The following is a 72,089-nucleotide window of genomic DNA, read 5'->3' as shown; positions in this document are numbered from 1 at the left end:
CCGCATCCCGCCGCCCGCACCATTGCCGCATCCAGCCGCCCGCACCTCCTCCGCCAGCGTCGCCCACACAGTGATTGACAGCGGATCCAGTGACGGATCCGCTGGCCAATCACTGTGGCCTCACTGACAGGGACGTGCTTTCATAGGTTGAAAGCATGTCCCTGTATGAAAGCGGCATCTCTAATGGTGCCGCTTTCCCATATATTTTCAATGGGCTTTTACAGCCCAAGGCTAGTCCCCGCCCGTGCCCGCCCCCCGCTCCCCATACTTTCCCCAGTGACAACGGGAGGCACCACGATCGGTGCCTCCCAAACACATACAGAGGGGAGCAGTCCTAAGAATAATATTAAGAAGATACATATGACACAGAATATGTGTCATATGCATCTTCTTTGTATTATCTTACTCATTAATGACAGGGGAGGCACTGCCTCCCCTGCCTCCCCTGACTGCACGTCCCTGGTGCTAAGGGCTGCTGGGAGCTGTAGTTTATGTAGTGCATCTACTTCCCTGTAATGCGGCACGTTGGGACACCGGCGCTAACAATAGTGACTGGCTGGCAGAACTGACTGACTCGCTGAATCAGTGTAAAAGGTGAGAGTGCTGTGCAGTGTCAGTGACACTGCACACCCACTGCACTGCACAGCACTGTCACCATTTACATTGATTCAGCATCCAGACATTGCCCCCCGCGATATCACCCACTCTATCCGTTACATTAGCCATCTCGGGGCTTCCAGGCCGGCAGCCCAGGTGCTGTGTTGCGGAGTCAGGGCCTCTGGGGATCTGGGCCTGGCTGTGGCGGGGAGGCACCTCTGTGACATCACGCACAGAGGAGGCTCCGGGGCTCAGAGAGTATGCGGTGCAGGGAGGGCTATAAAAGTCTTCCGGTGCGCCGCTTTCATATACATCTATGCCGGTGGCCGCAGCAGCTTTTGTTCCACCTGTGGTGCGGCTAGGCAGTGGGGATTGTTGATGGCGGAGGGGGCAGGCGGGCTGGCAGCAGGACATAGGACGCTGCAGTAAAAGTGTTTTGTTTCCCCTATCTACAGTGCAGAGACTTGCTGCAGATGCAGTGACACACCCTCCAGCTGCACCTTTTTGGCAGGTACAGTACCTTTTTTTTATGGTCTGTACCGATTTCTGGCTCTCCAAACTTTCATTGAAAGTATAGGAAAAGGGGCGTGGCCCATCCCTTTACCTGTGGCCACGCCCCGTTTCCGAATTTGTGCCTATTTTTATGTGTTGGAGGGTATTTTGCTGCAGATGCAGTGGGCCTATTTTGGGGTGTGGACCTGGAGCTGCAGCTCCATCAGCCCCATTGTTAATCCTGCTCTGGGGACACACAGCTGCCAAGGGGTAGAGCCTCCCATTGGATGTAACCCGTTTCTCGCCCAATCAGCTGTGGACTGGGTGTGATAGACCTGCTGCTAACCCAATGAGAGCTCCTAGCCACGCCCAGCGTTATCCACACAGTCACACAGTGACAGATCTGGGCTTTTATATAGCAGCACTCCCAGGACTTTTCAGTCCGTAATTGATAAACTAAGCAACAGCTTATTCTATCTCTCTATATATATGTATAAATATATTACTACATACTGACATGCGTAAAATGTCATGCACCCTTAGTCATCTGAGCTCCCGCCGCCTGCCCCTGCTGCCGAGGTCCTGCTGCTGCTGCCGGCGCCTTCCTCCCATGTGGCTGCCTCCACTGCTGCGGTCCCGCAGCTCCCGCTGCTCTCGCTGCTGGTGCCTATTATCCTGCCGGTGCTGCCACAACTGCCGCGATCATGCAGCCACTGCCGCTGCTATATGTCCGCTTCCCCTTTCAGTACCGAGTGCCCGCAGCGTTCAAGTGTTCGCCGCTAATTAGTGCCTCTAGATTCCTTCGGCCAGAAGGGCAGCACGCGGCAGTGTATGAAGTGGTCTGCTGCCTCTGTCCACAAAAACCCCCCAACTTGGTCCGTCAGGGGGGGGGGGGGGGGGTTTCTGGGCACTCAGAAACCCCCCCCTGCATGCGCCACTGCGTGTGCATGGGCACAGCATCTATCACCGCTGCCCTGCAAGTGAGAGGGGGCCTCCCAACTCACCACCATCGCAGGACACTGCAGCCCACAGATGGGACAGCGGGACAGTGCCCGAAAAATGGGACCAATATCGGTACAGTTGGGAGGTAGGTTTCCCTGGGTATCCGGACTCCAGGTCGACACACTTAGGTCAACACCAATTGGTCGACACACCTTGGGTTGACACCTGAAATAGGTCAACACGGACAATAGGTCGACATGAACAAGGTTAACGTGGAAAAGGGTGGACATGAGTTTTTCAAATTTTGTATTTTTTTTTTTTACTTTTTCATACTTTACGATCCACGTGGACTATAATTGGGAATGGTAACCTGTGCCGATCGCAGCGAAATTATGTCAAGTAACGCAAAAAAGTAATCAACTGGGCAAAACCATGTGCACTGCAGGTGGGGCAGATGTAACATGTGCAGAGAGAGTTAGATTTGGGTGGGGTGTGTTCAAACTGAAATCTAAATTGCAGTGTGATAATAAAGCAGCCTTAACGTGTGGGCTACATCATACTTGTCTACTCTCCCGGAAAAGCAGGCAAGTCTCCCGATTCCTGCGCTCACCCCTGCCCGGTCGCCCACTAATGCTGCTTTCACATCGCAAAACCTGCTTTTGAAATGGTTCTTTAAACGGTTCTTAAAACGGGTCTGAGCAGTTAAACCCCCTTCACATCGCATGTTGTAACCAGTATATTACCATTTCATTACCGTTTTGGTACCTTTCACACTGAACCCGTTTCACCCATACAAAACAGTGGTTGTCATTTTAAATGTTTATTTCCTGCTTCTGCCTGGTGACATCACACATGGAGACAGCCTATCACCTTCTGGGGCTTGCAAATACCGTTTCAGACCCTTTCACACTGCACAATGAAACGGGTCTGAAACGGGTAGGACCCTGCTTTTTTACCGTTTCAAAATACCGGTATTTTGAAAACGGTAAATTGAAGGTGACCCTTTCACATCGCAGCTCGAACCGTTTTGGAAGCCTTAAAAATCGGCAATTTACCGGGTTCAAGCTGCGGTGTGTTAGTGAGTAAAGTGTGCGGTCCGGGCAGTCGATGACGCGATTCTTGTTGAATCGCGTCATCATAGCCACACCCCCTACAGTATAATGCCTGTAATAGCGGCATTATGTGATGGGGGCGTGGCCTAAGTGATGTGATACCTCAGTCACACCCCCACCCCACCTCTGCCACGCCCCGTCCCGCCTCTGCACCGCCCCCTCTCCTCATCACTACCCGTCCCCACCCCCTGCTGATCCGACCTGGCTGCTCTCTCCCGGAGAGAGCAGCTGAAAAGTCGGTAATCATGGGCTACATGCACATACCCTCCAACATTTTACACATAAAAATCGGTACAAATTAGAAAAGGGGGCGTGGCCATGGATAAAGGCCCTTTCCCTGTTCTTTCAATGGAAGTTTGGAGAGCCAAAAATCGGTACAGACCATAAAAAAAAGGTACTGTACCTGCTAAAAAGGTGCTGTTGGAGGGTATGCATGCAGAAGCAGACAGTATTTACCCTGCACAGAAACAATATAAATGTATTTGCTCCCCTGCCATGGCAGCATGGTTTGTTCCCAGTGGCAAACGCAGGATTTGCATGGGGGGTTTCCAGAACTGGGTGGAGCCAATCACGGGGGTGGGGACTGAGGTGACCCAGTATATGCTGGGTCCGTAAAACTAGTGTGTCTGTGTGTGTGTGTATATATATATATATATATATATATGCATATACAGTCTATCCGGACCGGCACTCCCCCTCCTCAACTTTACTGCTTTGGTGCCATCTCAGGAATTGGTGGGTAGATGAAGCATGAAAAAAGCGGCACTCAAAGTCTGGTGAAGAAGTTAAATATATTTCACACGTAGTGGTGAACCGACGTTTCGGGGACCAAGCGCCCCTTTTTCAAGGTGAACAACAGTGTATACAAGAAAAACATACCTTTTAAAGAAGAAGAAATGCCCGCCAAGTGCTCCTGATCACGCCCGCCCGGCCGCTCGTGGTTCGTCTTCCGTTCCGGCACATCTAGATGACGTCATGTTCAGTGCGCCCTACGTGCGCGTCATTGCCATGGTTACCCGATGTAATCCTCGGCCGGGCTGCGGCGCTGATTGGAAAAATATGTACAGTTTGTGACATCAAAAATTACAGAACCAGCCACCACTAAATAAAATTATTGCAATAAGGTGATACTTGAGCAAATGGGTGTTATATGCAAACCTATTGGGAAATGAAAATGAACAGGAAATACACTCAAAACAATGGTCCACATGGCTGACTGGGTGGTAATTCTATTTAGACAGACTGGTGTGGAATGGATGTGAGGTGAAAATTCCATTGCTATATATATAACAGTGGGAATTGTAACCATGAGCAACCCTAAACAATGAAAGGGTTGAAGGGGTTGAAGGGACTGTTGGAATAGTGGAATCGCCCCTGCTGGACCAACTAAGTTATCCCCAGGTATCACCTTGATTGCTGTCAGGTATAAATGCTCTATAGGAAAGAAAAATGTTATGCATGAGTGAAGTCACTAATATATAAGGACAATCACATCAGTTGGGCCCCTGCTAATTGTTATAAATTCAATGTTATTATTACTAAAAGATATTCCAATTCAGTCTCTCGTTCAAACCTTGGGGATTGGTAGTATTCAGTTCAAAAATCCATTTAGTTTCCAAACGTAAGAGTTTGCCATCTCTGTCTCCCCCTCTAATGTGTTTGGGAACATGATCTATGATCATGTGTTTCAGATCGTTCATGGAGTGTTTAGCCATCGCAAAATGTCTTGCCACCGGTTGCTCTGACTCCTTTCCTGCCAAAGCTTGCTTGATGGCCGACCGGTGGAGAGCCATCCTTTCCCTGAATGTCCTGACAGATTTGCCCACATAGTGGAGACCACATGGGCATTTAATGAGGTAGACGATGTGAGAAGTGGTGCAGGTGAGTACATGATTGATTTTATATGTTTTGTCTCGATGGGGATTGTCAAAACTGGAACCTACTATCATGTTTTCACACGTAGTGCATTTGATGCACTTGTAGCACCCGGCTGTCTGGTCAGGAAAGTAGTTGAAGACTGTTCCTGTCGTTGGAAACCCGTGATGTCTGTGTGGACTATTACGTCCTTGATGTTTCTGCCCCTTGAAAAACACATCATTGGTCGTGTCCCTCTAAGTGACGGTAGCGACTGATCCGAAGTGATGATGGGCCATAAGGCTCTAGTCGCTCTCTGTACTACCGGACTTGTGGTGTTGAACCTAGAGATGAAAGGTATGGCCCGACTTTTTGCGCGTTTGCTGGGTTGGAGAAGAGTCTCTCTGGGCAATTGCATCACCTCCTGCTTGTGTTTTGCGAGGAGTTGACAATTATATCCTCGTTCCCTGAATTTCAGAACCATCTTATCCAGCTCTTCTTCCAGCTTATCTCGATCGCTGATCAGGCGTGATACCCTGATCATTTGAGAGCGAGGCAGACCATTCTTGAGGGCTTTAGGGTGGTGGCTGTTAGCTCTCAACAGGGTGTTCCTGTCTGTTGGTTTCGTGTAGACCCCTGTTTGTAATGCGCCCTCCATGATGGAAATCTGTACGTCCAGGTAGTGGATGGAACTTGTGCTGGTTTGATAGGTATATATATATGTTCGAGGAAGAAGAGAAGGTGTTTTTTCAAGAACAAACAGTCTGCCAGCATATTTTATTATTTTCCCGATATATAGATGACCTCTTCCTCCTGTGGACAGGAGGATCGGAAAGTTTTGACCAGCTAATGCATCTTACCAACTCCAGACCAGAAGGCGTTAAATATACCTATCAAACCAGCACAAGTTCCATCCACTACCTGGACGTACAGATTTCCATCATGGAGGGCGCATTACAAACAGGGGTCTACACGAAACCAACAGACAGGAACACCCTGTTGAGAGCTAACAGCCACCACCCTAAAGCCCTCAAGAATGGTCTGCCTCGCTCTCAAATGATCAGGGTATCACGCCTGATCAGCGATCGAGATAAGCTGGAAGAAGAGCTGGATAAGATGGTTCTGAAATTCAGGGAACGAGGATATAATTGTCAACTCCTCGCAAAACACAAGCAGGAGGTGATGCAATTGCCCAGAGAGACTCTTCTCCAACCCAGCAAACGCGCAAAAAGTCGGGCCATACCTTTCATCTCTAGGTTCAACACCACAAGTCCGGTAGTACAGAGAGCGACTAGAGCCTTATGGCCCATCATCACTTCGGATCAGTCGCTACCGTCACTTAGAGGGACACGACCAATGATGTGTTTTTCAAGGGGCAGAAACATCAAGGACGTAATAGTCCACACAGACATCACGGGTTTCCAACGACAGGAACAGTCTTCAACTACTTTCCTGACCAGACAGCCCGGGTGCTACAAGTGCATCAAATGCACTACGTGTGAAAACATGATAGTAGGTTCCAGTTTTGACAATCCCCATCGAGACAAAACATATAAAATCAATCATGTACTCACCTGCACCACTTCTCACATCGTCTACCTCATTAAATGCCCATGTGGTCTCCACTATGTGGGCAAATCTGTCAGGACATTCAGGGAAAGGATGGCTCTCCACCGGTCGGCCATCAAGCAAGCTTTGGCAGGAAAGGAGTCAGAGCAACCGGTGGCAAGACATTTTGCGATGGCTAAACACTCCATGAACGATCTGAAACACATGATCATAGATCATGTTCCCAAACACATTAGAGGGGGAGACAGAGATGGCAAACTCTTACGTTTGGAAACTAAATGGATTTTTGAACTGAATACTACCAATCCCCAAGGTTTGAACGAGAGACTGAATTGGAATATCTTTTAGTAATAATAACATTGAATTTATAACAATTAGCAGGGGCCCAACTGATGTGATTGTCCTTATATATTAGTGACTTCACTCATGCATAACATTTTTCTTTCCTATAGAGCATTTATACCTGACAGCAATCAAGGTGATACCTGGGGATAACTTAGTTGGTCCAGCAGGGGCGATTCCACTATTCCAACAGTCCCTTCAACCCCTTCAACCCTTTCATTGTTTAGGGTTGCTCATGGTTACAATTCCCACTGTTATATATATAGCAATGGAATTTTCACCTCACATCCATTCCACACCAGTCTGTCTAAATAGAATTACCACCCAGTCAGCCATGTGGACCATTGTTTTGAGTGTATTTCCTGTTCATTTTCATTTCCCAATAGGTTTGCATATAACACCCATTTGCTCAAGTATCACCTTATTGCAATAATTTTATTTAGTGGTGGCTGGTTCTGTAATTTTTGATGTCACAAACTGTACATATTTTTCCAATCAGCGCCGCAGCCCGGCCGAGGATTACATCGGGTAACCATGGCAATGACGCGCACGTAGGGCGCACTGAACATGACGTCATCTAGATGTGCCGGAACGGAAGACGAACCACGAGCGGCCGGGCGGGCGTGATCAGGAGCACTTGGCGGGCATTTCTTCTTCTTTAAAAGGTATGTTTTTCTTGTATACACTGTTGTTCACCTTGAAAAAGGGGCACTTGGTCCCCGAAACGTCGGTTCACCACTACGTGTGAAATATATTTAACTTCTTCACCAGACTTTGAGTGCCGCTTTTTTCATGCTTCATCTATATATATGCATATATATATATATATATATATATATATACATATCTACACATATATAGGGTTCACTACGGTATGCCGGCGGACAGGCTCCCGGCAACCAGCATACCGGCGCCGGGAGCCTGGCCGCCGGCTTACCGACAGTGTGGCGAGCGCAAATGAGCCCCTTGCGGCCTCGCTGCGCTCGCCACGCTACGGGCACGGTGGCGCGCTATGCGCACCACGCTATTTTATTCTCCCTCCAGGGGGGTCGTGGCCCCCCATGAGGGAAAACAATTGTCAGTATGCCGGCTGTCGGGATCCCGGCGCCGGTATACTGTGCGCCGGGATCCCGTCAGTCGGCATACTGAAGACCACCCCATATATATACCGTGTGTGTATGTATATATATATATATATATATATATATATACACACACACACACACATACATATACACATACATAGCATATTAAACATATATATATACACATACAGTACACGTATATATACACATGTATATATATCATATGTGTGTGTGTGTGTTTATATGTATGTATGTATGTATGTATATACATGTGTATATATGTATGCACATGGATATATATGTACTATAATTAAAATAAAGTAAACATTTATTGCACTTACAAGTGCCACCAGGAAGACAGCAGGCTGCAGAGGACGCTAGACAGTCATTAATAATACTCATGCAGCTTAAAAAAAAAATATTTTTTTTTTTTTTTTTTTTTTTAGTGGAGGGGGCTTCTGGGTGCTCGGAAACCCCCCCTGGGTGCGCCACTGGTTCCATACACAAAGTTACTTGCTTTTTATGCTTTACTTGCAAATCTGAATCAGGACGTATGAGTAGGTTTACCACCTCATCCATTTTATTCTGGACACATATTAATTACACAAAGTTCTGTGGCTGGCTGGCTTCAAGAATCCATTTCACCTGGTTTTAATAAGCCACAGAACCTGTGTAATTAATATGTGTCCAGAATGAAAGGGATGAGCTGGTAACCCTGCGTATGATCCCTATGGCTACGTGCATTGGGGGTCTTTCCAACCTGATCGCTCGCTGACGTTTTTCGCAGTGCAGCGATCAGGGCACTACTGCGCATGCGTAGCGTACGGGTACAAAGCGGATCGTTGCTGGGCGATGGATTTAACGAAGAATCCATTCGCACAGCCGATTGTAAGAAGATTGACGGAAGAAGGTGTTTGTGGGTGTCAACTGACCGTTTTCAGGGAGTGTTTGGAAAAACGCAGGCGTGTCCAGGCGTTTGCAGGGCGGGTGTCAGACATCAATTCCGGGACCAGACAGGCTGAAGTGATTGCAGCGACTGAATAAGTTCAGACCTACTCAGAAACTGCAAAAACTGTTTTTGTACCGCTCGGCTGCACAGGCGGCGACTATGCGTTTGCACGGCTGCAAAAAGTAACTAGCGAGCGATGAACTCGGAATGAACCCCATTATCAGAGAAGATTTCTCGTGGCCACTTAAGGTGTGTACACACGGTGAGATCCTTGCTGTGTCTGATTTTGACTATGCGATTTCCCTTGAACTCCCCCAGAGCCCAGATCGCACAGATTGTACAGATTTTGACTATCTGTGCTTGAGATTTTGTCTATGTACGATTTTGACTTAGTGGCAATTTTGACTATACTTTGTACTAGAACTAGATAGTCCAGATTGACTTGCCTGCACAGTCTATCTAGCCTTGCGATACCGACCCCACGGAGCACGCATCCGGATCGAATCTGTATCGCAAGCGGCCTAAACATCCTGGGTGCTCTCTTCGGTGGGGCTATGACGTGTAGAGGGGGCGGGGCGGTGTGTAAATATTACCATGATTATACTGCAAGGGGCGTGGCTATGATGACGTGATTCAGCGGGAATCGTGTCATTAATTGCCTGGACCACCCACTTTACTCACTAAGTGGGCAGCCGGGCAGGGGGTATCTTGAAAATCGGGAGACTTGCCTGTTATTCCGAGGAGCCGGAAGGGTCACACGATTTTTGGGAGCCTCCCAGACATTCCGGAAGATTAGGCAAGTATGGGCTGGAATAACTCTCATGCGGCGCTTTATGGAAACGCTGAAGTTACATTTTACCAACTGCTGGAGAACCGCTCCATTATACAACCCCTATAGAGCCTATTGCTGTTATACTCACCTGACGTGTTCACGCGGCCTAGGGTGCACATGTCCGGGTGGGAGGTGCGCAGAGGGTGTGGCGTTGCAAATTGCATCATCGCAGACACAGTGGCGTGATACAGAACATATTGCTGGTGCTCCACCCCTGGCTCCAAATATCCACTGTTGATGATGGCGATCTGCAGCCGCCGCTGATTGGCTGAGTGCGTCTTGATCCCTCCCACTGACACTATTATTCGTATTGCTGATGCAAGCTACTCATATACAGGCTTGGACTGGCCCACAGGGGTACAGGGGAAACCACCGGTGAGCCCCACTGCCTGAGGGCCCACTCTTTCCTCTAGGGATCAGGTTCCAGACTGTGCACTAGTATTATACATGGTAGATATGTTGCATTACACTGCACAAGACTATTGTGTATTTCAAGCCTATGTGGAGGCTGGCCACACCCCCTTTGTAGGCTGGCCACACCCCTAAGCATAGGCCCCTATCACTGCATTCCCCCGGTGGGCCCTTCATGCCCCAGTCCGACACTGCTCATATAGTTTACTTGATAGGTTTGTCCGAGGCAGGAAGGTAGATTCTCATTTAATTTTTTTTCAAGGGGAAGACGATGGATGTTTGTGTTTACATGAACTTAATTAGTATTTTTATTTATTTATTTTTGGGCTGTTTGTAAATGTTATTTACATGGTAAATGTGATTAATGACACTGTCCAGACTCAGACTGTATTATACATATGATACTTCATTGAAGTGCTGAATTGCTTATATATATTCATACCTTCCAACAGTCCCAGTAAATCGTGCTCTGTATCTCTAACCTTTACTACTAATGCTGTCACCCATGTTTCCTGGCGCAAACCTATCGCATATCCTACTGATTCATTCTGGTTCAACCTGGCTACCCTCACTGAGCTGCAGGCTGCACACAATGTCTTTCCCCCCACTTTTATTCTTGTATTTATGTTGCAAACTGCATCCAACTCCACCTCAGCCCCATGATGTCACTAAGCTCTGGTGGGTGACTCCTCCTCAGCCCCATGATGACACTAAGCTCTGGTGAGTGACTGCGCCTCAGCCCCATGATGTCACTAAGCTCTGGTGAGTGACTGCGCCTCAGCCCCATGATGACACTAAGCTCTGGTGAGTGGCTGCGCCTCAGCCCCATGATGACACTAAGCTCTGGTGAGTGGCTGCGCCTCAGCCCCATGATGTCACTAAGCTCTGGTGAGTGGCTGCGCCTCAGCCCCATGATGTCACTAAGCTCTGGTGAGCGACTCCGCCTCAGCCACATGATGTCACTAAGCTCTGGTGGGTGACTCCGCCTCAGCCCCATGATGTCACTAAGCTCTGGTGAGCGACTCCGCCTCAGCCACATGATGACACTAAGCTCTGGTGGGTGACTCCGCCTCAGCCCCATGAAATCACTAAGCTCTGGTGAGTGGCTGCGCCTCAGCCCCATGATGACACTAAGCTCTGGTGAGTGGCTGCGCCTCAGCCCCATGATGACACTAAGCTCTGGTGGGTGACTGCGCCTCAACCCCATGATGTCACTAAGCTCTGGTGGGTGACTCCGCCTCAGCCCCATGATGTCACTAAGCTCTGGTGAGTGGCTGCGCCTCAGCCCCATGATGACACTAAGCTCTGGTGAGTGGCTGCGCCTCAGCCCCATGATGTCACTAAGCTCTGGTGAGCGACACCGCCTCAGCCACATGATGACACTAAGCTCTGGTGGGTGACTCCGCCTCAGCCCCATGATGTCACTAAGCTCTGGTGAGCGACTCCGCCTCAGCCACATGATGTCACTAAGCTCTGGTGGGTGACTGCGCCCAAGCCCCATGATGTCACTAAGCTCTGGTGAGTGGCTGCGCCTCAGCCCCATGATGACACTAAGCTCTGGTGAGTGGCTGCGCCTCAGCCCCATGATGACACTAAGCTCTGGTGAGCGACTCCGCCTCAGCCACATGATGTCACTAAGCTCTGGTGGGTGACTGCGCCCAAGCCCCATGATGTCACTAAGCTCTGGTGGTTGACTGCGCCCAAGCCCCATGATGTCACTAAGCTCTGGTGGGTGACTCTGCCTTGAGCCCCATGATGTCACTAAGCTCTGGTGGGTGACTGCGCCTCAGCCCCATGATGTCACTAAGCTCTGGTGAGTGACTGCGCCTCAGCCCCATGATGTCACTAAGCTCTGGTGAGTGACTGCACCTTAGCCCCATGATGTCACTAAGCTCTGGTGGGTGACTGCGCCTCAGCCCCATGATGTCACTAAGCTCTGTTGGGTGACTCCGCCTCAGCTCCATGATGACACTAAGCTCTGGTGGGTGACTGCGCCTCAGCCCCATGATGTCACTAAGCTCTGGTGAATGGCTGCGCCTCAGCCCCATGATGACACTAAGCTCTGGTGAGTGGCTGCGCCTCAGCCCCATGATGACACTAAGCTCTGGTGGGTGACTCCGCCTCAGCCCCATGATGTCACTAAGCTCTGGTGGGTGACTCCGCCTCAGCCCCATGATGTCACTAAGCTCTGGTGAGTGGCTGCGCCTCAGCCCCATGATGACACTAAGCTCTGTTGAGTGGCTGCGCCTCAGCCCCATGATGTCACTAAGCTCTATTGAGCGACTCCGCCTCAGCCACATGATGACACTAAGCTCTGGTGGGTGACTCCGCCTCAGCCCCATGATGTCACTAAGCTCTGGTGAGCGACTCCGCCTCAGCCACATGATGACACTAAGCTCTGGTGGGTGACTCCGCCTCAGCCCCATGATGTCACTAAGCTCTGGTGAGTGGCTGCGCCTCAGCCCCATGATGACACTAAGCTCTGGTGAGTGGCTACGCCTCAGCCCCATGATGTCACTAAGCTCTGGTGAGCGACTCCGCCTCAGCCACATGATGACACTAAGCTCTGGTGGGTGACTCCGCCTCAGCCCCATGATGTCACTAAGCTCTGGTGAGCGACTCCGCCTCAGCCACATGATGTCACTAAGCTCTGGTGGGTGACTGCGCCCAAGCCCCATGATGTCACTAAGCTCTGGTGAGTGGCTGCGCCTCAGCCCCATGATGACACTAAGCTCTGGTGAGTGGCTGCGCCTCAGCCACATGATGACACTAAGCTCTGGTGGGTGACTCCGCCTCAGCCCCATGATGTCACTAAGCTCTGGTGAGCGACTCCGCCTCAGCCACATGATGACACTAAGCTCTGGTGGGTGACTCCGCCTCAGCCCCATGATGTCACTAAGCTCTGGTGAGTGGCTGCGCCTCAGCCCCATGATGACACTAAGCTCTGGTGAGTGGGTGCGCCTCAGCCACATGATGTCACTAAGCTCTGGGGGGTGACTGCGCCCAAGCCCCATGATGTCACTAAGCTCAGGTGGTTGACTGCGCCCAAGCCCCATGATGTCACTAAGCTCTGGTGGGTGACTCCGCCTTGAGCCCCATGATGTCACTAAGCTCTGGTGGGTGACTGCGCCTCAGCCCCATGATGTCACTAAGCTTTGGTGAGTGACTGCGCCTCAGCCCCATGATGTCACTAAGCTCTGGTGAGTGACTGCGCCTCAGCCCCATGATGTCACTAAGCTCTGGTGGGTGACTGCGCCTCAGCCCCATGATGTCACTAAGCTCTGTTGGGTGACTCCGCCTCAGCTCCATGATGACACTAAGCTCTGGTGGGTGACTCCGCCTCAGCCCCATGATGACACTAAGCTCTGGTGGGTGACTGAGCCTCAGCCCCATGATGTCACTAAGCTCTGGTGGGTGACTCCACCTCAACCCCATGATGACACTAAGCTCTGGTGGGTGACTGAGCCTCAGACCCATGATGTCACTAAGCTCTGGTGGGTGACTCCGCCTCAGCCCTATGATGTCACTAAGCTCTGGTGGGTGACTGCACCTCAGCCCCATGATGACACTAAGCTCTGGTGGGTGACTTCTCCTCAGCCCCATGATGTCACTAAGCTCTGGTGGGTGACTCCGCCTCAGCCCCATGATGTCACTAATCTCTGGTGGGTGACTCCTCCTCAGCCTCATGATGTCACTAAGCTCTGGTGGGTGACTGCGCCCAAGCCCCATGATGTCACAAAGCTCAGGTGGTTGACTGCGCCCAAAAACCCATGATGTCACTAAGCTCTGGTGGGTGACTCCGCCTGAGCCCCATGATGTCACTAAGCTCAGGTGGGATTCATGAGCAGTTCTGCTAAGATAAGATACACTACCAGAGGGCGGCAGCCTAGCGTGTGCAATGCTGCTAAAAGCAGGTAGCGAGCGAACAACTCGGAAAGAGGGCCATAGGACAGAGGGTCCTGCCTGTGAGAATGTACATTCTAGTTTTGAAGAACCCTAAATCCAAAATCACTCTGCATGATGGAGCTCTTAGCTGTACTTGGTTGGATGGAAGACGTCTTGTGCTCTTTGGATTACCAATGATAAGCGAACCCTGCACCAAGGACTGACCACTGTGGCTGCCCTTATGTGTGGGGTATATACTGTAGATCTAGCATAGGGCCAGTTCAAGAGGCCGTTAAGTGCAGACATATTTTGGGGCTTATTATATTGATGTCCATAGCTGACTGGTTTGCCGGCCGCTGGGGCTGTAAGTGCTTTATCACTATTTATTTCAACAACCAAACTTACATCTGTTTGTCCTTTAGCATAATGTTACACAGGGTAAGCCATATATAACCTATATACTGTATCTAGCATAGCACAAAGATATATGATCAGACATAGGGGGTCATTCTGAGTTGTTCGCTAGCTGAATTTGTTTACAGCGCAGCGATCAGGCTAAAAATCGGCAGTTCTGCACATGCGTATGCGGCGCAATGCTTACGCGTGACGTACGGGCACAACGAACGATGCAGTTTTGCACAGGGTCTAGCGAAGAATTTCAGTCGCACTGGTGGCCGCAGAGTGATTGACATGCAGTGGGCGTTTCTGGGTGGCAACTGACCGTTTTCAGGGAGTGTTCGAAAAAACGCAGGCGTGCCAGGGAAAATGCAGGCATGTCAGGGAAAACGCAGGCGTGGCTGGGCGAACGCTTGGCGGGTTTGTGATGTCCAATCCGGAACTGAACAGTCTGAAGTGATCGCAAGCGCAGAGTAGGTTTTGAGATACTCTGAAACTACACAAACATTTTTTTGTATCCGCTCTGCGATACAACCGTTCGCACTTCTGCTAAGCTAAAATACACTCCCAGTGGGCGGCGGCATAGCGTTTGCACAGCTGCTAAAACTGCTAGCGAGCGATCAACATCGGAACCCCCCTAGTCGGAAGCTAGACCTGCGTCTGTACTACACCCGCCATATAATTCGCTACACAGAGCCAAAGTATCTGCGATAGGCTTGGTGGAAGCCGACCCATTCTGAGAGCTGGTCACAGGGCCAGTAGTTCTCACACTGCTCCTTCTTCAGCTCCAGTGGGCTCTTCATACGCTGGAAGAATCTGGAATGCAAAAATAAACCGACTGTCAGCTACTTCTTTATATAATGCATGGGCGGGGGTTGTGCGCCTATGGCAGTCCTGCTCACCCATACAGTGCTGAGGGGAGAAGAGAGGGTGTGTCTGGGTATCAGGCAGCCAGTGAGAGCTGTGTCAGGCAGCCAGTGAGAGCTGTGTCAGGCAGCCTGTGAGAGTGAGAGCTGTGTCAGGCAGCCAGTGAGAGCTGTGTCAGGCAGCCAGTGAGAGCTGTGTCAGGCAGCCAGTGAGAGCTGTGTCAGGCAGCCTGTGAGAGTGAGAGCTGTGTCAAGCAGCCAGTGAGAGCTGTGTCAGGCAGCCAGTGACAGTGAGAGCTGTGTCAGGCAGCCAGTGAGAGCTGTGTCAGGCAGCCAGTGACAGTGAGAGCTGTGTCAGGCAGCCAGTGAGAGCTGTGTCAGGCAGCCAGAGAGAGCTGTGTCAGGCAGCCAGCGAGAGCTGTGTCAGGCAGCCAGCGAGAGCTGTGTCAGGCAGCCAGCGAGAGCTGTGTCAGGCAGTCAGCGAGAGCTGTGTCAGGCGCCAGTGAGCGCTGTGTCAGGCAGCCAGTGAGGCTGTGTCAGGCAGCCAGTGAGAGCTGTGTCAGGCAGCCAGTGAGAGCTGTGTCAGGCAGACAGAGAGAGCTGTGTCAGGCAGCCAGTGAGAGATGTGTCAGGCAGCCAGTGAGAGCTGTGTCAGGCAGCCAGTGACAGTGAGAGCTGTGTCAGGCAGCCAGTGAGAGCTGTGTCAGGCAGCCAGTGACAGTGAGAGCTGTGTCAGGCAGCCAGTGAGAGCCGTGTTAGGCAGCCAGTGAGAGCTGTGTCAGGCAGCCAGAGAGAGCTGTGTCAGGCAGCCAGTGAGAGCTGTGTCAGGTAGCCAGCGAGAGCTGTGTCAGGCAGCCAGTGAGAGCTGTGTCAGGCAGCCAGTGACAGTGAGAGCTGTGTCAGGCAGCCAGTGACAGTGAGAGCTGTGTCAGGCAGCCAGTGAGAGCTGTGTCAGGCAGCCAGTGAGAGCTGTGTCAGGCAGCCAGTGAGAACTGTGTCAGGCAGCCAGTGAGAGCTGTGTCAGGCAGCCAATGACAGTGAGAGCTGTGTCAGGCAGCCAGTGAGAGCTGTGTCAGGCAGCCAGTGACAGTGAGAGCTGTGTCAGGCAGCCAGTGAGAGCTGTGTCAGGCAGCCAGTGACAGTGAGAGCTGTGTCAGGCAGCCAGTGAGAACTGTGTCAGGCAGCCAGTGAGAGCTGTGTCAGGCAGCCAGTGAGAGCTGTGTCAGGCAGCCAGTGAGAGCCGTGTCAGGCAGCCAGTGAGAGCTGTGTCAGGCAGCCAGTGACAGTGAGAGCTGTGTCAGGCAGCCAGTGAGAGCTGTGTCAGGCAGCCAGTGACAGTGAGAGCTGTGTCAGGCAGCCAGTGAGAGCTGTGTCAGGCAGCCAGTGACAGTGAGAGCTGTGTCAGGCAGCCAGTGAGAGCTGTGTCAGGCAGCCAGTGAGAGCTGTGTCAGGCAGCCAGTGAGAGCTGTGTCAGGCAGCCAGTGACAGTGAGAGCTGTGTCAGGCAGCCAGTGAGAGCTGTGTCAGGCAGCCAGTGAGAGCTGTGTCAGGCAGCCAGTGAGAGCTGTGTCAGGCAGCCAGTGACAGTGAGAGCTGTGTCAGGCAGCCAGTGAGAGCTGTGTCAGGCAGCCAGTGAGAGCTGTGTCAGGCAGCCAGCGAGAGCTGTGTCAGGCAGCCAGTGAGAGCCGTGTCAGGCAGCCAGTGAGAGCCTTGTCAGGCAGCCAGTGAGAGCTGTGAGGAGTAGGGGACTGCACTGCTATTGGAAGCCCAAGTCTGTGCTGCTGGACCATTCATGCGCAGAGGGGATCTGGACCAGCAGATGAAGTGGACAGTCTCTTCTTATCCCTGGCAGCCTGTATTGACTAGCATCTAAGCATCACCTAGCAGCCCCAGCAAGTTTTTTTGTTAAATTGCAGCAACAGAAAAGTTTAATTTGCTACAATGAGAGATAATGGATAATTTTTCCAATTGCAACATAGGCAAACGCAGGGGAGGGGGGGTTCCAGTTGCCCGGAAACCCCCTCCAATTGGCAGGTGACTTAAATTATGATAACAATAGCAATGGTATATAATACTATTACTACAGCTACCGCCACATCATGCAGTTTAAGTGACGGAGCTGCTGCACATGTCCAGTGGTAGCAGCTTCTTCTACCAAGTTTGCTGTGTGTGTGTGGATCTGAGTCCTCAATCAGTGCACTGGATCAGAGAGCAGCTGCCAGGATGAAGAGACAGGAACCTCACCATGAGGTGGGAGAATATGTGCTTAGAAAGTGCAGTACTGGTTCTATTATGTTTCAGGTATTGATTTTTTTTTACGGTATGTTTAACCTTTTCCTGACCCCTTATCTTATTTAAATATGTTTAATACAGCCTACAACCTAGACCATCTATAGTGTTAAATATTAATACTGTGTTCCATACAGTATCCAGTGTATACAAAGACCAATGTTTACATGAATCTCCAGGGTCAGTAATAGGTTCTTCTACAGCTTTCCCAGACTCCCGCACCTGCTCCAATGTTCCGTAGAGCGGGAGATTGTGGAATGCATCTGGAAACCCCCCTCTAGAAGTCCTGCGTTTGCCCCTGTGCCACATACTGATATATAGGGGCTTATTTATCAATGAGTTTTATCATATGCAAAGAGTTTTATAACTCGTTGTGTGTTATAAATGGTGCTTCAGCCAATCAGCTCCTAACTGTCATGTGTGACAGTTGGGAGCTGATTGGCTGGAGCACCATTTATCATACATGAGTTATAAAACTTGTTGCATATTATAAAACTTGTTGATAAATCAGCCGCACAGTTCCTTTGGCGCTAATGAATGAATGATGAATCTGACTTATGGCGTATGACCTGCATACGAAACAGACATCGCTGACATGGAGACTTAATATAAAGTACTGTTTGTCTGAAATGTGCGCTTACCGTTCAAAATAGTCGTAGGAGCGCCTGTGTCTCTTGATGACGGAATTGGCCGAATTTCTTGACATCTTTACTTCTAAAGGGGAGAGAAATAGCCAAACAGATGATACAATGCACGGACATAGCATCACATTCACGAATATTGGGGTCATTCAGACCTGAGCGCTCGCTAGCTATTTTTTGCAGCGCTGCGATCAGATAGTCGCCGCCCACAGGAGAGTGTTTTTTACCTTTGCAAGTGTGCGATCGCATGTGCAGCCGAGCGGTACAAAAAAGTTTTGTGCAGTGTCTGAGTTGCCCAGAACTTACTCAGCCGCTGCGATCACTTCAGCCTGTCCGGGGCCGGAATTGACGTCAGACACCCGCCCTGCAAACGCCTGGACACGCCTGCGTTTTTCCAACCACTCCCTCTCTTCGTAAAACCTATCGCACAGCAACGATCCACTTTGCAGCCGTACGACGTGCCTGCGCATTGCGGTGCATACGCATGTGCAGTTCTGACCTGATCGCTGCCCTGCAAAAAACTGCATCGTGCGATCAGGTCGGAATGACCCCCATTGTCCTTTCACGTAGAAAATGACACGGATATTTACTATCAATGAGCCTAATTCAGGCCTGATCGTAAAAAACGCACATCTATGATCAAAATCTTTGACAAGCGGGGGGGACGCCCAGCACAGGGCGAGTCCGGACCGCATGCGGGATCCAGCTTCCCCTGCAGACATGCAAAAGCATCGCACGGCGGCGCTGCTTTCGCCCCTGCCAAGTAGCCCTCTGCCTACGCAGCCTAGCTGCGAAGGCAGATGGCTACCCGCCATGTTTAGGGTTGCAGCAGCTGTATGTGATGTCATGTAGTCGTCGTGGCCCGCACTGCAAATGGTCCGGATACGCCTCCGTTGTCGAGGCTTCACCCCCCCCCAACGCCGTCCGAACGCCGCCGATACGCCCCGACCACCCCTGATTGACAGGCAGAGGCGATCGCACATGTGAGATGCTGTTGCATCTCACTGTGTGGGCGCACGCACTGCAGCTTCTGCGCTTGCGCACACTTCACCGGCTTTCAGCCTGTGAACGCTGCCGCTGCAGCCTCCGGGTCTGAATTAGGCCCAATATCAACAGTCCTGATTTTATAGGGACAGTAAATAATATTTTCAATAAACTTACCGTGAGTATTTAACAACTTTCTGGATTTCGGATCCCCTGTTACCAGAGAAAAATACATGTTAATAACTTCCTAACAATAAATGAATCTAAAAGACCAAAAAGATCAATTCATTTACTACAATTAGTGAGTGTGACTGCAATTAGAACATTCTTCTTATTTCCGATCATTCTGTGAATACTCTTTATGGTAAATTTACTAAAGATCGATATTGATCAATTTTTAAATTGAGTTAAAATCAATCTTTAGTAAATGCAGCCCTTACAGTAAACACAAGACAATAGATAATATATGACAAATAATGGCTGAACTGCGGAAACATGGACACTACGTCCATCCGCCAATCAGGACCTATATCCCAATAGTAGAATGTATCAAGCTTCCTAAAGGTCAATAAAGTCTTCACTGATACAAATGAGTCCACGTCATTACATTGGCAGAATATGAGGAGAAATATCTCCCAACATTTATGACAGCGGAGTTAGGACTTTTGCGCAGCGAATCCAGCCCGATTTCAAAAGGGGCGTGACCTATGGGAAAGGGGGCATGTCTTATGGGAGTGCCGCGGTCACGAGCCACACCCCCGTTTTCGTCATTGAGGGGGCATGCCCCCTCTCCCTCTGTCTCCTGTGAATAGACGCTGTGCGCATGCACAAATTCATCTGGGGGTGGAGCTTTCAGCTTTGTGGCTCCGACTCTGTGGAACTCTCTTCCCCGCACAGTGAGAGGAGAATCCTTCAAAAATAGACTCAAGACCTGTTACTCACGCGTTCCACCAATGTCCCTAGTTAATATTGGGGCTCATTCCCAGTTGATCGCTCGCTAGCTGTTTTTAGCAGCCGTGCAAACGCTATGCCGCCTCCCACTGGGAGTGTATTTTAGCTTAGTAGAAGTGCGAACGAAAGAATCGCAGATCGGCTACAAAATATTTTTTGTGCAGTTTTAGAGTAGCTCAAAACCTACTCAGCGCTTGCGATGACTTCAGACTGTTCAGTTCCTGTTTTGACGTCACAAACCCGCCCAGCGTTCGTCCAGCCACGCCTACGTTTTTCCTGGCACGCCTGCGTTTTTCCGAACACTCCCTGAAAACGGTCAGTTGACATCCAGAAACGCCCACTGCATGTCAATCACTCTGCGGTCAGCAGTGCGACTGAAAAGCTTCGCTAGATCTTGTGTGAAACTACATCGGTCGTTGTGCCTGTACGACGCGCGTGCGCATTGAGCCGCATACGCATGCGCAGGACTGCCATTTTTTAGCCTGAACGCTCCGCTGCGAACAAATGCAGCTAGCGATCAACTCGGAATGACCCCCATTGTTATGTGTTTTGTGTTATAGAGGCAAATGTAAAGCACTGTGAGTCCTATTGGGAGAAAAGTGCTATATAAATACATTTATTATTTTTATTGTTATTAATTGATTACTTTATAAAACCTGTGTTTACACTTTGACTTTTATGTTACTATCCCAGTGTATAATATTATTTTATGCTGCTTTTACCAATGAGAAAGACATTATTCTGCATGCACACGTCCACCAGTAACGCGGCGATCTGACAGCAATTATGTTGGTCTGAGAACGGCATCACGCTGCCCACACACGGCCGTTACGTCAGCCAATTTAATCATTCTAGACTGAGTTTTGTATTTAATATTATTTCCCCTTTAAATCCAATGGCCAAAACCCACTGAAGATGCAGCAGCTTAGAAACAAAGCTGCCTGGTAAATCTATCCCCATGTGAGCTTAGAGAGGGTGTATGGCCCCAAAACCGGGTGTACTGGATACTCCAGTCATCCTATGACCATGATCTGAGGGTCTGTGTGGTTATTGATACGTGATCTGATTACTCAGCCTGGTCACAGAATGATCAGATCACCAGGCCACTCAGACGGAGGATAAGACACGTTATCTTCCTTGGTACATGGGTGCATGAAACTCTCCACTTCTGTCAGTATCACACATAGGGGGTAATTCCAAGTTGATCGCAGCAGGATTTTTTTTAGCAGTTGGGCAAAACCATGTACACTGCAGGTGGGGCGATGTAACATGTGCAGAGAGAGTTAGATTTGGGGGTGGTGTGTTCAATCTGCAATCTAAATTGCACTGTAAAAATAAAGCAGCCAGTATTTACCCTGCACAGAAACAAAATAACCCACCTAAATCTATCTCTCCCTGCACATGTTACATCTGCCCCCCCTTCAGTGCACATGGGCCCTCATTCCGAGTTGTTCGCTCGCAAGGCGATTTTAGCAGAGTTACACACGCTAAGCCGCCGCCTACTGGGAGTGAATCTTAGCTTCTTAAAATTGCGAACGATGTATTCGCAATATTGCGATTACAAACTACTTAGCAGTTTCAGAGTAGCTTCAGACTTACTCGGCATCTGCGATCAGTTCAGTGCTTGTCGTTCCTGGTTTGACGTCACAAACACTCCCAGCGTTCGCCCAGACACTCCTCCGTTTCTCCAGCCACTCCTGCGTTTTTTCCGGAAACGGTAGCGTTTTCATCCACACGCCCATAAAACGCCGTGTTTCCGCCCAGTAACACCCATTTCCTGTCAATCACATTATGTTCGCCGGAGCGAAGAAAAAGCCGTGAGTAAAAAAACTATCTTCATAGCAAAATTACTTGGCGCAGTCGCAGTGCGAACATTGCGCATGCGTACTAAGCAGAAAAACGCTGCGATGCGAAGAAAATTACCGAGCGAACGACTCGGAATGAGGGCCATGGTTTTGCCCAATTGCTAAAAAACTTGCTGCTGCGATCAACTCAGAATTACCCCCATACATTTATAGTTTGCTACTGAACTACTGCGATGTGACCACACGATGGCGCCACTCACACGCCCTGAGCTCACTACAGATCATTCCATAGCAGACTATGGAGCTGTGGGGGCGGCCACTAAGGGCTGCATCTATGTACACACAGACACACACACACACACACACACACACACACACACACACACACACACACACACACACACTCTCTCTCTAAGGGCTGCATCTATGTACACACACACACACACACACACACACACACACACACACACACACACACACACTCTCTCTCTAAGGGCTGCATCTATGTACACACAGACACACACACACACACACACACACACACACACACACACACACACACACACACTCTCTCTCTAAGGGCTGCATCTATGTACACACACACACACACACACACACACACACACACACACACACACACACACACACACACTCTCTCTCTAAGGGCTGCATCTATGTACACACACACACACACACACACACACACACACACACACACACACACACACACTGTATCTCACAATAAATGGTGGTATACGGCGAATAAGAGATCAAGGGCCTAATTCAGCCCTGATCGCTAGCAGGCGATTTTTGCACTGCTGCGATCAGACAGTCGCAGCCTACATGGGGAGTGTATTTGAGCTGTGCAAGTGTGCGATCGCTCCATTAGCAGAGCTGTACAAACAGATTTTGTGCAGTCTCTGCGCAGCCCAGAACTTACTCAGCCGCTGCGATCACATCAGCCTGTCCGAGTCCGGAATTTACGTCAGACACCCGCCCTGCAAACGCTTGGACACGCCAGCATTCTTCCAGCCACTCCCAGAAAACGGTCAGTTGCCACCCACAAATGTACCTCAGCACCACACACACTGCCCCTGTATCCAGCACCACACACACTGCCCCTGTATCCAGCACCACACACACTGCCCCTGTACCCCAGCACCACACACACTGCCCCTGTATCCAGCACCACACACACTGCCCCTGTACCCCAGCACCACACACACTGCCCCTGTATCCAGCACCACACACACTGCCCCTGTACCCCAGCACCACACACACTGCCCCTGTATCCAGCACCACACACACTGCCCCTGTATCCCAGCACCACACACACTGCCCCTGTATCCAGCACCACACACACTGCCCCTGTATCCAGCACCACACACACTGCCCCTGTACCCCAGCACCACACACACTGCCCCTGTATCCAGCACCACACACACTGCCCCTGTACCCCAGCACCACACACACTGCCCCTGTATCCAGCACCACACACACTGCCCCTGTATCCCAGCACCACACACACTGCCCCTGTATCCAGCACCACACACACTGCCCCTGTACCCCAGCACCACACACACTGCCCCTGTATCCAGCACCACACACACTGCCCCTGTATCCCAGCACCACACACACTGCCCCTGTATTCCAGCACCACACACACTGCCCCTGTATCCAGCACCACACACACTGCCCCTGTATCCCAGCACCACACACACTGCCCCTGTATCCAGCACCACACACACTGCCCCTGTACCCCAGCACCACACACACTGCCCCTGTATCCAGCACCACACACACTGCCCCTGTATCCCAGCACCACACACACTGCCCCTGTATCCAGCACCACACACACTGCCCCTGTACCCAGCCCCTCACCCACTGCCCCTGCCCCCTGTACCCAGCACCACACACACTGCCACTGTATCCAGCACAACACACACTGCCCCTGTATCCAGCACCACACACACTGTCCCTGTACCCAGCACCACACACACTGCCCCTGTATCCAGCACCACACACACTGCCCCTGTACCCAGCACCACACACACTGCCCCTGTACCCAGCACCACACACACTGCCCCTGTATCCAGCACCACACACACTGCCCCGTTACCCCAGCACCACACACACTGCCCCTGTATCCAGCACCACACACACTGCCCCTGTATCCAGCACCACACACACTGCCCCTGTATCCAGCACCACACACACTGCCCCTGTACCCAGCCCCTCACCCACTGCCCCTGCCCCCTGTACCCAGCACCACACACACTGCCACTGTATCCAGCACAACACACACTGCCCTTGTATCCAGCACCACACACACTGTCCCTGTACCCAGCACCACACACACTGCCCCTGTTTCCAGCACCACACACACTGCCCCTGTACCCAGCACCACACACACTGCCCCTGTACCCAGCACCACACACACTGCCCCTGTATCCAGCACCACACACACTGCCCCTGTACCCCAGCACCACACACACTGCCCCTGTATCCAGCACCACACACACTGCCCCTGTACCCAGCACCACACACACTGTCCCTGTATCCAGCACCACACACACTGTCCCCCAGCACCACACACATTGCCCCTGTATCCAGCACCACACACACTGCCCCTGTATCCAGCACCACACACACTGCCCCTGTACCCCAGCACCACACACACTGCCCCTGTATCCAGCACCACACACACTGCCCCTGTATCCCAGCACCACACACACTGCCCCTGTATCCAGCACCACACACACTGCCCCTGTACCCCAGCACCACACACACTGCCCCTGTATCCAGCACCACACACACTGCCCCTGTATCCCAGCACCACACACACTGCCCCTGTATTCCAGCACCACACACACTGCCCCTGTATCCAGCACCACACACACTGCCCCTGTATCCCAGCACCACACACACTGCCCCTGTATCCAGCACCACACACACTGCCCCTGTACCCCAGCACCACACACACTGCCCCTGTATCCAGCACCACACACACTGCCCCTGTATCCCAGCACCACACACACTGCCCCTGTATCCAGCACCACACACACTGCCCCTGTACCCAGCCCCTCACCCACTGCCCCTGCCCCCTGTACCCAGCACCACACACACTGCCACTGTATCCAGCACAACACACACTGCCCCTGTATCCAGCACCACACACACTGTCCCTGTACCCAGCACCACACACACTGCCCCTGTATCCAGCACCACACACACTGCCCCTGTACCCAGCACCACACACACTGCCCCTGTACCCAGCACCACACACACTGCCCCTGTATCCAGCACCACACACACTGCCCCGTTACCCCAGCACCACACACACTGCCCCTGTATCCAGCACCACACACACTGCCCCTGTATCCAGCACCACACACACTGCCCCTGTATCCAGCACCACACACACTGCCCCTGTACCCAGCCCCTCACCCACTGCCCCTGCCCCCTGTACCCAGCACCACACACACTGCCACTGTATCCAGCACAACACACACTGCCCTTGTATCCAGCACCACACACACTGTCCCTGTACCCAGCACCACACACACTGCCCCTGTTTCCAGCACCACACACACTGCCCCTGTACCCAGCACCACACACACTGCCCCTGTACCCAGCACCACACACACTGCCCCTGTATCCAGCACCACACACACTGCCCCTGTACCCCAGCACCACACACACTGCCCCTGTATCCAGCACCACACACACTGCCCCTGTACCCAGCACCACACACACTGTCCCTGTATCCAGCACCACACACACTGTCCCCCAGCACCACACACATTGCCCCTGTATCCAGCACCACACACACTGCCCCTGTATCCAGCACCACACACACTGCCCCTGTATCCAGCATCACACACACTGCCCCTGTACCCAGCACCACACACACTGCCCCTGTAACCAGCACCACACACACTGCCCCTGTACCCAGCACCACACACACTGCCCCTGTATCCAGCACCACACACACTGCCCCTGTATCCCAGCACCACACACACTGCCCCTGTATCCAGCACCACACACACTGCCCCTGTATCCCAGCACCACACACACTGCCCCTGTATCCAGCACCACACACACTGCCCCTGTACCCAGCCCCTCACCCACTGCCCCTGCCCCCTGTACCCAGCACCACACACACTGCCCCTGTATCCCAGCACCACACACACTGCCCCTGTACCCAGCACCACACACACTGCCCCTGTATCCAGCACCACACACACTGCCCCTGTATTCCAGTACCACACACACTGCCCCTGTATTCCAGCACCACACACACTGCCCTTGTATTCCAGCACCACACACACTGCCCCTGTACCCAGCACCACACACACTGCCCCTGTATCCAGCACCACACACACTGTCCCTGTACCCCAGCACCACACACACTGCCCCTGTACCCAGCACGACACACACTGTCCCTGTACCCAGCACCACACACACTGCCCCTGTACCCAGCACCACACACACTGCCCCTGTATCCAGCACCACACACACTGTCCCTGTACCCCAGCACCACACACACTGCCCCTGTATCCAGCACCACACACACTGCCCCTGTACCCCAGCACCACACACACTGCCCCTGTATCCAGCACCACACACACTGCCCCTGCATCCAGCACCACACACACTGCCCCTGTATCCAGCACCACACACACTGCCCCTGTACCCCAGCACCACACACACTGTTCCTGTATCAAGCACCACACATACTGTCCCTGTACCCCAGCACCACACACACTGCCCCTGTATTTCAGCACCACACACACTGCCCCTGTATTCCAGCAGCACACACACTGCCCCTGTATTCCAGCACCACACACACTGCCCCTGTACCCAGCACCACACACACTGCCCCTGTATCCAGCACCACACACACTGTCCCTGTACCCCTGCACCACACACACTGCCCCTGTACCCCAGCACAACACACACTGTTCCTGTATCCAGCACAACACACACTGTCCCTGTACCCCAGCACCACACACACTGCCCCTGTACCCAGCACCACACACACTGCCCCTGTATCCAGCACCACACACACTGCCCCTGTACCCCAGCACCACACACACTGCCCCTGTATCCAGCACCACACACACTGCCCCTGTATCCCAGCACCACACACACTGCCCCTGTATCCAGCACCACACACACTGACCCTGTACCCAGCCCCTCACCCACTGCCCCTGCCCCCTGTACCCAGCACCACACACACTGCCACTGTATCCAGCACAACACACACTGCCCCTGTATCCAGCACCACACACACTGTCCCTGTACCCAGCACCACACACACTGCCCCTGTATCCAGCACCACACACACTGCCCCTGTACCCAGCACCACACACACTGCCCCTGTACCCAGCACCACACACACTGCCCCTGTATCCAGCACCACACACACTGCCCCGTTACCCCAGCACCACACACACTGCCCCTGTATCCAGCACCACACACACTGCCCCTGTATCCAGCACCACACACACTGCCCCTGTATCCAGCACCACACACACTGCCCCTGTACCCAGCCCCTCACCCACTGCCCCTGCCCCCTGTACCCAGCACCACACACACTGCCACTGTATCCAGCACAACACACACTGCCCCTGTATCCAGCACCACACACACTGTCCCTGTACCCAGCACCACACACACTGCCCCTGTATCCAGCACCACACACACTGCCCCTGTACCGAGCACCACACACACTGCCCCTGTACCCAGCACCACACACACTGCCCCTGTATCCAGCACCACACACACTGCCCCTGTACCCCAGCACCACACACACTGCCCCTGTATCCAGCACCACACACACTGCCCCTGTACCCAGCACCACACACACTGTCCCTGTATCCAGCACCACACACACTGTCCCCCAGCACCACACACATTGCCCCTGTATCCAGCACCACACACACTGCCCCTGTATCCAGCACCACACACACTGCCCCTGTATCCAGCATCACACACACTGCCCCTGTACCCAGCACCACACACACTGCCCCTGTAACCAGCACCACACACACTGCCCCTGTACCCAGCACCACACACACTGCCCCTGTATCCAGCACCACACACACTGCCCCTGTATTCCAGTACCACACACACTGCCCCTGTATTCCAGCACCACACACACTGCCCTTGTATTCCAGCACCACACACACTTCCCCTGTACCCAGCACCACACACACTGCCCCTGTATCCAGCACCACACACACTGTCCCTGTACCCCAGCACCACACACACTGCCCCTGTACCCAGTACGACACACACTGTCCCTGTATCCAGCACCACACACACTGCCCCTGTACCCAGCACCACACACACTGCCCCTGTATCCAGCACCACACACACTGTCCCTGTACCCCAGCACCACACACACTGCCCCTGTATCCAGCACCACACACACTGCCCCTGTATCCAGCACCACACACACTGCCCCTGTACCCCAGCACCACACACACTGTTCCTGTATCCAGCACCACACATACTGTCCCTGTACCCCAGCACCACACACACTGCCCCTGTATTTCAGCACCACACACACTGCCCCTGTATTCCAGCACCACACACACTGCCCCTGTATTCCAGCACCACACACACTGCCCCTGTACCCAGCACCACACACACTGCCCCTGTATCCAGCACCACACACACTGTCCCTGTACCCCAGCACCACACACACTGCCCCTGTACCCAGCACCACACATACTGTCCCTGTATCCAGCACCACACACACTGCCCCTGTACCCAGCACCACACACACTGCCCCTGTATCCAGCACCACACACACTGCCCCTGTATCCAGCACCACACACACTGTCCCTGTACCCCAGCACCACACACACTGCCCCTGTATCCAGCACCACACACACTGCCCCTGTACCCCAGCACCACACACACTGCCCCTGTATCCAGCACCACACACACTGCCCCTGTATCCAGCACCACACACACTGCCCCTGTACCCCTGCACCACACACACTGTTCCTGTATCCAGCACAACACACACTGTCCCTGTACCCCAGCACCACACACACTGCCCCTGTACCCAGCACCACACACACTGCCCCTGTATCCAGCACCACACACACTGCCCCTGTACCCCAGCACCACACACACTGCCCCTGTATCCAGCACCACACACGCTGTCCCTGTACCCCAGCACCACACACACTGCCCCTGTATCCAGCACCACACACACTGCCCCTGTATTTCAGCACCACACACACTGCCCCTGTATTCCAGCACCACACACACTGCCCCTGTATTCCAGCACCACACACACTGCCCCTGTACCCAGCACCACACACACTGCCCCTGTATCCAGCACCACACACACTGTCCCTGTACCCCAGCACCACACACACTGCCCCTGTACCCCAGCACCACACACACTGTTCCTGTATCCAGCAAAACACACTGTCCCTGTACCCCAGCACCACACACACTGCCCCTGTACCCAGCACCACACACACTGCCCCTGTATCCAGCACCACACACACTGCCCCTGTACCCAGCACCAAAAAAACTGCCCCTGTATCCAGCACCACACACACTGCCCCTGTATCCAGCACCACACACACTGCCCATGTACCCCAGCACCACACACATTGCCCCTGTATCAAGCACCACACACACTGCCCCTGTACCCAGCACCACACACACTGCCCCTGTACCCAGCACCACACACACTGTCCCTGTACCCCAGCACCACACACACTGCCCCTGTATCCAGTACCACACACACTGCCCCTGTATCCAGCACCACACACACTGCCCCTGTATCCAGCACCACACACACTGCCCCTGTACCCCAGCACCACACACACTGTTCCTGTATCCAGCACCACACATACTGTCCCTGTACCCCAGCACCACACACACTGCCCCTGTATTTCAGCACCACACACACTGCCCCTGTATTCCAGCACCACACACACTGCCCCTGTATTCCAGCACAACACACACTGCCCCTGTACCCAGCACCACACACACTGCCCCTGTATCCAGCACCACACACACTGTCCCTGTACCCCAGCACCACACACACTGCCCCTGTACCCAGCACCACACACACTGTCCCTGTATCCAGCACCACACACACTGCCCCTGTACCCAGCACCACACACACTGCCCCTGTATCCAGCACCACACACACTGCCCCTGTACCCAGCACCACACACACTGCCCCTGTATCCAGCACCACACACACTGCCCCTGTACCCCAGCACCACACACACTGCCCCTGTATCCAGCACCACACACACTGCCCCTGTATCCAGCACCACACATACTGCCCCTGTACCCCAGCACCACACACACTGCCCCTGTACCCAGCACCACACACACTGCCCCTGTATCCAGCACCACACACACTGCCCCTGTACCCCAGCACCACACACACTGCCCCTGTATCCAGCACCACACACACTGTCCCTGTACCCCAGCACCACACACACTGCCCCTGTATCCAGCACCACACACACTACCCCTGTATCCAGCACCACACACACTGCCCCTGTATCCAGCACCACACACACTGCCCCTGTACCCCAGCACCACACACACTGCCCCTGTACCCCAGCACCACGCACACTGCCCCATGTACCCAGCACCCACTGCCCTCTGTACCGAGCCCCTCAACCACTGCCCCCTCTACCGAGCACCACACACACTGCCCCCTGTACCCAGCACCACACATGCTGCCCCCTGTACCCAGCACCACACACACTGCTCCTGTACCCAGCACCACATACACTGCCCCCTGTACCCAGCCTCTCACCCACTGCCCCCTCTACCCAGCACCTCACACGCTGCCCTCTGTACCCCAGCACCACACACACTGCCCCTGTACCCCAGCACCACACACACTGTCCCTGTACCCAGCACCACACACACTGCCCCTGTACCCCAGCACCACACACGCTGTCCCTGTACCCAGCACCACACACACTGTCCCTGTACCCAGCACCACACACACTGTCCCTGTACCCAGCACCACAAACACTGTCCCTGTACCCAGCACCACACACACTGCCCCTGTATCCCAGCACCACACACACTGCCCCTGTACCGAGCACCACACACACTGCCCCCTGTACCCAGCACCACACACACTGCCCCTGTATCCAGCACCACACACACACTGCCCTCTGTACCCAGCCCCTCACCCGCTGCCCCTGCCCCCTGTACCCAGCACCACACACACTGCCCCTTGTACCAAGCACCACACACACTGCCCCTTGTACCAAGCACCACACACTGCCCCTGTACCCAGCACCACACACACTGCCCCCTGTACCCCAGCACCACACACACTGTCCCTGTACCCAGCACCACACACACTGCCCCCTGTACCCCAGCACCGCACACACTGTCCCTGTACCCAGCACCACACACACTGTCCCTGTATCCAGCACCACACACACTGTCCCTGTATCCAGCACCACACACACTGCCCCTGTATCCAGCACCACACACACTGTCCCTGTACCCAGCACCACACACACTGCCCCTGTATCCAGCACCACACACACTGCCCCTGTACCCCAGCACCACACACACTGCCCCTGTATCCAGCACCACACACACTGTCCCTGTACCCCAGCACCACACACACTGCCCCTGTATCCAGCACCACACACACTGCCCCTGTATCCAGCACCACACACACTGCCCCTGTATCCAGCACCACACACACTGCCCCTGTACCCCAGCACCACACACACTGCCCCTGTACCCCAGCACCACGCACACTGCCTCATGTACCCAGCACCCACTGCCCTCTGTACCGAACCCCTCAACCACTGCCCCCTCTACCGAGCACCACACACACTGCCCCCTGTACCCAGCACCACACATGCTGCCCCCTGTACCCAGCACCACACACACTGCTCCTGTACCCAGCACCACACACACTGCCCCCTCTACCCAGCACCTCACACGCTGCCCTCTGTACCCCAGCACCGCACACACTGCCCCTGTACCCCAGCACCACACACACTGTCCCTGTACCCAGCACCACACACACTGCCCCTGTACCCCAGCACCACACACACTGTCCCTGTACCCAGCACCACACACACTGTCCCTGTACCCAGCACCACACACACTGTCCCTGTACCCAGCACCACAAACACTGTCCCTGTACCCAGCACCACACACACTGCCCCTGTATCCCAGCACCACACACACTGCCCCTGTACCGAGCACCACACACACTGCCCCCTGTATACAGCACCACACACACACTGCCCCTGTATCCAGCACCACACACACTGTCCCTGTATCCAGCACCACACATACTGCCCCTGTACCCCAGCACCACACACACTGCCCCTGTACCCAGCACCACACACACTGCCCCTGTATCCAGCACCACACACACTGCCCCTGTACCCCAGCACCACACACACTGCCCCTGTATCCAGCACCACACACACTGTCCCTGTACCCCAGCACCACACACACTGCCCCTGTATCCAGCACCACACACACTACCCCTGTATCCAGCACCACACACACTGCCCCTGTATCCAGCACCACACACACTGCCCCTGTACCCCAGCACCACACACACTGCCCCTGTACCCCAGCACCACGCACACTGCCCCATGTACCCAGCACCCACTGCCCTCTGTACCGAGCCCCTCAACCACTGCCCCCTCTACCGAGCACCACACACACTGCCCCCTGTACCCAGCACCACACATGCTGCCCCCTGTACCCAGCACCACACACACTGCTCCTGTACCCAGCACCACATACACTGCCCCCTGTACCCAGCCTCTCACCCACTGCCCCCTCTACCCAGCACCTCACACGCTGCCCTCTGTACCCCAGCACCACACACACTGCCCCTGTACCCCAGCACCACACACACTGTCCCTGTACCCAGCACCACACACACTGCCCCTGTACCCCAGCACCACACACGCTGTCCCTGTACCCAGCACCACACACACTGTCCCTGTACCCAGCACCACACACACTGTCCCTGTACCCAGCACCACAAACACTGTCCCTGTACCCAGCACCACACACACTGCCCCTGTATCCCAGCACCACACACACTGCCCCTGTACCGAGCACCACACACACTGCCCCCTGTACCCAGCACCACACACACTGCCCCTGTATCCAGCACCACACACACACTGCCCTCTGTACCCAGCCCCTCACCCGCTGCCCCTGCCCCCTGTACCCAGCACCACACACACTGCCCCTTGTACCAAGCACCACACACACTGCCCCTTGTACCAAGCACCACACACTGCCCCTGTACCCAGCACCACACACACTGCCCCCTGTACCCCAGCACCACACACACTGTCCCTGTACCCAGCACCACACACACTGCCCCCTGTACCCCAGCACCGCACACACTGTCCCTGTACCCAGCACCACACACACTGTCCCTGTATCCAGCACCACACACACTGTCCCTGTATCCAGCACCACACACACTGCCCCTGTATCCAGCACCACACACACTGTCCCTGTACCCAGCACCACACACACTGCCCCTGTATCCAGCACCACACACACTGCCCCTGTACCCCAGCACCACACACACTGCCCCTGTATCCAGCACCACACACACTGTCCCTGTACCCCAGCACCACACACACTGCCCCTGTATCCAGCACCACACACACTGCCCCTGTATCCAGCACCACACACACTGCCCCTGTATCCAGCACCACACACACTGCCCCTGTACCCCAGCACCACACACACTGCCCCTGTACCCCAGCACCACGCACACTGCCTCATGTACCCAGCACCCACTGCCCTCTGTACCGAGCCCCTCAACCACTGCCCCCTCTACCGAGCACCACACACACTGCCCCCTGTACCCAGCACCACACATGCTGCCCCCTGTACCCAGCACCACACACACTGCTCCTGTACCCAGCACCACACACACTGCCCCCTCTACCCAGCACCTCACACGCTGCCCTCTGTACCCCAGCACCGCACACACTGCCCCTGTACCCCAGCACCACACACACTGTCCCTGTACCCAGCACCACACACACTGCCCCTGTACCCCAGCACCACACACACTGTCCCTGTACCCAGCACCACACACACTGTCCCTGTACCCAGCACCACACACACTGTCCCTGTACCCAGCACCACAAACACTGTCCCTGTACCCAGCACCACACACACTGCCCCTGTATCCCAGCACCACACACACTGCCCCTGTACCGAGCACCACACACACTGCCCCCTGTATACAGCACCACACACACACTGCCCCTGTATCCAGCACCACACACACTGTCCCTGTATCCAGCACCACACACACTGCCCCTGTACCCAGCACTACACACACTGCCCCTGTATCCAGCACCACACACACTGCCCCTGTATCCAGCACCACACACACTGTCCCTGTACCCCAGCACCACACACACTGCCCCTGTATCCAGCACCACACACACTGCCCCTGTACCCCAGCACCACACACACTGCCCCTGTATCCTGCACCACACACACTGCCCCTGTACCCCAGCACCACACACACACTGCCCCTGTATCCAGCACCACACAGACTGCCCCTGTACCCCAGCACCACACACACTGTTCCTGTATCCAGCACAACACACACTGTCCCTGTACCCCAGCACCACACACACTGCCCCTGTATTTCAGCACCACACACACTGCCCCTGTATTCCAGCACCACACACACTGCCCCTGTATTTCAGCACCACACACACTGCCCCTGTATTCCAGCACCACACACACTGCCCCTGTATTCCAGCACCACACACACTGCCCCTGTACCCAGCACCACACACACTGCCCCTGTATCCAGCACCACACACACTGTCCCTGTACCCCAGCACCACACACACTGCCCCTGTACCCAGCACCACACACACTGTCCCTGTATCCAGCACCACACACACTGCCCCTGTACCCCAGCACCACACACACTGCCCCTGTATCCAGCACCACACACACTGCCCCTGTACCCCAGCACCACACACACTGCCCCTGTACCCCAGCACCACGCACACTGCCCCATGTACCCAGCACCCACTGCCCTCTGTACCGAGCCCCTCAACCACTGCCCCCTCTACCGAGCACCACACACACTGCCCCCTGTACCCAGCACCACACATGCTGCCCCCTGTACCCAGCACCACACACACTGCTCCTGTACCCAGCACCACACACACTGCCCCCTGTACCCAGCCTCTCACCCACTGCCCCCTCTACCCAGCACCTCACACGCTACCCTCTGTACCCCAGCACCACACACACTGCCCCTGTACCCCAGCACCACACACACTGTCCCTGTACCCAGCACCACACACACTGCCCCTGTACCCCAGCACCACACACGCTGTCCCTGTACCCAGCACCACACACACTGTCCCTGTACCCAGCACCACACACACTGTCCCTGTACCCAGCACCACAAACACTGTCCCTGTACCCAGCACCACACACACTGCCCCTGTATCCCAGCACCACACACACTGCCCCTGTACCGAGCACCACACACACTGCCCCCTGTACCCAGCACCACACACACTGCCCCTGTATCCAGCACCACACACACTGCCCTCTGTACCCAGCCCCTCACCCGCTGCCCCTGCCCCCTGTACCCAGCACCACACACACTGCCCCTTGTACCAAGCACCACACACACTGCCCCTTGTACCAAGCACCACACACTGCCCCTGTACCCAGCACCACACACACTGCCCCCTGTACCCCAGCACCACACACACTGTCCCTGTACCCAGCACCACACACACTGCCCCCTGTACCCCAGCACCACACACACTGTCCCTGTACCCAGCACCACACACACTGTCCCTGTATCCAGCACCACACACACTGTCCCTGTATCCAGCACCACACACACTGCCCCTGTATCCAGCACCACACACACTGTCCCTGTACCCAGCACCACACACACTGCCCCTGTATCCAGCACCACACACACTGCCCCTGTACCCCAGCACCACACACACTGCCCCTGTATCCAGCACCACACACACTGTCCCTGTACCCCAGCACCACACACACTGCCCCTGTATCCAGCACCACACACACTGCCCCTGTATCCAGCACCACACACACTGCCCCTGTATCCAGCACCACACACACTGCCCCTGTACCCCAGCACCACACACACTGCCCCTGTACCCCAGCACCACGCACACTGCCTCATGTACCCAGCACCCACTGCCCTCTGTACCGAGCCCCTCAACCACTGCCCCCTCTACCGAGCACCACACACACTGCCCCCTGTACCCAGCACCACACATGCTGCCCCCTGTACCCAGCACCACACACACTGCTCCTGTACCAAGCACCACACACACTGCCCCCTCTACCCAGCACCTCACACGCTGCCCTCTGTACCCCAGCACCGCACACACTGCCCCTGTACCCCAGCACCACACACACTGTCCCTGTACCCAGCACCACACACACTGCCCCTGTACCCCAGCACCACACACGCTGTCCCTGTACCCAGCACCACACACACTGTCCCTGTACCCAGCACCACACACACTGTCCCTGTACCCAGCACCACAAACACTGTCCCTGTACCCAGCACCACACACACTGCCCCTGTATCCCAGCACCACACACACTGCCCCTGTACCGAGCACCACACACACTGCCCCCTGTATCCAGCACCACACACACTGCCCCTGTATCCAGCACCACACACACTGTCCCTGTATCCAGCACCACACACACTGCCCCTGTACCCAGCACCACACACACTGCCCCTGTATCCAGCACCACACAAACTGCCCCTGTATCCAGCACAACACACACTGTCCCTGTACCCCAGCACCACACACACTGCCCCTGTATCCAGCACCACACACACTGCCCCTGTACCCCAGCACCACACACACTGCCCCTGTATCCTGCACCACACACACTGCGCCTGTACCCCAGCACCACACACACACTGCCCCTGTATCCAGCACCACACAGACTGCCCCTGTACCCCAGCACCACACACACTGTTCCTGTATCCAGCACAACACACACTGTCCCTGTACCCCAGCACCACACACACTGCCCCTGTACCCAGCACCACACACACTGCCCCTGTATCCAGCACCACACACACTGCCCCTGTACCCCAGCACCACACACACTGCCCCTGTATCCAGCACCACACACACTGTCCCTGTACCCCAGCACCACACACACTGCCCCTGTATCCAGCACCACACACACTGCCCCTGTATCCAGCACCACACACACTGCCCCTGTATCCAGCACCACACACACTGCCCCTGTACCCCAGCACCACACACACTGCCCCTGTACCCCAGCACCACGCACACTGCCCCATGCACCTAGCACCCACTGCCCTCTGTACCAAGCCCCTCAACCACTGCCCCCTCTACCGAGCACCACACACACTGCCCCCTGTACCCAGCACCACACATGCTGCCCCCTGTACCCAGCACCACACACACTGCTCCTGTACCCAGCACCACACACACTGCCCCCTGTACCCAGCCTCTCACCCACTGCCCCCTCTACCCAGCACCTCACACGCTGCCCTCTGTACCCCAGCACCGCACACACTGCCCCTGTACCCCAGCACCACACACACTGTCCCTGTACCCAGCACCACACACACTGCCCCTGTACCCCAGCACCACACACGCTGTCCCTGTACCCAGCACCACACACACTGTCCCTGTACCCAGCACCACACACACTGTCCCTGTACCCAGCACCACAAACACTGTCCCTGTACCCAGCACCACACACACTGCCCCTGTATCCCAGCACCACACACACTGCCCCTGTACCGAGCACCACACACACTGCCCCCTGTACCCAGCACCACACACACTGCCCCTGTATCCAGCACCACACACACTGCCCTCTGTACCCAGCCCCTCACCCGCTGCCCCTGCCCCCTGTACCCAGCACCACACACACTGCCCCTTGTACCAAGCACCACACACACTGCCCCTTGTACCAAGCACCACACACACTGCCCCTGTACCCAGCACCACACACACTGCCCCCTGTACCCCAGCACCACACACACTGTCCCTGTACCCAGCACCACACACACTGCCCCCTGTACCCCAGCACCACACACACTGTTCCTGTATCAAGCACCACACATACTGTCCCTGTACCCCAGCACCACACACACTGCCCCTGTATTTCAGCACCACACACACTGCCCCTGTATTCCAGCACCACACACACTGCCCCTGTATTCCAGCACCACACACACTGCCCCTGTACCCAGCACCACACACACTGCCCCTGTATCCAGCACCACACACACTGTCCCTGTACCCCAGCACCACACACACTGCCCCTGTACCCCAGCACCACACACACTGTTCCTGTATCCAGCACAACACACACTGTCCCTGTACCCCAGCACCACACACACTGCCCCTGTACCCAGCACCACACACACTGCCCCTGTATCCAGCACCACACACACTGCCCCTGTACCCCAGCACCACACACACTGCCCCTGTATCCAGCACCACACACACTGCCCCTGTATCCAGCACCACACACACTGCCCATGTACCCCAGCACCACACACACTGCCCCTGTATCCAGCACCACACACACTGCCCCTGTACCCAGCACCACACACACTGCCCCTGTATCCAGCACCACACACACTGTCCCTGTACCCCAGCACCACACACACTGCCCCTGTATCCAGCACCACACACACTGCCCCTGTATCCAGCACCACACACACTGCCCCTGTACCCCAGCACCACACACACTGTTCCTGTATCCAGCACCACACATACTGTCCCTGTACCCCAGCACCACACACACTGCCCCTGTATTTCAGCACCACACACACTGCCCCTGTATTCCAGCACCACACACACTGCCCCTGTATTCCAGCACCACACACACTGCCCCTGTACCCAGCACCACACACACTGCCCCTGTATCCAGCACCACACACACTGTCCCTGTACCCCAGCACCACACACACTGCCCCTGTACCCAGCACCACACATACTGTCCCTGTATCCAGCACCACACACACTGCCCCTGTACCCAGCACCACACACACTGCCCCTGTATCCAGCACCACACACACTGCCCCTGTATCCAGCACCACACACACTGTCCCTGTACCCCAGCACCACACACACTGCCCCTGTATCCAGCACCACACACACTGCCCCTGTACCCCAGCACCACACACACTGCCCCTGTATCCAGCACCACACACACTGCCCCTGTATCCAGCACCACACACACTGCCCCTGTACCCCTGCACCACACACACTGTTCCTGTATCCAGCACAACACACACTGTCCCTGTACCCCAGCACCACACACACTGCCCCTGTACCCAGCACCACACACACTGCCCCTGTATCCAGCACCACACACACTGCCCCTGTACCCCAGCACCACACACACTGCCCCTGTATCCAGCACCACACACGCTGTCCCTGTACCCCAGCACCACACACACTGCCCCTGTATCCAGCACCACACACACTGCCCCTGTATTTCAGCACCACACACACTGCCCCTGTATTCCAGCACCACACACACTGCCCCTGTATTCCAGCACCACACACACTGCCCCTGTACCCAGCACCACACACACTGCCCCTGTATCCAGCACCACACACACTGTCCCTGTACCCCAGCACCACACACACTGCCCCTGTACCCCAGCACCACACACACTGTTCCTGTATCCAGCAAAACACACTGTCCCTGTACCCCAGCACCACACACACTGCCCCTGTACCCAGCACCACACACACTGCCCCTGTATCCAGCACCACACACACTGCCCCTGTACCCAGCACCAAAAAAACTGCCCCTGTATCCAGCACCACACACACTGCCCCTGTATCCAGCACCACACACACTGCCCATGTACCCCAGCACCACACACATTGCCCCTGTATCAAGCACCACACACACTGCCCCTGTACCCAGCACCACACACACTGCCCCTGTACCCAGCACCACACACACTGTCCCTGTACCCCAGCACCACACACACTGCCCCTGTATCCAGTACCACACACACTGCCCCTGTATCCAGCACCACACACACTGCCCCTGTATCCAGCACCACACACACTGCCCCTGTACCCCAGCACCACACACACTGTTCCTGTATCCAGCACCACACATACTGTCCCTGTACCCCAGCACCACACACACTGCCCCTGTATTTCAGCACCACACACACTGCCCCTGTATTCCAGCACCACACACACTGCCCCTGTATTCCAGCACAACACACACTGCCCCTGTACCCAGCACCACACACACTGCCCCTGTATCCAGCACCACACACACTGTCCCTGTACCCCAGCACCACACACACTGCCCCTGTACCCAGCACCACACACACTGTCCCTGTATCCAGCACCACACACACTGCCCCTGTACCCAGCACCACACACACTGCCCCTGTATCCAGCACCACACACACTGCCCCTGTACCCAGCACCACACACACTGCCCCTGTATCCAGCACCACACACACTGCCCCTGTACCCCAGCACCACACACACTGCCCCTGTATCCAGCACCACACACACTGCCCCTGTATCCAGCACCACACATACTGCCCCTGTACCCCAGCACCACACACACTGCCCCTGTACCCAGCACCACACACACTGCCCCTGTATCCAGCACCACACACACTGCCCCTGTACCCCAGCACCACACACACTGCCCCTGTATCCAGCACCACACACACTGTCCCTGTACCCCAGCACCACACACACTGCCCCTGTATCCAGCACCACACACACTACCCCTGTATCCAGCACCACACACACTGCCCCTGTATCCAGCACCACACACACTGCCCCTGTACCCCAGCACCACACACACTGCCCCTGTACCCCAGCACCACGCACACTGCCCCATGTACCCAGCACCCACTGCCCTCTGTACCGAGCCCCTCAACCACTGCCCCCTCTACCGAGCACCACACACACTGCCCCCTGTACCCAGCACCACACATGCTGCCCCCTGTACCCAGCACCACACACACTGCTCCTGTACCCAGCACCACATACACTGCCCCCTGTACCCAGCCTCTCACCCACTGCCCCCTCTACCCAGCACCTCACACGCTGCCCTCTGTACCCCAGCACCACACACACTGCCCCTGTACCCCAGCACCACACACACTGTCCCTGTACCCAGCACCACACACACTGCCCCTGTACCCCAGCACCACACACGCTGTCCCTGTACCCAGCACCACACACACTGTCCCTGTACCCAGCACCACACACACTGTCCCTGTACCCAGCACCACAAACACTGTCCCTGTACCCAGCACCACACACACTGCCCCTGTATCCCAGCACCACACACACTGCCCCTGTACCGAGCACCACACACACTGCCCCCTGTACCCAGCACCACACACACTGCCCCTGTATCCAGCACCACACACACACTGCCCTCTGTACCCAGCCCCTCACCCGCTGCCCCTGCCCCCTGTACCCAGCACCACACACACTGCCCCTTGTACCAAGCACCACACACACTGCCCCTTGTACCAAGCACCACACACTGCCCCTGTACCCAGCACCACACACACTGCCGCCTGTACCCCAGCACCACACACACTGTCCCTGTACCCAGCACCACACACACTGCCCCCTGTACCCCGGCACCGCACACACTGTCCCTGTACCCAGCACCACACACACTGTCCCTGTATCCAGCACCACACACACTGTCCCTGTATCCAGCACCACACACACTGCCCCTGTATCCAGCACCACACACACTGTCCCTGTACCCAGCACCACACACACTGCCCCTGTATCCAGCACCACACACACTGCCCCTGTACCCCAGCACCACACACACTGCCCCTGTATCCAGCACCACACACACTGTCCCTGTACCCCAGCACCACACACACTGCCCCTGTATCCAGCACCACACACACTGCCCCTGTATCCAGCACCACACACACTGCCCCTGTATCCAGCACCACACACACTGCCCCTGTACCCCAGCACCACACACACTGCCCCTGTACCCCAGCACCACGCACACTGCCTCATGTACCCAGCACCCACTGCCCTCTGTACCGAGCCCCTCAACCACTGCCCCCTCTACCGAGCACCACACACACTGCCCCCTGTACCCAGCACCACACATGCTGCCCCCTGTACCCAGCACCACACACACTGCTCCTGTACCCAGCACCACACACACTGCCCCCTCTACCCAGCACCTCACACGCTGCCCTCTGTACCCCAGCACCGCACACACTGCCCCTGTACCCCAGCACCACACACACTGTCCCTGTACCCAGCACCACACACACTGCCCCTGTACCCCAGCACCACACACACTGTCCCTGTACCCAGCACCACACACACTGTCCCTGTACCCAGCACCACACACACTGTCCCTGTACCCAGCACCACAAACACTGTCCCTGTACCCAGCACCACACACACTGCCCCTGTATCCCAGCACCACACACACTGCCCCTGTACCGAGCACCACACACACTGCCCCCTGTATCCAGCACCACACACACACTGCCCCTGTATCCAGCACCACACACACTGTCCCTGTATCCAGCACCACACACACTGCCCCTGTACCCAGCACTACACACACTGCCCCTGTATCCAGCACCACACACACTGCCCCTGTATCCAGCACCACACACACTGTCCCTGTACCCCAGCACCACACACACTGCCCCTGTATCCAGCACCACACACACTGCCCCTGTACCCCAGCACCACACACACTGCCCCTGTATCCTGCACCACACACACTGCCCCTGTACCCCAGCACCACACACACACTGCCCCTGTATCCAGCACCACACAGACTGCCCCTGTACCCCAGCACCACACACACTGTTCCTGTATCCAGCACAACACACACTGTCCCTGTACCCCAGCACCACACACACTGCCCCTGTATTTCAGCACCACACACACTGCCCCTGTATTCCAGCACCACACACACTGCCCCTGTATTTCAGCACCACACACACTGCCCCTGTATTCCAGCACCACACACACTGCCCCTGTATTCCAGCACCACACACACTGCCCCTGTACCCAGCACCACACACACTGCCCCTGTATCCAGCACCACACACACTGTCCCTGTACCCCAGCACCACACACACTGCCCCTGTACCCAGCACCACACACACTGTCCCTGTATCCAGCACCACACACACTGCCCCTGTACCCCAGCACCACACACACTGCCCCTGTATCCAGCACCACACACACTGCCCCTGTACCCCAGCACCACACACACTGCCCCTGTACCCCAGCACCACGCACACTGCCCCATGTACCCAGCACCCACTGCCCTCTGTACCGAGCCCCTCAACCACTGCCCCCTCTACCGAGCACCACACACACTGCCCCCTGTACCCAGCACCACACATGCTGCCCCCTGTACCCCAGCACCACACACACTGCCCCTGTACCCCAGCACCACACACACTGTCCCTGTACCCAGCACCACACACACTGCCCCTGTACCCCAGCACCACACACGCTGTCCCTGTACCCAGCACCACACACACTGTCCCTGTACCCAGCACCACACACACTGTCCCTGTACCCAGCACCACAAACACTGTCCCTGTACCCAGCACCACACACACTGCCCCTGTATCCCAGCACCACACACACTGCCCCTGTACCGAGCACCACACACACTGCCCCCTGTACCCAGCACCACACACACTGCCCCTGTATCCAGCACCACACACACTGCCCTCTGTACCCAGCCCCTCACCCGCTGCCCCTGCCCCCTGTACCCAGCACCACACACACTGCCCCTTGTACCAAGCACCACACACACTGCCCCTTGTACCAAGCACCACACACTGCCCCTGTACCCAGCACCACACACACTGCCCCCTGTACCCCAGCACCACACACACTGTCCCTGTACCCAGCACCACACACACTGCCCCCTGTACCCCAGCACCACACACACTGTCCCTGTACCCAGCACCACACACACTGTCCCTGTATCCAGCACCACACACACTGTCCCTGTATCCAGCACCACACACACTGCCCCTGTATCCAGCACCACACACACTGTCCCTGTACCCAGCACCACACACACTGCCCCTGTATCCAGCACCACACACACTGCCCCTGTACCCCAGCACCACACACACTGCCCCTGTATCCAGCACCACACACACTGTCCCTGTACCCCAGCACCACACACACTGCCCCTGTATCCAGCACCACACACACTGCCCCTGTATCCAGCACCACACACACTGCCCCTGTATCCAGCACCACACACACTGCCCCTGTACCCCAGCACCACACACACTGCCCCTGTACCCCAGCACCACGCACACTGCCTCATGTACCCAGCACCCACTGCCCTCTGTACCGAGCCCCTCAACCACTGCCCCCTCTACCGAGCACCACACACACTGCCCCCTGTACCCAGCACCACACATGCTGCCCCCTGTACCCAGCACCACACACACTGCTCCTGTACCAAGCACCACACACACTGCCCCCTCTACCCAGCACCTCACACGCTGCCCTCTGTACCCCAGCACCGCACACACTGCCCCTGTACCCCAGCACCACACACACTGTCCCTGTACCCAGCACCACACACACTGCCCCTGTACCCCAGCACCACACACGCTGTCCCTGTACCCAGCACCACACACACTGTCCCTGTACCCAGCACCACACACACTGTCCCTGTACCCAGCACCACAAACACTGTCCCTGTACCCAGCACCACACACACTGCCCCTGTATCCCAGCACCACACACACTGCCCCTGTACCGAGCACCACACACACTGCCCCCTGTATCCAGCACCACACACACTGCCCCTGTATCCAGCACCACACACACTGTCCCTGTATCCAGCACCACACACACTGCCCCTGTACCCAGCACCACACACACTGCCCCTGTATCCAGCACCACACAAACTGCCCCTGTATCCAGCACCACACACACTGTCCCTGTACCCCAGCACCACACACACTGCCCCTGTATCCAGCACCACACACACTGCCCCTGTACCCCAGCACCACACACACTGCCCCTGTATCCTGCACCACACACACTGCGCCTGTACCCCAGCACCACACACACACTGCCCCTGTATCCAGCACCACACAGACTGCCCCTGTACCCCAGCACCACACACACTGTTCCTGTATCCAGCACAACACACACTGTCCCTGTACCCCAGCACCACACACACTGCCCCTGTACCCAGCACCACACACACTGCCCCTGTATCCAGCACCACACACACTGCCCCTGTACCCCAGCACCACACACACTGCCCCTGTATCCAGCACCACACACACTGTCCCTGTACCCCAGCACCACACACACTGCCCCTGTATCCAGCACCACACACACTGCCCCTGTATCCAGCACCACACACACTGCCCCTGTATCCAGCACCACACACACTGCCCCTGTACCCCAGCACCACACACACTGCCCCTGTACCCCAGCACCACGCACACTGCCCCATGTACCTAGCACCCACTGCCCTCTGTACCAAGCCCCTCAACCACTGCCGCCTCTACCGAGCACCACACACACTGCCCCCTGTACCCAGCACCACACATGCTGCCCCCTGTACCCAGCACCACACACACTGCTCCTGTACCCAGCACCACACACACTGCCCCCTGTACCCAGCCTCTCACCCACTGCCCCCTCTACCCAGCACCTCACACGCTGCCCTCTGTACCCCAGCACCGCACACACTGCCCCTGTACCCCAGCACCACACACACTGTCCCTGTACCCAGCACCACACACACTGCCCCTGTACCCCAGCACCACACACGCTGTCCCTGTACCCAGCACCACACACACTGTCCCTGTACCCAGCACCACACACACTGTCCCTGTACCCAGCACCACAAACACTGTCCCTGTACCCAGCACCACACACACTGCCCCTGTATCCCAGCACCACACACACTGCCCCTGTACCGAGCACCACACACACTGCCCCCTGTACCCAGCACCACACACACTGCCCCTGTATCCAGCACCACACACACTGCCCTCTGTACCCAGCCCCTCACCCGCTGCCCCTGCCCCCTGTACCCAGCACCACACACACTGCCCCTTGTACCAAGCACCACACACACTGCCCCTTGTACCAAGCACCACACACACTGCCCCTGTACCCAGCACCACACACACTGCCCCCTGTACCCCAGCACCACACACACTGTCCCTGTACCCAGCACCACACACACTGCCCCCTGTACCCCAGCACCACACACACTGTCCCTGTACCCAGCACCACACACACTGTCCCTGTATCCAGCACCACACACACTGTCCCTGTACCCCAGCACCACACACACTGCCCCTGTATCCAGCACCACACACACTGCCCCTGTACCCCAGCACCACACACACTGCCCCTGTATGCAGCACCACACACACTGCCCCTGTACCCCAGCACCACACACACTGCCCCTGTATCCAGCACCACACACACTGTCCCTGTACCCCAGCACCACACACACTGCCCCTGTATCCAGCACCACACACACTGCCCCTGTACCCCAGCACCACACACACTGTTCCTGTATCCAGCACAACACACACTGTCCCTGTACCCCAGCACCACACACACTGCCCCTGTACCCAGCACCACACACACTGCCCCTGTATCCAGCACCACACACACTGCCCCTGTACCCCAGCACCACACACACTGCCCCTGTATCCAGCACCACACACACTGTCCCTGTACCCCAGCACCACACACACTGCCCCTGTATCCAGCACCACACACACTGCCCCTGTATCCAGCACCACACACACTGCCCCTGTATCCAGCACCACACACACTGCCCCTGTATTCCAGCACCACACACACTGCCCCTGTACCCCAGCACCACGCACACTGCCCCATGTACCCAGCACCCACTGCCCTCTGTACCGAGCCCCTCAACCACTGCCCCCTCTACCGAGCACCACACACACTGCCCCCTGTACCCAGCACCACACATGCTGCCCCCTGTACCCAGCACCACACACACTGCTCCTGTACCCAGCACCACACACACTGCCCCCTGTACCCAGCCTCTCACCCACTGCCCCCTCTACCCAGCACCTCACACGCTGCCCTCTGTACCCCAGCACCGCACACACTGCCCCTGTACCCCAGCACCACACACACTGTCCCTGTACCCAGCACCACACACACTGCCCCTGTATCCAGCACCGCAAACACTGCCCCTGTACCCCAGCACCACACACACTGCCCCTGTACCCCAGCACCACGCACACTGCCTCATGTACCCAGCACCCACTGCCCTCTGTACCGAGCCCCTCAACCACTGCCCCCTCTACCGAGCACCACACACACTGCCCCCTGTACCCAGCACCACACATGCTGCCCCCTGTACCCAGCACCACACACACTGCTCCTGTACCCAGCACCACACACACTGCCCCCTCTACCCAGCACCTCACACGCTGCCCTCTGTACCCCAGCACCGCACACACTGCCCCTGTACCCCAGCACCACACACACTGTCCCTGTACCCAGCACCACACACACTGCCCCTGTACCCCAGCACCACACACGCTGTCCCTGTACCCAGCACCACACACACTGTCCCTGTACCCAGCACCACACACACTGTCCCTGTACCCAGCACCACAAACACTGTCCCTGTACCCAGCACCACACACACTGCCCCTGTATCCCAGCACCACACACACTGCCCCTGTACCGAGCACCACACACACTGCCCCCTGTATCCAGCACCACACACACTGCCCCTGTATCCAGCACCACACACACTGTCCCTGTATCCAGCACCACACACACTGCCCCTGTACCCAGCATCATACACACTGCCCCTGTATCCAGCACCACACACACTGCCCCTGTATCCAGCACCACACACACTGTCCCTGTACCCCAGCACCACACACACTGCCCCTGTATCCAGCACCACACACACTGCCCCTGTACCCCAGCACCACACACACTGCCCCTGTATCCTGCACCACACACACTGCCCCTGTACCCCAGCACCACACACACACTGCCCCTGTATCCAGCACCACACAGACTGCCCCTGTACCCCAGCACCACACACACTGTTCCTGTATCCAGCACAACACACACTGTCCCTGTACCCCAGCACCACACACACTGCCCCTGTACCCAGCACCACACACACTGCCCCTGTATCCAGCACCACACACACTGCCCCTGTACCCCAGCACCACACACACTGCCCCTGTATCCAGCACCACACACACTGTCCCTGTACCCCAGCACCACACACACTGCCCCTGTATCCAGCACCACACACACTGCCCCTGTATCCAGCACCACACACACTGCCCCTGTATCCAGCACCACACACACTGCCCCTGTACCCCAGCACCACACACACTGCCCCTGTACCCCAGCACCACGCACACTGCCCCATGTACCTAGCACCCACTGCCCTCTGTACCAAGCCCCTCAACCACTGCCCCCTCTACCGAGCACCACACACACTGCCCCCTGTACCCAGCACCACACATGCTGCCCCCTGTACCCAGCACCACACACACTGCTCCTGTACCCAGCACCACACACACTGCCCCCTGTACCCAGCCTCTCACCCACTGCCCCCTCTACCCAGCACCTCACACGCTGCCCTCTGTACCCCAGCACCGCACACACTGCCCCTGTACCCCAGCACCACACACACTGTCCCTGTACCCAGCACCACACACACTGCCCCTGTACCCCAGCACCACACACGCTGTCCCTGTACCCAGCACCACACACACTGTCCCTGTACCCAGCACCACACACACTGTCCCTGTACCCAGCACCACAAACACTGTCCCTGTACCCAGCACCACACACACTGCCCCTGTATCCCAGCACCACACACACTGCCCCTGTACCGAGCACCACACACACTGCCCCCTGTACCCAGCACCACACACACTGCCCCTGTATCCAGCACCACACACACTGCCCCTGTACCCCAGCACCACACACACTGCCCCTGTACCCAGCCCCTCACCCGCTGCCCCTACCCCCTGTACCCAGCACCACACACACTGCCCCTTGTACCAAGCACCACACACACTGCCCCTTGTACCAAGCACCACACACACTGCCCCTGTACCCAGCACCACACACACTGCCCCCTGTACCCCAGCACCACACACACTGTCCCTGTACCCAGCACCACACACACTGCCCCCTGTACCCCAGCACCACACACACTGTCCCTGTACCCAGCACCACACACACTGTCCCTGTATCCAGCACCACACACACTGTCCCTGTACCCCAGCACCACACACACTGCCCCTGTATCCAGCACCACACACACTGCCCCTGTACCCCAGCACCACACACACTGCCCCTGTATCCAGCACCACACACACTGCCCCTGTACCCCAGCACCACACACACTGCCCCTGTATCCAGCACCACACACACTGTCCCTGTTCCCCAGCACCACACACACTGCCCCTGTATCCAGCACCACACACACTGCCCCTGTACCCCAGCACCACACACACTGTTCCTGTATCCAGCACAACACACACTGTCCCTGTACCCCAGCACCACACACACTGCCCCTGTACCCAGCACCACACACACTGCCCCTGTATCCAGCACCACACACACTGCCCCTGTACCCCAGCACCACACACACTGCCCCTGTATCCAGCACCACACACACTGTCCCTGTACCCAAGCACCACACACACTGCCCCTGTATCCAGCACCACACACACTGCCCCTGTATCCAGCACCACACACACTGCCCCTGTATCCAGCACCACACACACTGCCCCTGTATTCCAGCACCACACACACTGCCCCTGTACCCCAGCACCACGCACACTGCCCCATGTACCCAGCACCCACTGCCCTCTGTACCGAGCCCCTCAACCACTGCCCCCTCTACCGAGCACCACACACACTGCCCCCTGTACCCAGCACCACACATGCTGCCCCCTGTACCCAGCACCACACACACTGCTCCTGTACCCAGCACCACACACACTGCCCCCTGTACCCAGCCTCTCACCCACTGCCCCCTCTACCCAGCACCTCACACGCTGCCCTCTGTACCCCAGCACCGCACACACTGCCCCTGTACCCCAGCACCACACACACTGTCCCTGTACCCAGCACCACACACACTGCCCCTGTACCCCAGCACCACACACGCTGTCCCTGTACCCAGCACCACACACACTGTCCCTGTACCCAGCACCACACACACTGTCCCTGTACCCAGCACCACAAACACTGTCCCTGTACCCAGCACCACACATACTGCCCCTGTATCCCAGCACCACACACACTGCCCCTGTACCGAGCACCACACACACTGCCCCCTGTACCCAGCACCACACACACTGCCCCTGTATCCAGCACCACACACTGCCCTCTGTACCCAGCCCCTCACCCGCTGCCCCTGCCCCCTGTACCCAGCACCACACACACTGCCCCTTGTACCAAGCACCACACACACTGCCCCTTGTACCAAGCACCACACACACTGCCCCTGTACCCAGCACCACACACACTGCCCCCTGTACCCAGCACCACACACACTGCCCCTGTATCCAGCACCACACACTGCCCTCTGTACCCAGCCCCTCACCCGCTGCCCCTGCCCCCTGTACCCAGCACCACACACACTGCCCCTTGTACCAAGCACCACACACACTGCCCCTTGTACCAAGCACCACACACACTGCCCCTGTACCCAGCACCACACACACTGCCCCCTGTACCCCAGCACCACACACACTGTCCCTGTACCCAGCACCACACACACTGCCCCCTGTACCCCAGCACCACACACACTGTCCCTGTACCCAGCACCACACACATTGTCCCTGTATCCAGCACCACACACACTGTCCCTGTATCCAGCACCACACACACTGCCCCTGTATCCAGCACACACACACTGTCCCTGTACACAGCACCACACACACTGCCCCTATATCCAGCACCACACACACTGCCCCTGTACCCCAGCACCACACACACTGCCCCTGTATCCAGCACCACACACACTGCCCCTGTACCCCAGCACCACACACACTGCCCCTGTATCCAGCACCACACACACTGCCCCTGTATCCAGCACCACACACACTGCCCCTGTATCCAGCACCACACACACTGCCCCTGTACCCCAGCACCACACACACTGCCCCTGTACCCCAGCACCACGCACACTGCCCCATGTACCCAGCACCCACTGCCCTCTGTACCGAGCCCCTCAACCACTGCCCCCTCTACCGAGCACCACACACACTGCCCCCTGTACCCAGCACCACACATGCTGCCCCCTGTACCCAGCACCACACACACTGCTCCTGTACCCAGCACCACACACACTGCCCCCTCTACCCAGCACCTCACACGCTGCCCTCTGTACCCCAGCACCGCACACACTGCCCCTGTACCCCAGCACCACACACACTGTCCCTGTACCCAGCACCACACACACTGCCCCTGTACCCCAGCACCACACACGCTGTCCCTGTACCCAGCACCACACACACTGTCCCTGTACCCAGCACCACACACACTGTCCCTGTACCCAGCATCACAAACACTGTCCCTGTACCCAGCACCACACACACTGCCCCTGTATCCCAGCACCACACACACTGCCCCTGTACCGAGCACCACACACACTGCCCCCTGTACCCAGCACCACACACACTGCCCCTGTATCCAGCACCACACACACTGCCCTCTGTACCCAGCCCCTCACCCGCTGCCCCTGCCCCCTGTACCCAGCACCACACACACTGCCCCTTGTACCAAGCACCACACACACTGCCCCTTGTACCAAGCACCACACACACTGCCCCTGTACCCAGCACCACACACACTGCCCCCTGTACCCCAGCACCACACACACTGTCCCTGTACCCAGCACCACACACACTGTCCCTGTATCCAGCACCACACACACTGTCCCTGTATCCAGCACCACACACACACTGCCCCTGTATCCAGCACCACACACACTGTCCCTGTACCCAGCACCACACACACTGCCCCCTGTACCCCAGCACCACACACACTGTCCCTGTACCCAGCACCACACACACTGTCCCTGTACCCAGCACCACACACACTGCCCCTGTATCCAGCACCACACACACTGCCCTCTGTACCCAGCACCACACACACTGTCCCTATATCCAGCACCACACACACTGCCCCCTGTACCCAGCACCACACACACTGCCCCTGTATCCAGCACCACACACACTGCCCCTGTACCCCAGCACCACACACACTGCCCCTGTATCCAGCACCACACACACTGTCCCTTGTACCAAGCACCACACACACTGCCCCTTGTACCAAGCACCACACACACTGCCCCTTGTACCAAGCACCACACACACTGCCCCTTGTACCAAGCACCACACACACTGCCCTCTGTACCCAGCACCACACACACTGCCCCTTGTACCAAGCACCACACACACTGCCCCTGTACCCAGCACCACACACACTGCCCCCTGTACCCCAGCACCACACACACTGTCCCTGTACCCAGCACCACACACACTGTCCCTGTATCCAGCACCACACACACTGTCCCTGTATCCAGCACCACACACACTGCCCCTGTATCCAGCACCACACACACTGTCCCTGTATCCAGCACCACACACACTGCCCCTGTACCCAGCACCACACACACTGCCCTCTGTACCCAGGCCCTCACCCACTGCCCCTGCCTCCTGTACCCAGCACCACACACACTGCCCCTGTATCCAGCACCACACACACTGCCCCTGTACTCAGCCTCTCACCCACTGCCCCCTGTATCCAGCACCACACACACTGCCCCCTGTATCCAGCACCACACACACTGCCCCTGTACCCAGCACCACACACACTGCCCCCTGTATCCAGCACCACACACACTGCCCCTGTACTCAGCCTCTCACCCACTGCCCCCTCTATCCAGCACCACACACGCTGCCCCCTGTACCCAGCACCACACATGCTGTCACCTCTACCCCGCACCACACACACTGCCCCCTGTACCCAGCACCACACACACTGCCCCCTGTATCTAGCACCACACACACTGCCCCCTGTACCCAGCACCACACACACTGCCCCCTGTACCCAGCACCACACACACTGCCCCTGCCCCCTGTACCCAGCACCACACACACTGCCCCCTGTATCCAGCACCAAACACACTGCCCCATGTCTTAATTGATATGCTTATTTATGTTCATCACTTTTGTGTTGCACTTTGATGAAGGGGCAAGATCCCGAACCATCACATTTATTAAAAATATACCCTTAGGGATTTTTATGCATTTTACCGGATCGTCCAGACTCTGAGTGCTGCCCATTCTCCTGTTTGCTACACATCAGTGGGTGTGCCATACACTCACAGGGAGGGCACCGGAGCAAGTATTGTGTAAGTCCTGAGTGCCGGGGTCTGTTTGGTCTCTCTCTCTCTATCTATCTATCTATCTATCTATCTATCTATCTATCTATCTATCTATCTTTATTTATCTATTTTTTATTTATTTGCTTTCAGTGTAACTGACGCCTCAGTCACCATCCTGTCTGGGCCCGCCCCCTCTGATTTCCTGACTGCAGACCCCCTCACGTTCTCACGGAATGCTGGGGGGCCCTTTCAAAATTTTGCTCTGGGCTCCACAAAACTCTAGCTACGGCGCTGCACATACCCCACACACATCCCACACATACATATCCCACACACATGCCCCCCACACACATCCCATACACACATATCCTACACACACTTATCCCACACACTTATCCTATACACATCCCTCACACATGTCCCATACACTTATCCTATACAGATATCCCACACACATGTCCCACACACTTATCATATACAGCTATCCCTCACACATGTCCCACACACTTATCCTATACAGATATCCCTCACACATGTCCCACACACTTATCCTATACAGATATCCCTCACACATGTCCCACACACTTATCCTATACAGATATCCCTCACACATGTCCCACACACTTATCCTATACAGATATCCCACACACATGTCCCACACACTTATCCTATACAGATATCCCACACACATGTCCCACACACTTATCCTATACATATATCCCACACACATGTCCCACACACTTATCCTATACATATATCCCACACACATGTCCCACACACTTATCCTATACACATCCCACACACATGTCCCACACACTTATCCTATACATATATCCCACACACATGTCCCACACACTTATCCTATACAGATATCCCACACACATGTCCCACACACTTATCCTATACAGATATCCCACACACATGTCCCACACACTTATCCTATACATATATCCCACACACATGTCCCACACACTTATCCTATACATATATCCCACACACATGTCCCACACACTTATCCTATACACATCCCACACACATGTCCCACACACTTATCCTATACATATATCCCACACACATGTCCTATACAGATATCCCACACACATGTCCCACACACTTATCCTATACACATCCCACACACATGTCCCACACACTTATCCTATACAGATATCCCACACACATGTCCCACACACTTATCCTATATAGATATCCCTCACACATGTCCCACACACTTATCCAATACAGATATCCCACACACTTATCCTATACAGATATCCCACACATGTCCCACACACTTATCCTATACACATCCCTCACACATGTCCCACACACTTATCCTATACAGATATCCCACACACTTATCCTATACAGATATCCCACACACATGTCCCACACACTTATCCTATACAGATATCCCACACACATGTCCCACACACTTATCCTATACAGATATCCCACACACATGTCCCACACACTTATCCTATACAGATATCCCACACACATGTCCCACACACTTATCCTATACAGATATCCCACACACATGTCCCACACACTTATCCTATACAGATATCCCTCACACATGTCCCACACACTTATCCTATACCCATATCCCACACACATCCCATACACACATATCCTACACACACTTATCGCACACACTTATCCTATACAGATATCCCTCACACATGTCCCACACACTTATCCTATACACATCCCTCACACATGTCCCACACACTTATCCTATACAGATATCCCACACACATGTCCCACACACTTATCCTATACAGATATCCCACACACATGTCCCACACACTTATCCTATACAGATATCCCACACACATGTCCCACACACTTATCCTATACAGATATCCCACACACTTATCCTATACACATCCCACACACATGTCCCACACACTTATCCTATACAGATATCCCACACACATGTCCCACACACTTATCCTATACAGATATCCCACACACATGTCCCACACACTTATCCTATACAGATATCCCACACACTGTTAGGCGCCGGGGTCCGCTCGTCGGTGCGGCCCGGCGCCTAGCAACCAGGGACGCCGTACGCGTACAGCCGCCGGCTCCCTGGCAACGCTAGACGCCGGGCGCACGGAGCCGCACGGACCCTAGCAACGGGGACGTTACTGGCGGACCGCGTTCCCCGTTGCTGGGTCCATTTAAATTAAGTAGGGCACCTGTTTCCTGGCCGTGCAGCAAGGCAGCTGCACGGCATCCACGCAATTAGCCCTGTCAGCAGTTGATTGGAGGGCTTCAGTTTATATGCTCTTGCAGTGCCTCACACAGACGCCGGTAATAGCTTCCTGCATGCTGTCTCTGTTTGCTGAGAGTGTTTCCAGTCTTGCTGTATCCGGTCGTTCCTGTCCTCAGTTGTCCTGCACTCGGAAGTCGTCATCTTGTTCCTGGAGTCCTGACTGAGCACCGTTTAAACATCCAGTGGTGTTCGTGAGTCGCGGCGTTGCCGTGTGTTGCGGCTTGGCCGCTTTATTATTTATTACTTATTATTTGTGTTTCGGAGCATTTTGCAGAGGATTCCGCTCCCACAGATCCACTCTGGTATCCAGCGGTGCTGGGTAGGAGTTATGGACTAGTGGATTTTGGTTGTCCTTTTACCTGGCGGTTTTTCCGCACATACTTCAGGTTTGGTTAGTTAGCTTGTTGCCCTTGGCCTTTTGTTAGTCAGAGGTCCTCTTGTCATCATCCTGCCTCGGATTTCCCTTTGTCTCTCACTAAGACCGGGGGGCACCGGAGTTGGGCAGACATAATCCGCCTTTCAAACGTGGCTGCCAGGGGCTCAAGAAACCATAGTCTCGCAAGGGATTTCCGATAGCACGGGTGAGACAATAGAGTTAGGGCGCCAGGGGCAACTAGTCTTTCCTGCTCCCGTAACCAGCATTCCCTTCCAGTACTCTGGCCATTGTCATAAGATCTCCTCCGGTCAGGAGTACTGGAATCATAACATTATTACCGGCCAATACCAAAACTTAAAATTAAAACAGGGTTTAATTTTTTCCTTATTCAGTTTTGTAAGAGTTATCGGCCTCATGAATCCCACAGGTTTAGGGCCAAATCCTGGTCAGCTCCTAGTCAGCCAGATTCAAGAACTTACTCAGATGGTTCAGGATCTTTCCCTTCGGGTGAAGTCGCAGGAAAATCTTTTACGAACTTCCCCGAGGGTAGTACCTGAACCAAAAATGCACTTGCCTGACCGTTTTTCTGGTGATAGGAAAGAGTTTTTTAATTTTAAAGAATCCTGTAAACTTTATTTTCGTTTAAGACCGATCTCCTCAGGTACTGAATCTCAGCGGGTCGGGATTATTATTTCTTTGCTCCAGGGGGATCCTCAGACCTGGGCATTTGGTTTAAAAGCAGAGGATCCGGCGTTGTTGTCAGTAGACGCTTTTTTGGGGTCTTTAGGGCTCTTGTATGATGACCCTGATAGAGAGGCATCCGCTGAGAGTCAGTTGCGCGCTCTCAGACAGGGTAGAAATCCTGCAGAGGTTTATTGTACGGAGTTTCGCCGTTGGTCGAACAACTGTGGCTGGAATGACCCAGCCCTGCGCAGTCAGTTTCGCCTCGGCTTATCAGAGTCTATAAAAGACAGTCTCCTTCAGTATCCCGCTCCTGAGACTCTCGATAAACTCATGGAGCTTTCTATTAAGATTGATCGTCGTCTCAGAGAGCGGAGGGCTGAAAAAGGAGCACCTGTCAGGTCTACTCCATGTGTATATTCCATTCCTGAGGACGTAGAGGAGCCCATGCAGATGGGTCTCTCCCGGCTGTCTCCAGAAGAAAGAGCCAGAAGGCAAAACTCTGGTCTTTGTTTGTACTGTGGGGGTAAGGGACATTTTGCCCGTAATTGTCCGAACAAGTCGGGAAACGCCTCGACCAAGTGAATTGTGAGGGGGTTCACTTCGGTCTGCAGCTTATCTCCTTGAATAACTCCCTTTTAGTCCCAGCTAAAGTTTCCTTTGGCAGCCTCAGTTCTTCGGTGTCGGCTTTTGTTGACAGTGGAGCTGCAGGGAACTTTATGGACTTAACTTGGGCCAAGGCCTTAGGCATTCCTCAGTTAGCCTTGGGTAGGTGTGTCACCATGCATGGTTTAGATGGGAGTCCTTTGTCCAATGGGGTTATTTCCCTCTGTACACCCCCTGTACTACTTACGGTAGGAGCTCTTCATTCCGAAAAGATCGAGTTCTTCCTTACCCATTGTCCAGCAGTTCCAGTGGTTCTGGGTCACCCTTGGCTGGCCTTTCATAATCCCACCATTGATTGGCGGTCGGGGGAGATTTCAGAATGGGGTACCATCTGTAATAAGGAATGTATTACGTTTCCCGTCAGAATAGCAACTGCCATTCCTGAACTCATTCCCGTGGAATACCAGGACTTTGTTGATGTGTTTTCCAAGGGCAATGCGGACATTCTGCCTCCCCATCGGCCTTATGATTGTGCTATTGAGCTAATTCCTGGTGCCACATTGCCAAAGGGAAGGTTATATGCTTTATCCGGGCCAGAAACTGCGGCCATGAATGAGTATGTTAAGGAGAGCCTAGGGAAAGGATTTATTAGGCCATCTAAATCCCCTTTAAGTGCAGGCTTCTTCTTTGTGGAAAAAAAAGATGGATCACTCAGACCTTGCATTGACTTTAGAGCCCTGAATAAGATCTCAGTTAAAAATACTTATCCTCTGCCGCTGATTTCTGTCCTCTTTGATCAGCTGCGTTCGGCTGTGATTTTTTCTAAAATTGACCTAAGGGGAGCGTATAACCTCATCCGAATCAAGTCTGGAGATGAGTGGAAGACGGCATTCAGTACTCAGTCGGGTCATTACGAGTATCTGGTGATGCCGTTCGGCTTGTCTAACGCTCCAGCAGTTTTCCAGGATCTCATTAACGATGTGCTCCGTGACTTCCTAGGAAGATTCGTGGTCGTTTACTTAGACGACATCCTGATTTATTCTGACTCAATTGAACAACATGTTACCCAGGTGCGTCAGGTTCTTCAAAAATTACGTGAAAATCATCTATATGCCAAGCTGGAGAAGTGTGAGTTTCATGTCACGGAGGTATCCTTTTTAGGGTACATTATTTCCCCTCGGGGATTCTGCATGGAACCTAAGAAGCTCCAAGCCATCCTTAGTTGGGCGCAACCCACCAATTTAAAAGCAATTCAGCGCTTTTTAGGGTTTGCGAATTATTATAGAAGATTTATTCATTCTTTTTCCGACCTGGTTGCTCCCCTTGTGGCACTGACTAAGAAGGGAGCGGATCCTACCAACTGGTCACGTGAAGCTGAGTTATCCTTTCAGGCCTTGAAACAAGCTTTTGTCTCAGCTCCAGTCCTCAGACATCCCAACCCAGAATTGCCCTTCGTTGTTGAGGTTGATGCCTCGGAGGTTGGAGTGGGGGCTATCCTATCTCAAAAGGATCCGGAGTCTCTGGAACTACATCCTTGTGCCTTTATGTCCAGGAAATTCTCATCCGCTGAATCCAACTACGATGTTGGTAACCGGGAGTTACTGGCTATTAAATGGGCTATCGAGGAGTGGAGGCATTGGCTTGAGGGAGCAACACATACCATTTCAGTATTGACTGACCACAAAAATCTTCAGTACATCGAATCAGCTAAGCGGCTGAATGCCCGGCAGGCTCGTTGGGCTTTATTTTTTACTCGTTTCAAGTTTATTATCACTTTCAGGCCAGGTTCCAAGAATACCAAGGCGGATGCCCTGTCACGCAGTTTTCTTCCAGTTCATAATAACAGTCCTGTTACTCCCATACTTCCGTCTTCAGTCATTCGGGCAGGCCTCACACAAGATTTATTTACCCAGTTAAAGCAGCTTCAACATCAAGCTCCTGGAAATACTCCTGCTGGTCGTCTTTATGTCCCTGAGTTTTTGAGAGCTACTGTTTTGACTGAGTTTCATGATAGCAAAGTTGCCGGGCATCCGGGGATCTCTAAGACTTTGGAATTAGTCTCCCGCTCAGTATGGTGGCCTGGTCTTTATAAAGACATTAAGGAGTTTGTTTTTTCTTGTCAGGTCTGTGCACAGCATAAGGTTCCCCGTTCCTTGCCTATCGGGCAACTTATGCCCTTAAATGTTCCTCTCAGGCCATGGTCTCATATTTCCATGGATTTTGTGGTAGACCTCCCTCTGTCAGCCGGATTCCGAGTCATATGGGTGGTAGTGGACCGTTTTAGCAAGATGGCTCATTTCATTGCTCTTCCCCGACTGCCATCTGCCCAGGGATTGCCTGTTTTGTTTCTCCGCCATGTTTTCAGACTTCATGGGTTGCCCACTGATATTGTTTCTGATCGGGGTCCACAATTCATTGCACAATTCTGGAGGTCTTTTTGTGCTTCATTAAAGATGAAATTGTCTTTAACATCCGGCTACCATCCCCAGTCCAACGGGCAAACCGAGCGAGTTAACCAATCATTGAAACAGTATTTGCGTTTGTACTCAGCCAAACTCCAGAATGATTGGTCCGAGTTTCTTCCTTTGGCGGAGTTTGCTTACAATAATTCTTGTCATTCCTCCACTAATGTGTCTCCATTCTTTTCAGTTTTTGGTTTTCACCCCAGAGCTAATTCTTTTTTTCAACATTCTTCAGTTTCCTCGCTAACCTTAACCTCTCATCTCAGAGTCATTTGGAAAAAAGTGCACCTTGCTCTCAGAAAAGCGGCCTTTCGAGAGAAAAGATTTTCTGACAGGCTCCGACGTCCTTGCACTTTTAAGGTGGGAGATAGGGTATGGTTGTCGACTCGTAACATTAGACTTCGACAATCCTCAGCTAGATTGGGCCCAAAATGTATTGGACCATTTCATATTATTAAAAAAATCAACCCAGTTGCTTTCCGGTTACGTTTACCAAGAGCTATCCGGATCGGAAATACGTTCCATTGTTCCCTGTTGAAACCATACGTTTCTTCCAGTAGATTTCCTCGGAAGATCTCTCAGGGGAAATCTCCAGTAGATGTACAGGGACAACAGGAGTTCTTGGTGGAGAAGGTTCTCGATTCCAAATTGTCCCGGGGTCGGCTTTATTTTCTGGTGCACTGGAGAGGCTATGGTCCAGAGGAAAGGTCTTGGGTCCTGGATAAGGATCTCCATGCCCCGAGGCTCAAGAGGGCATTTTTTCGGGAATTTCCTCAGAAACCTGGCTTTAGGGGTTCCTTGACCCCTCCTCAAGGGGGGGGTGCTGTTAGGCGCCGGGGTCCGCTCGTCGGTGCGGCCCGGCGCCTAGCAACCAGGGACGCCGTACGCGTACAGCCGCCGGCTCCCTGGCAACGCTAGACGCCGGGCGCACGGAGCCGCACGGACCCTAGCAACGGGGACGCCACTGGCGGACCGCGTTCCCCGTTGCTGGGTCCATTTAAATTAAGTAGGGCACCTGTTTCCTGGCCGTGCAGCAAGGCAGCTGCACGGCATCCACGCAATTAGCCCTGTCAGCAGTTGATTGGAGGGCTTCAGTTTATATGCTCTTGCAGTGCCTCACACAGACGCCGGTAATAGCTTCCTGCATGCTGTCTCTGTTTGCTGAGAGTGTTTCCAGTCTTGCTGTATCCGGTCGTTCCAGTCCTCAGTTGTCCTGCACTCGGAAGTCGTCATCTTGTTCCTGGAGTCCTGACTGAGCACTGTTTAAACATCCAGTGGTGTTCGTGAGTCGCGGCGTTGCCGTGTGTTGCGGCTTGGCCGCTTTATTATTTATTACTTATTATTTGTGTTTCGGAGCATTTTGCGGAGGATTCCGCTCCCACATATCCACTCTGGTATCCAGCGGTGCTGGGTAGGAGTTATGGACTAGTGGATTTTGGTTGTCCTTTTACCTGGCGGTTTTTCCGCACATACTTCAGGTTTGGTTAGTTAGCTTGTTGCCCTTGGCCTTTTGTTAGTCAGAGGTCCTCTTGTCATCATCCTGCCTCGGATTTCCCTTTGTCTCTCACTAAGACCGGGGGGCACCGGAGTTGGGCAGACATAATCCGCCTTTCAAACGTGGCTGCCAGGGGCTCAAGAAACCATAGTCTCGCAAGGGATTTCCGATAGCACGGGTGAGACAATAGAGTTAGGGCGCCAGGGGCAACTAGTCTTTCCTGCTCCCGTAACCAGCATTCCCTTCCAGTACTCTGGCCATTGTCATAAGATCTCCTCCGGTCAGGAGTACTGGAATCATAACACACACATGTCCCACACACTTATCCTATACAGATATCCCTCACACATGTCCCACACACTTATCCTATACAGATATCCCTCACACATGTCCCACACACTTATCCTATACAGATATCCCACACACATGTCCCACACACTTATCCTATACAGATATCCCACACACATGTCCCACACACTTATCCTATACAGATATCCCTCACACATGTCCCACACACTTATCCTTTACAGATATCCCTCACACATGTCCCACACACTTATCCTATACAGATATCCCTCACACATGTCCCACACACTTATCCTATACAGATATCCCTCACACATGTCCCACACACTTATCCTATACATATATCCCACACACATGTCCCACACACTTATCCTATACAGATATCCCACACACATGTCCCACACACTTATCCTATACAGATATCCCACACACATGTCCCACACACTTATCCTATAAAGATATCCCACACACATGTCCCACACACTTATCCTATACAGATATCCCACACACATGTCCCACACACTTATCCTATACAGATATCACACACACATGTCCCACACACTTATCCTATACAGATATCCCTCACACATGTCCCACACACTTATCCTATACATATATCCCACACACATGTCCCACACACTTATCCTATACAGATATCCCACACACATGTCCCACACACTTATCCTATACAGATATCCCTCACACATGTCCCACACACTTATCCTATACATATATCCCACACACATGTCCCACACACTTATCCTATACAGATATCCCACACACATGTCCCACACACTTATCCTATACAGATATCCCACACACATGTCCCACACACTTATCCTATACAGATATCCCACACACATGTCCCACACACTTATCCTATACAGATATCCCACACACATGTCCCACACACTTATCCTATACAGATATCCCTCACACATGTCCCACACACTTATCCTATACATATATCCCACACACATGTCCCACACACTTATCCTATACCCATATCCCACACACTTATCCTATACAGATATCCCACACACATGTCCCACACACTTATCCTATACACACTAACCCCATACACATGTCCCACACACTAGTCCCAAACTCATGTCTCACACAGACTTACCCCACACACTTACCTAGGGTATAAAAACCTCATCTCTTTAATTCTGGACACGTAATAAGTACACAGGTTCTGTGGCTGATTAAAATCAGGTGACATGGAGTCTTGAAGTCAGCCAGCCACAGAACCTGTGTAATTAACATATGTCCAGAATTAAAGGGATGAGGTGGTAATCCTACACTTACCCCACACACATGTCCCACACACTTATCCCACACACATATCCCTTACACTTATCCTATACACATATCCCACACACTTATCATATACACATATCCCACACACTTATCATATACACATATCCCACACACTTATCCTATACACATATCCCACACACTTATCATATACGCATATCCCACACACTTATCCTATACACATATCCCACACACTTATCCCACACACATATCCCTTACACTTATCCTATACACATATCCCACACACTTATCATATACACATATCCCACACACTTATCCTATACACATATCCCACACACTTATCCTATACACATATCCCTTACACTTATCCTATACACATATCCCACACACTTATCCTATACACATATCCCACACACTTATCCTATACACATATCCCACACACTTATCCTATACACATATTCCACACACTTATCCTATACACATATCCCACACACTTATCCTATACACATATACCACACACTTATCCTATACACATATCCCACACACTTATCCTATACACATATCCCACACACTTATCATATACACATATCCCACACACTTATCCTATACACATATCCCACACACTTACCCTATACACATATCCCACACACTTATCCTATACACATATCCCACACACTTATCCTATACACATATCCCACACACTTATCCTATACACATATCCCACACACTTATCATATACACATATCCCACACACTTATCCTATACACATATCCCACACACTTATCCTATACGGGTGGTCTTCTGTTTGCCGGCGGTCGGGCTCCCGGCGCTCAGTATACCGGCGCCGGGAGCCCGACAGCCGGCATACCGACACTTATTTTCCCTCGTGTGGGTCCACGACCCCCATAGAGGGAGAATAAAATAGTGTGGAACGCGTAGCGCGCCACCATGCCCGTAGCGTGGCGAGCGCAGCGAGCCCGCAAGGGGCTCATTTGCGCTCGCCAAGCTGTCGGTAAGCCGGCGGTCGGGCTCCCGGCGCCGGGATGCTGGTCGCCGGGAGCCCGACCGCCGGCCAGCCTTAGTGAACCCATCCTATACACATATCCCACACACTTGTTCCACACACACATATCACACACACTTATCCCATACATATCCCACACACACACATCCCACACAAACATATCCCACACACATGTCCCACACACTTATCCTATCACACTCATGTCCCACACACTTATCCCATACACTTATCCCATACATATATATCACACACTTATCCTATACACATATCCCACACACTTATCATATACACATATCCCACACACTTATCCTATACACATATCCCACACACTTACCCTATACACATATCCCACACACTTATCCTATACACATATCCCACACACTTATCCTATACACATATCCCACACACTTATCCTATACACATATCCCACACACTTATCATATACACATATCCCACACACTTATCCTATACACATATCCCACACACTTATCCTATACGGGTGGTCTTCTGTTTGCCGGCGGTCGGGCTCCCGGCGCTCAGTATACCGGCGCCGGGAGCCCGACAGCCGGCATACCGACACTTATTTTCCCTCGTGTGGGTCCACGACCCCCATAGAGGGAGAATAAAATAGTGTGGCGCGCGTAGCGCGCCACCATGCCCGTAGCGTGGCGAGCGCAGCGAGCCCGCAAGGGGCTCATTTGCGCTCGCCAAGCTGTCGGTAAGCCGGCGGTCGGGCTCCCGGCGCCGGGATGCTGGTCGCCGGGAGCCCGACCGCCGGCCAGCCTTAGTGAACCCATCCTATACACATATCCCACACACTTGTTCCACACACACATATCACACACACTTATCCCATACATATCCCACACACACACATCCCACACAAACATATCCCACACACATGTCCCACACACTTATCCTATCACACTCATGTCCCACACACTTATCCCATACACTTATCCCATACATATATATCACACACTTATCCTATACACATATCCCACACACTTATTATATACACATACCCCGCACACATATAACACACACACGTATCCCATACATATCCCACACTTACATATCCCATACATATCCCACACACATATTCCACACACACATATACCACACATATACCATACACACCTATACCACACATATATACCACACACATGTCCCTTACATATCCCACACTCACATACCATACACACCTATACCACACATATATACCACCCACATGTCCCTTACATATCCCACACACATACCATACACACCTATACCACACATATATACCACACACATGTCCCTTACATATCCCACACTCACATATCCCATACATATCCCACATTCACATATCCCATACATATCCCACACTCACATATCCCATACACACCTACAGTATACCACACACACATCCCACACACATGCCCCCACACACATATCACACACACACACACACACACACACACACACACACACACACACACACACACACACACATATATACCACACACATGTCCCACACACATCTGGATCATAAAGCATGAATAGTAAAACGTTAGCAGTTGTTGCATTTAATGACTGAACTAGAGACAATGTTAGGAAAGCATCAGTGGGTTCCTCCATTGTTATTGTTATAAATAACGGGTCCTCCTTACCCTCCTGAGCCAGGCAACAAGCCATCATTCCCAGTAGCCCCAGGACTATCAGCGTCTTCATGTTGCTGGTTACGTGTCCTCTGTGTCAGTGACGCTTATTAATAAGTCGCTGCTACTCCCAGACTCGTTATTGCAGCATCTGGGGTGTCTGTTACACATTATCTTATATGACAGTGTTCTTCTTCTGACGGTCGCTCACCAGATTCTCAGCTTATTACAGGAAGGAGTTTTGAAAGTTCGGGGGTTAGCCGCAAATATTTAGCATCCCATGAATGTATCACAGAGGTAGCCTATGGGCTACACATCGGAGTCTTAGCCGGCAATGGCGGCTGCGCATGAAGCCCCAGCAGCAAACTAAGTACATCACAGGAACTGTCCTTGCGGACGCTCAATAATACATTCATCTGGTAAAATGGCACCTCGCTATACGATTCTAGGCACCCAGATCGATGTGACATGATATCATGTTACATGATAGATAGATAGATAGATAGATAGATAGATAGATAGATAGATAGATAGATAGATAGGCAGAACCACATAGATGGAGTGTAATCTACCTCACTTTATTTCCATCTCAGGCAGGATACAGCTTTACATGCAGGTTTTGCAGGTCAGGTTTACAGGCAGTTCTTAAAACAGCAGCATAACATTCCATAACATTCCATATCTGGGGCCGGAGACCCTGGCGGCCACATGGTTAATGGCAGCCACGGCACGTAAGGGGTTAACCCTTTAAGTGCCCGGCGCCATTTTAAGGACAATAGGCGCTTGGAGCCACTGTTAAATGTACTTACGGCGCCAGGCGCGGACTGTTTAAAAATATGTTTAATAATGTGTCATATGTTACATCGTTGCGCAGTTGGAGAATGATGGACTGCACGGTTATAGAACCGCATGGATAGGGCACTTATGAAAAAAGTACAAGGTATTTTGTATCTAAAAAGGCCATGACGTTATTTCTTGAGACAATTGTGCATAGACAGTCGTATGGTAATTGTCCTAGCTCCAGCAGGGAATAGGTGACAATTGTGTTATGAGCCACGGCTGTGGCTCATTCCTGTTTTGCATGTCAGTTATGTATTTTATGTTTATAAGTTGTCTTGCAGGCCAGGATTTCCCGTTGCTCTGTTTTGGAATACTCTTGTTTGCTGCCGCTGGTGAGTCTGTGTAATTGCAGCTTGTTCCCATGTGTTCAGCCTCACCTGGCTGCTAATTGCATCTTGTCAGTTTGGAGTCATGCAACAGAGCAGCTGCATGAAATTACTAATTAGGCCTCTCTGTTATATGCTGGCTCAGTGCAGTTCACAGAGGCTGGTGATATTTCTAAGTTTCCAGTCTGCTTGAGTTCTGAGCTTGTTCCTGCCAGTTCCTGAATTCCTGTGTCAGTCCCTGTGTCGATTCATGTGTCTGATCCCGTGTCCTGCCGTTAAAGCGTTCCTGTCCTGAAGTCCAGTGGCTTTGCCTGTGCCTGGTCAAGTTTCTGGCTTCTTGGTGTCCACCGGTCTGTCGTTTGGGATTCTGCCTGTCCTCCAGTTCTGAGAGTCTGTGCCGGCAGCATTGGAGCTTCCTGTCCGTTTGCCAGTATTCGTACCGGTTCCGTGAATAGCGGCTCTGTCGCGTCCGTCGGCTTAGGCCGCTGTATTCTGTTATTATTCCTGTCACTGGTGTTTTGCAGAGGGTTCTGCTTATGCTGTCACCGCCGGTACACAAAAGTATTGTGTCGGCGTGTGGTCAGCATTTCCTTTGTTGTTCTTTTCCTTTGGCGGCAAGCCGCACATACATTTAGTTTTAGGCTAGTTAGTAGCCCCTGGCTTTGGTTGTTTCAGTTAGAGGGCCCCTTGTTATCACCCTGTCTCGGTACACTCTTTGTCTCTCATTAAGACCTGAGGGGGCATCGAAGTTGGGCAGACGTAATCCGCCCTTCAAACGCGGCTGCCATGGGCTCAAGCAACCATAGTCTCGCAAGAGTGTACTGACAGCACGGGCGAGACAACGGAGATAGGGCGCCAGGGGCTATTCACTTTCCATTCCCCTTTCCCAGCATTACGTCCTGGTGCTCTGGACTCACTTCATAACATCTCCCTTGTTCTGAGCACCAGGAACCTAACATTATCACCAGCCATACCACAAAAAAGAAATAAAACTTATTTTTTTCTTTTTTGGTCCAGTGTCTAGTCTAGTATCCAGTCCTGTTTAGAATTCAGTATGCAGAATCCAATCCGTTGTTTAAAAATCCAGTCCTGTCTTGTCTAGTTTAAAAATTCAGTCTTGTCTTGCCTTGTCTAGTCTTGCCTTGTCTTGTCTAGTTTTAAATCCTCCTATGTCTACTATGCAAGCCCTGCAGGCATCTCTCTCAGCCCTGCACCATGCTTTCAGTGCTTTGAGACCAGCGCGACTAGAAGTTTTGCAGCAATCCCTAAAACAACTGCAAAACCTTCTGACTGAAATCTTGCTCATCTTGCCAGAAGTCGTTGAGAGTACATCTATCTCTAAAGAGACTCTTGTTCACAGTATGGTGACAAGAGAATCCTCTGGTTTAATTGAAGAGAAAAGGTTTAAAAGTTTTCTGCGGCACAGGCTCTCAGAAGAGGAGCGTCTGCGTCGCAGAAACTTAAACTTATGCCTATATTGTGGGGGTTTAGGCCACTATCTGCAGACCTGTGAGTTGCGCAAGCCAAAGTGTGGTGACGAGTCTTGCCCTCTGGCCAAGTTGAGTCAGGATACAAGACCTACTCCTGTCTCTACTGTGGCAGAGGTACTTGTCACACAACCCACACTAAAAAGCTCTCTGTCCTATAATTGGGGTCCTTGGGCAAGGGAGCCCCATTATAGATTCAGCAATCAAAAGAGAATGTTTCTCTCCTCTCTTGAGGTTCCTGTTGAAGCAGAGTTGCAAGCCCCTGGAGTGGAGCCCAATGCCCAGGTTCCTGGAGTGGTGCCCGATGCCCAGGTTCCTGGAGTGGTGCCCGATGCCCAGGTTCCTGGAGTGGTGCCCGATGCCCAGGGTCCTGGAGTGGTGCCCGATGCCCAGGGTCCTGGAGTGGTGCCCGATGCCCAGGGTCCTGGAGTGGTGCCTGATGCCCAGGGTCCTGGAGTGGTGCCTGATGCCCAGGGTCCTGGAGTGGTGCCTGATGCCCAGGGTCCTGGAGTGGTGCCCGTAGCCCAGGGTCCTGGAGTGGTGCCCGTAGCCCAGGGTCCTGGAGTGGTGCCCGATGCTCAGGATCTTGGTGCGGTACCCGGTGCCCAGAGTGCTGGAGCGGTACCCGGTGCCCAGAGTGCTGGAGCGGTACCCGGTGCCCAGAGTACTGGAGCGGTACTCGATGCCCAAGCTTATAGAGGGACATCAAATATTGTAGCTCAGGTGTCCATACCAGAAGGGGTCTCAGAAGCTGTTACCCCAGGTAGGGACTTGAAAAGCGCAACCCCAGAAAGGGTATCTAAAACCATAGTTCTAGAAGGGAACACGAGAAGCAAAACCCCAGAAGGGATATTTGAAGTAATATCCCCAAGTGGGGTCTCAAGAGACGCAGCCTCTAAGAAGGGTCTAGAGGTCGCTTCCCCAGGAAAGAACTTAAGAGGCGTAAGTGGAGGTGCTGAAGGTTATAGCTTCAGCAAAAGTCCCGGAAGTCATAGTCCCGGGAGAAGTTTCGATAATTATCGACTCGGAGAGGGAGGCCAATGGCTCAGTCCCAGTAAAGGAAGTCGATGGCTCGGTCCCAGTTAGGGAGGCCGACGGCTCGGTCCCCGTAAAAGAATCCGAGGTGCTGACCCCAGCGGGGTTCCCGGAGGCCACTGCCCCAGCGGGGTTCCCGGAGGCCATTGCCCCAGCGGGGTTCCCGGAGGCCACTGCCCCAGCGGGGTTCCCGGAGGTCACTGTCCCGGGTGGGGTTCAGAAAGTCACTGCCCCGGGTGGGGTTCAGAAAGCCACTGCCCCGGGTGGGGTTCAGAAAGCCACTGCCCCGGGTGGGGTTCAGAAAGCCACTGCCCCGGGTGGGGTTCAGAAAGTCACTGCCCCGGGTGGGGTTCAGATAGTCTCAGCCTCGAGTAAGGTCAATAGTGACCAGGTCCTAGCAAAGCACTCCAGTCAGTCAGATGGGAAGGAAACAGATCCTGACTCTGTTGATATCTCAACATCCATAATCTTTGATGGGGACTTAGCCCAATTTCTGGCGCTTTACAAACACTATTACATTATTATGTTGTCTAGACCATTTCTGGGCATCACTTCAGAGAACCTTGTGCTCTATCTGATTTATTCTTTTAGAGGAGAGCCTTTTGAGTGGGCGACCAGCCTAATGAAAGCTGAAGATCCCATTCTTCAGGATCTCCCAGCATTCAGTGATGCAATTATTAAAAGATATGGTCCCAAAGAAATTGGTTCAGGTTCCTCTAAGTCACCCATCTTGTCTGTTGAGAGTCCACCAAATACTGTAAACTCGGCACAAAAGTCCCAGCCTGTTGTTTTGACTGCAGGATGTGCTTTTCTGACTTCTTCTTCTTCTAATAATAGTACTTTGCCAGAAAGTTCAGCTCCCAAGGGTAAGAAACCTGTCTCTGATTTGAACGCAACCTTGCTGGGTGGTACCATCAGTTCAGACAATGTTTGAGGAATTACCTTGGTCAGACCTAAAGAGCTTTGTAAAAAGAAGAAGGAGAAAAAGAAATCATTTTTGACTCTTGCCTTGATTAAAAAAAAAAAATTTTTTTCCCCTTGTCTTGTGTCCAGTGGCCACCGTCAGGGGGAGGGCACTGTTACAAGCTGTGGTTGCAGCTTGTTTCTGTTTTCGTGTCTGTTAGACTAGTGTGTCAGGTATTTTTTTTTTGTATCCCTTGTTTTGGATAGTCTGTATTTTGGGGTCCTTTGACCCCTCCTCAAGGGGGGGGGGGGGGTACTGTTATGAGCCACGGCTGTGGCTCATTCCTGTTTTGCATGTCAGTTATGTATTTTATGTTTATAAGTTGTCTTGCAGGCCAGGATTTCCCGTTGCTCTGTTTTAGAATACTCTTGGTTGCTGCCGCTGGTGAGTCTGTGTAATTGCAGCTTGTTCCCATGTGTTCAGCCTCACCTGGCTGCTAATTGCATCTTGTCAGTTTGGAGTCATGCAACAGGGAAGCTGCATGAAATTACTAATTAGGCCTCTCTGTTATATGCTGGCTCAGTGCAGTTCACAGATGCTGGTGTTATTTCTAAGTTTCCAGTCAGCTTGAGTTCTGAGCTTGTTCCTGCCAGTTCCTGAATTCCTGTGTCAATCCCTGTGTCGATTCCTGTGTCTGATCCCGTGTCCTGCCGTTAAAGCGTTCCTGTCCTGAAGTCCAGTGGCTTTGCCTGTGCCTGGTCAAGTTTCTGGCTTCTTGGTGTCCACCGGTCTGTCGTTTGGGATTGTGCCTGTCCTCCAGTTCTGAGAGTCTGTGCCGGCAGCATTGGAGGTTCCTGTCCGTTTGCCAGTATTCGTACCGGTTCCGTGAGTAGCGGCTCTGCCGCGTCCGTCGGCCTAGGCCGCTGTATTCTGTTATTATTCCTGTCACTGGTGTTTTGCAGAGGGTTCTGATTATGCTGTCACCGCCGGTACACAAAAGTATTGTGTCGACGTGTGGTCAGCATTTCCTTTGTTGTTCTTTTCCTTTGGCGGCAAGCCGCACATACATTTAGTTTTAGGCTAGTTAGTAGCCCCTGGCTTTGGTTGTTTCAGTTAGAGGGCCCCTTGTTATCACCCTGTCTCGGTACACTCTTTGTCTCTCATTAAGACCTGAGGGGGCATCGAAGTTGGGCAGACGTAATCCGCCCTTCAAACGCGGCTGCCATGGGCTCAAGCAACCATAGTCTCGCAAGAGTGTACTGACAGCACGGGCGAGACAACGGAGATAGGGCGCCAGGGGCTATTCACTTTCCATTCCCCTTTCCCAGCATTACGTCCTGGTGCTCTGGACTCGCTTCATAACATCTCCCTTGTTCTGAGCACCAGGAACCTAACAAATTGGCAGGCTTTTGGTGGCCATACATTTTCTTTGAGATACAACTGATGGTTTGGAGAGAAGACTGTTTGTGTTTCCAGCATCTCCTGTTGTGTGATAAGCCAAAACTGGTTTTACATGGAGATGTGAGAGAGACAGGAACATGTTAATCACATTGTGTTTTATGAATGCAAACTAGTGGGTTTCATTTAACAACAGTTTGATGTAAGATTTCTTAGGCTGCATTATGTAGGATGCAGATTTATGTTTAAATTACAAGGACTTTGTCTGTGTGTGACAGGACAAGAACAAGGAACATTTGTTTGGGAAATCAAATACAAACCGTATGTGCTAAATGTATCAATGGCGAAGTGTAAACTACCAGGTGGTAGGAATTGGAGTTTAAATGACACCAAAGTTTGTCTGTGTGACAGGAAGGAGGAAATTGCTT

General features: G+C 54.0%; 1 protein-coding gene across 1 annotated transcript; it reads right to left on the bottom strand.

Annotated features, from left to right (window-relative positions):
* Window positions 1-13,670: 13,670 nt before the first annotated feature.
* Window positions 13,671-65,810, bottom strand: LOC134957155 (osteocalcin-like). Its single transcript, XM_063938862.1, has 4 exons — window positions 65,684-65,810; window positions 19,423-19,458; window positions 18,262-18,334; window positions 13,671-15,282 (listed from the first exon to the last, which is right to left on the bottom strand). The coding sequence occupies exons 1-4, from the start codon at window positions 65,742-65,744 to the stop codon at window positions 15,153-15,155; spliced, it is 300 nt and encodes a 99-aa protein (XP_063794932.1). The 5' UTR covers window positions 65,745-65,810; the 3' UTR covers window positions 13,671-15,152.
* Between the last annotated feature and the right edge of the window lie 6,279 nt (window positions 65,811-72,089).

This window comes from Pseudophryne corroboree, chromosome 9, assembly GCF_028390025.1.
Source record: "Pseudophryne corroboree isolate aPseCor3 chromosome 9, aPseCor3.hap2, whole genome shotgun sequence".
In the NCBI taxonomy this organism is placed as follows: domain Eukaryota; kingdom Metazoa; phylum Chordata; class Amphibia; order Anura; family Myobatrachidae; genus Pseudophryne; species Pseudophryne corroboree.
Note: the sequence above shows the minus strand (reverse complement) of the source record. Positions and strands in the feature narration are given on the sequence as shown.

Coding starts and splice junctions, on each gene's coding strand:
- LOC134957155 (XM_063938862.1), bottom strand. CDS start 65,744: ATGAAGACGCTGATAGTCCTGGGGCTACTGGGAATGATGGCTTGTTGC. Junction 19,459..65,683: donor TTGTTGCCTGGCTCAGGAGG/GTAAGGAGGACC, acceptor CTCTGGTAACAG/GGGATCCGAAATCCAGAAAG. Junction 18,335..19,422: donor AAAGTTGTTAAATACTCACG/GTAAGTTTATTG, acceptor TCTCCCCTTTAG/AAGTAAAGATGTCAAGAAAT.